This window comes from Vicia villosa, linkage group LG3 (genome assembly GCF_029867415.1).
Source record: "Vicia villosa cultivar HV-30 ecotype Madison, WI linkage group LG3, Vvil1.0, whole genome shotgun sequence".
NCBI lineage: Eukaryota > Viridiplantae > Streptophyta > Magnoliopsida > Fabales > Fabaceae > Vicia > Vicia villosa.
Window position 1 is genome coordinate 33,134,266 of NC_081182.1, and position 51,664 is coordinate 33,185,929.

The following is a 51,664-nucleotide window of genomic DNA, read 5'->3' on the forward strand; positions in this document are numbered from 1 at the left end:
AGTTAAATTTCATGGTTGTCTTAATTTTAGTTTTAATCTTTTTTGCTAAAAAAAAAACTTCTAACTTCATATCTAAAATAGCAGAATTTCTAAGAACTTATGACACTTCGAATTAGACTACTAATAATATTGGAAACAAGGTCTTGATAATAAAAATTAATGCACCTACTTATGACTTTCTGAGAAGCCATGTCGCGCTAAAAGTAGTAAGGAGAGTAGTTAGCCTATTAAGAAGTTTGAATTGTTCTAAAATATGGAATAATATTCGTTTTAGTGTTTATTTTAGGGGAGGAAAATAAAATTGCTTAAGGCTATCACAAGGATCCACTGTATATATAAATTAGCACACAAAGTGTGCAAAAAGATTGAAAAATGGAAATTAGCATTATAAATAAAGTACATGTACCCAAAACTGGAGGGACGGTGGGTGTCTTCACCATCTATAACAGGTTGGACTAATTACAAGTGAGATTATGTCAGGTGAAAAGATAAAGCATCTAGCAAAACGTATTAAGAAAAAGTAATGCAAGTGTAAGCCTCAAGTTCAGAATGAGCTAAAAAGCCAACAAAAAGCAAGATAGTTAATTCCCCCTACTAAATCGAAAAATGTATTTCGGGCCATAAGATAGTTAATTATCTTAACTGAAGACTTAAGGCATGACAGACAACCTCAGGAAGCACACACATGCACACACAGACACACACACACACACACCAACATGATTTATTTGTAAGAAAACTCAGTTGTGCCAATTTTTGGATGTAGTCTCGCTAGAAAAAATTTGAGTTGCATATGAAATGAGTTGCTAGAGTAGGGGATGGAGGGAAGGAGAATTTTTCTTTTTTTGATATTATATGTCGCATCACCTAAGGACAGATAATGGTTCAAGTTTTGGGGTGTGATAACACACTATGTATGAGGCATCATAGCCCTTAACACTTGATTAATATTTTTATTCAATAACTTATTAGGTTAATTTTAGTGCACTTTTGTTGTTTTTAAGTAAGTTGTAAAAAGCTCAATAGGTGCTCTCATTTATGAGTTTTTATGTGTTTGTTATGTGTATTGGGATGACTTTTGATAAGTCCTGGAACGAAAGAACTAGAGCAACACCTTAAACACAACTTTGAGATGAGAACAAGTGCAATAGAGGTTACAAATAATGGAAATTCACAATTTTAAGGAATATGTGACATTAACAAACAAAATTGGAGCGCATTTGAGTCAAAAAGTAAATGAGATAAGATCAAGTCACTAGAAGACAAAAGATTATGAAATAATACAGCCACTACACCGCGTAACTTATCTCCTTGCAACACAGGACTGACGCAAGGCACCGCCGCCGTCTCCCTGCACAACTAACCTACCACACGACACTTTGTCCCCTAATGTTGTTTGTACATTACTCGACAATGGTACGAAAATGAATAGTTTGAGAGAAACTTGTTGATTCTTAGGGGCTAGATGTAATGAATATTCAAAAGTCCATGATCCAAAGACTCCACCAAACCCTAGATTAAGTTGACTTTAAAAGGACCTCTTGGTGGTAGGCATGGTAACGGGGCAGGTCGGGGGCGGTTTTTACCTTCCCTAAACCCAAACACAAACTCTCAAACAAACCATGTTCCCGGCCCCAACCCCCAATAGGGATGGATAATTAAAATCCAAATCTATCTCAAATGGGTTCAGGTTGAGTTTGGTATCCCCGCCCTGCCACCATTCATTTAGTGAAATCAATTTTTTAATTGAAATATTTATTTTTTTCCAAAACCAAATTACATTAAAAATAATAAAATAAAACAATCTCAAAATATTTCATGCATATATTTCAAAAAATTTAAATAATAAATACAAATCAAAATATCAAAATATTAACCACATACTTAATATTCTAAATTACCAAATTTAAATAATAATGTACAAAATAAAATAAACGGGACATGTTCGAGGGCAGGTTCGGGGTGGATACTAGTGTCCACATTACTCGATTCAATCTCATATTTTATAATCGAAAAAACTCAAACCTAAACCCAAATCCATTCAAAGTGGGTTTCCACCCGTCAACTTTGGACGGGTTCGGGCGGGTACCCGCAGGTACGGGTTATATTTCCATGCCTACTTGGTAGAAATGCAAAAAAGTTCATACATTAAGAGAGAAACACTTGGTAGAAATTGGTGTGAAAGTAAGTTGAACTAATATGGAGAATTTCTCATCACTTCATCTCAAGTATTAGCAAACAGTATCTAGCGTGATAGAACTCGTCTCTCTCTCTCTGATTGAAGATTACAAGAAGACGAAGATACTCTTAGGTTTTCATTTATTTTTCATTATGTGTTTAAGAATATTTAGCTTATGAACCAGTATTGATGTGTGTGCTAAGCTCATCATCAGCTAAACTCTTTTATGTTGAGCAATGAGAAGTTAATATAAAGTAATCTTTTGTGTTATTTGATGTGTGATTAGTACTTTAAATTATCATGCATTATATTTCCATAAATCTAATCCGTTGGATTATCATCTTAGGAAAAGGTAAAAGTTTATTATTATGAGGAATTCAACAAGTGGAACTCATGATAGATGTGATTGAAAATAGGAGGATGGGAATATTCACTAGATTAATTACTTTAGGCATAAAGAGCTACAAAAATAGAGGACATTTGGAATGAAACTAGACATGTATTAAAGTTAAATGTGGGGCTTAAGAATTTGTCCCCTTCCTTTCTTGTATAATTTTTTGATGTTGTTGGAATACACCTTAAGATCACATTCTGACCTCATCTGTCACTACAAAGGCAGCGGTGAGTCTACTATATGTCGAGTTTGATCCTGTTTTTCACCTAGTTCAGGGAAGGTGTATCGACCTATGGTTGGGCAAGGTCCTCAGAGACGTTCGATAAATTTCAAGCATGACCTCAAATAAAATTCTACATCATAGATAGATGAACTCGGAACCAAAAGTAATAGAGCAAAAATAGGTGAAAATATGAGTAAGTAACAAAATAAAATATATGTTGTAGGGCATAAACAATCAAAGATTACTTAACCAATGGATTTACATATGTAACATACAATTATACGGGTAAAAAAGTTTAGTCCACCAAGAAAACCACCTCCCTATTTTCAATAGCTTTATAAAGATGAACTTGTTGTCGGGAAATTCGCCCAACAACATAAAAGTGTTCCACATGTTTCAAGGAACTTTGAAAATAATCATAGACAATTAATTTCTTTTATTTATTTGGCTAACTCCTTAGACAATGCAAGATTATCGAGGCGCGTCTCACAGAGGTCGTCCTCATCCTTTTCTAGACCTTCATGATATTCCTTCAAAGAATTTTCAAGCTCTTCTACCTTTTTTGGACAGGATCCAAAGGCCATTTTAATTCGTCTAGAGCGGAATCCACCGTTGATAAAGATGTTTGAGGAGAAGTCAAATTCCCGTTCTTCTTTGTTATTTCTTGAGGCAAGAAATTTCACCTTCTCAACCAAAGTGCTGAGATTTTCAAAGTGCTCGACGATGACCTTTATTGCCAGAAATGATTCAAAAGCTCCCTAGATTTCTCTTTTGCTCAACAGTGAGGGTGTTAACTCGCTCATTGAGCGCCTCTCTCTTGTCGAAGACGATCATAGAAATATACTTTCCCTACTTTACAACTCTGAAAGTCAATAAATGAGATGCATGATCGGTGTGATATGCCAACTCTTCCAACTCTCCTTGATAGGTTTATTCATAAATACTTGAGAAATATGAGTAATATTATTCCGAGAGGGAATAGAAAAACTCCCTAGTCATTCTCGGTCCATGACGAGCTAGCACCCCCATAGATAAACTTTCCTTAGTCAAAGCATGCTACCGAACGAATCAAATTCAGGGACGCTTAATAAGTCATCTCTCAACTTGAAGCTCTTAAAATTAAAGATTATAAGTCTAACCTCCCATGCCCTCTGACTGCGGTGGGGTAAAACATCATATTTCACGATGTAACACGGTGGGAGAACTGACTATTTTGAAATGTTGCAGATAGCAAGAGTCGCCACCGACTTTTATTTTATCCAATTAAGAAAGGCAAAAAGAACAGGAAAGGCCTTTTGAAAGATTTTGAGTTCGGGGGGTAGGTTATACAAAGGGAAGGTGTAATCACCCTTTGTATCCATGGTTATCCATGGGCCCTTAATTTCTTAGCTCACTTTTATTTTCAAAATGTTTGAAGTGTAGTGTGTGAATAGGAAAAGGATTTGAATAAGGACTTTAGCTTGTAAAATAAGCGTAGCCTTTTTGAAAGTAAGTTAAAAAGGAGTGGAAAAAGTATTTTTGATTTGAGTTTGAATAGAGCAAGCATTTAAGAGAACTTACCCTAAGTTTAATTTTTCTGTTCTTTAAGACTTTTGTTTGAAAGGGCTATCCATACCATAAAGAGGGTAGGTAGTTCTTTCATTGGATTTGAAAAAGGGTCATCGAGGATTATCGTTCTCCATAAGACTATCCATACCATAAAGAAGGTAGGAAGTCTTAAGGAAGGATATATTAGTCATTTTAGGCAACCAGGGAGCATACCTTATCATTCGAGAGGGACGATCATCATTTTACTGAGGCAACATCGAGGGATAAGATCATATTAATCGTAGGCAACTCGAAAGGGACTTATGATCTTTGATGATGATAATGAACTGAGGGAAACATTACTAAGGTATCCTCGTATTCGAGGGACTTGACTATTTTTAAATCGAAAGGCAGCATAAGAAAGGTTACCATAAAGGTGTATGAGTGTGTGTCACAATCATGTGCTTCAATTCAGATATTTATCTTGTAATTAATGATCTATGTTAATTAGCAGTCTTATCACTCCCTAGAGTTACTAACCACGCAATATAATGAAAGCAAGAATTAAAAGTTTCTACGATATTACAAGGCTTTGGGTGGGGGATTACATAGCCAAAAACCCGTGGAAAAGCAGAAAATAAAAGGCAGAAATTAAAGGCAAAAATTTAAAAGCCCTAAGCTATTACAAAAGAAACCTTACAATCCTATACACATTTTCTAGAATTTTAAATAAATAAGGAAAATTAAATAAATAAAAATTAACATGCACGCGACAATCACAGAGTTTTAAGATAAGAAGAGAAGATCGCGATGAAATTACAGTTAAGAAAAATAGAGGTAAAAGTATAAGCCTAAAAATAACGAGAACATCCACCTAAGGGAAACCTAATGGTTAAAAAACCTTGTGGCTAAAAACGTAAGCCTACAATTAATAGACAACTCTTACCCTATTGATAGTTTCTAAGGTTTACCTGTGAGTTTTTTGAGGTTAAAGGCTAAACCTAAAAACTATTTGTAGGTAAAAATTAACCCTAATCACTTAAACCTAAATTATAAATTAATTATCCTAATTAATTAACTAAACTTAAATTTCTAATTAGTTTAACCTAAAAACCTAATTATAATTAAATTAATCCTAATTATTGAATTTGAATTATAATTTAATTAAACTAATACTTAACTAAATCCTAAATTACCTAATTAATCAACTAATAGGAATTGATATTAAACTAAATCTAAATTAATTAAAATAAATTAAAAAGGATGATTGGTTCTATTTGTATTAATCTAAACAAATAAAATAAAAAAACCAAAACTAAATAAAAACAAACAACAACAAAAAAAAGAAAGGAAACAAACTTGGCGTGGATCCTGTGTAACTCTTCGCTGGGGGTCTACGGTGGGGAGTCATCCTTGGGACGTAGGATTTCGTGCTTAAGAAGATCCAATAGCTCTCACGTGAAGGTCCATCGTGGGTGTTCACTGGCTGGCTACACTGGATTGGTGATCAAACAAGTGGGAAAATAAAAACGTCACGCCTGGGGATCGAGCCCAGGTTACAAAGGTTCAAAATTCTTTGCTAATACCAATCTCATTGTATGCACAACTTGTTAATATATCATTCAACAAATAATAAATAAGGAATTAATAGTTTGAATGGAAAATTCAAAGATGAAGTCAAACGTGGGTCCCGCCTGTGCACGAGCATCCAATGAGAAGGAGGGAGAGAAACTTTGAACCTTTGACCCTCCAATCGGAAACAGAGAGAGGAATTGGATATTTGACTGGCCAACGAGAATGCATTAAAGTGCCACGTAAGAGTAAAGAAAAACCAGAAAAACACAAGCCATCGGAACAGTGACCTCCGGTCACCATCGCCGATGGGCACCAATGTCCAAACCTGCAAAACGCATAAAAACATTCAAGAAAACAACACAGGTTAACTAAATTACACCTTGCAAGTTCAATGGTGGTATCCTCGTGGTCTGAAACGCCCTGTATGTGGAGAACTAAATAACGTCCTTGTTATGCCCTAGCCATGGTGTAATACAATTCCTACATCAAACCTTCAAAAAGACAGTGCTAAACGAAACCATGAATGATTATGAACACATGTGCATCTGTAAAACTCATTAAAAATGCATAAATTAATAGTTTTAAAATTTAAAAGTTCATGCAAACCATTGAAGACGAATGACGACGATTTGGAGAGCTTTGGCCTTCAAGGGTGATATGTTTGAGCTCCTGGGAACTTCTAGAGGGTGAATGAACGTTTGGGATTGATTAAAGCTTGTTGCAAAAACTTTTAACTCGTGTCCTAGTTTGCTTGAGGTTCTTGCACTTGAAACCCTAGCCTCCTCTTGCCGAAATCTCTCCCTAGGCTTGTGGTTTTGTTGTACTTATATAGAGGATCAAATTAGGGTAGCAAACTTGGAATGAAACCAATGATTAGAAGATTAAATCTTAGATTGAAGATTTGATCCAAAACTTCTATTTTTGCACCCAATCTTTCCTAAGCTAATTTCCACGAATTTCATTTGATTGATATGTTATTTTGTGGTACAAATCTGATGACAAATCATGACCATGCATCTCTTAAATAACTTTCATGATTTAATTGTTTTAAATTGAATTAAAATGTATAAAATTCAAAATAAAATGAATAAAAATCATGGGAAGTGGAGATATGGATTTATGGGCCCTAAATATCATCACCAGCATGTTTAGAAACAAAAACTTAGGCCCATTTGTTAAAATATGCAAGATTAATCAAGCAAGACTTCATGCATTCCTAAAAACTTAGTCAACTTTAGCAATCCATAACTCCTTCAATTTTTATGGTATGGAACTGTTATAGGACTTTTTGGAAAGCCCGAGATGTCTTAAACAAGCCACTTTGGAACCATTTTTGTATTTGGAGATTTTATCTTGATGATATTGGCTTTGACAAAAACTGCTTTTGGTTGGCTTTCTAAAAGGACCTGTAATATTTTGGCTCATATCTCCCAAATAAAGCATTTTTTGCCTTGGCATTAGAGAGACAAAGTTGTAAAGAATTCAATTTCCTACAAAATAGGATTTGGTTGGGAAATTTCTGATGTTCCATGTGAAAGCTATGGCTGGTAAAAGTTTAGTTGATTTTCTCCTACAAAACCCTAATTTAGAAACTATGAGTTTTGTTGATTTCTGAGCTTTTCTTGATGAATCATGATCAACCCTTGATCAAATGATGAATCTGACTTCAAAATGTTGATGTTGACCAAAAATAGGGAGTTTTTGCTGTGATTTGACCACAGTTGACTTTTAGGTCAAACTAGTCGACTGTTGACTATCCGAGCAATTGACTGAGCAATCTTGTGAATCAGAGCTTGAAACTTGATGTGAGGATTCTTTGAGGCATATGAGAGGCCATGAAGTCCACTTGAGGTGTCAGAACCTGATTTTACTTTGAGAGAAACCAAAACCCTAGTTGTGGGTTGATTGCTTAGGAGAGTGTGTACTTAGTCCAACCTTGAGCCTTTGATACTTGAATGAGTTTAACACTAAAAATATGATAGGCAAATTTTGGGGTATGACACATGATCCGGTCAAGCGAAACCCAAACCTCCACTTGAACCAGGGGAGGAGTTAAAATTGCAATCATTGATATCATTTTTATTTTGATGATTTTTCAATTTGTGTGTATATGCATTATTTGATTTATCGTGTGTTTGTAATTTGTCAATTTGTGTGTATGTACATTATTAGATTTAGATTTTGTTTTTAATTTGTTTGGATTCATTTTTGTTTTCTTCGGCTATGTTAAGTATTATCCCTTTTAGATCCTCCTCATTCAATAAATCGGTAGTTGAATCCATGATAATGATCCTTTTTTTAGTCTAACAATTTGATTCAAGTCAATATATTGAGTGTAGCTAGAATCACAAGTTAGAATACTCAAATCAAAGCTATTGTGAATCTTGATATGAATCATATGTGTTATGACTCTAATTATGGCCTTCCTTGAAAGTTACAACTTTCCACTACCTTATTTAATTTGAATTATAAGAAGAGGTTTCTCTTTATGGATTGATCTTTATGGGCCATTGATGAGGTGGAGTACCATCAATAGTTGCTTTAAATTAAATAAGCATATGTTGAATGAAGTAAATTTATCTACTATGTGAAAGACATGTGGTTGACTCATCAAGTCTTAGATTTGTTGGAGAATGGATCAATTCTCACTAACAAACTCTTCATGTTGAAGAGCAACTTTAAGATCTGCTTCATGTTCTTCATCTTGCTGTGAGGATTCACATCTTCTGAAACAAGAGTAAATCAAAAACGCTGTGAGTAATAGCATCTTCTGAAACAAAAGTAAATTAAAGAGTTAAAGATAACTAAATAAAATAAGTAATCTTTGCCATGAGAAAGAGAAGTGAGGAACTTAGAGTTTTACTTTGTTGAATCGTCGATGATGAGAGAAAACAGAGAAAAACAAAGTTGGAGACGGCTAGGGTTTCATTCACTAACACTTATATGTGTTAGATTTAACCTAATTGTATTCTACTGGGCTTCAAAAACTACTCAGCCCACCCCAGTATAAGCCAATTCCGGTCGGGTTCGGTTTTCGTTGGATTGAATTTGTTCAACCGAACCGAACCGCAACTAACCATTATAAACCGAGCGGATCACCCGTTGGACCCGAAAACCCGAACTTGACCCGACCGAAAGCATTCGGTTTACATGGATCGGGCGGATAGCTTCGGTTGAATATATTTTGTCCACCCCTAACTAACACTATTAATATCAATAATCAAACACTAACACTATTAATATCAATGATAAGAATCAGTGTTAAATGTTTTTAGTTTCTATAAATATTTCAACTTTCACTTTTAGTTGCGATTACAAATAATATATTTTAAATGTTATGTATGCAATTTTATTCCTTGATTTTTTTTAAAATTTTAAAAAATATTTAATTACCCTTAAAATTTCAAATATTTGAATAATTTTTTTCATACATGTTTAGAATATAATAAAACGTTTCTTTACCAAATTTTAGAATTTTCTAAAATAAGAGGAATTAAATATGAATTTTTTAAATTGCAAAAGATAATGTAAAAGTAAAGAAAACCTCGACTTAGAAATTAAATTTTGAGTTTCTTTTTTTCAGAGGAAATTTTTAAAACGTTCTAAACATGTCTTCAGAATAATTATTCAAAAATACACATTGATTTAATAAGAGGGACTAAAATATATTATTTTTTTAATATGGACAAAATATGAAAGTTAAAATATTTATAAGGACCAAAAACATATTTAACCTTAAAAATAAATAATAAATGAATAAAATAAATAAATACATGTATAAGAAGAAAATTTCTTTACCCACCTCCCTATGAGGGTCACCCCAACGAAAATCTCATTTTACCCCGCTTCGGAAATGCATTTCCGAAATATTTTTTTTTCTAAATTTTTCCAGACTTCGGAAGTGCATTTCCGAAAAAATCCCAAAAATTGGGATTTTGACTAATTCGGATAAACAACAAAAAAAATCTAAAAAAATCCCAAAAATTAATTTTAGGATATTAATTAATTCACATGTCATAAATTTGATATAATTTATGAGTAATCAATAATAATAATAATTATATATTTTGATATAATTTATGAGTTATGAATAATAGTTATTATATATTTCTATTTTGATTCATATTTAAAATTTAAAATAATTTTAATTAAAAAAATTAAAATCATTTCACTTACAAAATGAGTTATAATTTTTTATTTATATATTTATATATTTATAATTATTATTATATATTTATATATTTACAAAAATAATTTAAAAAATGAGTGTTTTAATTTATATATTTATATATTTATATAATAATTATTATATATTTATAAAATTATTATATATTTATATAATAATTATTATATATTAATTATAAATATATTTATACATTTATATAATAATTATAAAAATTAAAACAATGATTGTTTTAATTTATAATAATTATTATATATTTACCTACTAATTATTATATATTTATATATTATATATTTATATATTTCACTTACAAAATTAATAATTATTATTATTATATATTTCTATTCTGATTCATAATTAAAAATGAGTTATAATTTTTTATTTAGTTTAAAAAAATTAAAAAAAGATTTTGTCTTAATTTTATTTAATGAATAAATTTTATATTTAATTCTATATAATTCAAAATTTACTTATAAAATTAAAATGTTTTTGATTTATATAAGTTAGAAAAATAATTTTTAACATTAAAATTGTTTAGGAAATTTTGATTCACCTTCATTTTATTGAGTCATTTTCATTTATACCTATTAATTGTATTGATTCACTTTGATTTTATTTTTTTAATAATTATTGAATTCTTTCGGTATATCCCAAACATTCCAAGACCAATTTGGTCTTGGAATATTTCTGAGCATCTCCGAAAACACCGCCATCTCCCAAAAAGGGTGTTTTCGAAAATGCATCTCCAAAAACTGAAAAAGGGGGTGTTTTCGGAAATGCATCTCCGAAAACATTTTTTTTCGTGTTTTCGGAAGTGTATTTCCGAAAACACTTTTTTTCAATAAAAGTACGTTTTCGGAAATATATTTCTAAAATAAAGGGTATTTTAGTAAATTTGCCAAAGGTGACTAAGAAAATTAAGAGGTGGATAAACAAATTTTCTATAAGAACTAGTCAGAGACCCGTGCTGTCGCCCGGGTGCATTAATTATGGTGTAGTCATTTATAAACGATACGAAAAATATGAAGCAAAGAAGTTTGACCAAAATACATATAAAAATGGAAATTAACCATATAAAAAAAAGTTTATAAGAATGACGTATCCGTCGAGATGCTTACAAGTAAATATAGACACATCTTCTACAAATTGTACAGGGTGACTAACACAACTGCACGCTAACTTATAATCTACCAAATAATGCCAATTTCTTAAATAACGGTAGATATTTTGCTTCTACAATAGTAAAACTTGTGTTTGAAAAAATAGTGCACATGGTCAACAACAACATATAAGCTCTGACAGTATAGTCGAATTAACTAAGACCCCAATGCCTTTCAAATAGAGAATGTAGCCCCTATAACATGTATTATGACCCCTGCAAATACGGGCTTCTTGTGTTCCCTCCTTTATGGTGACTCTCAATTGTTTCATATATAGCAATACCAACAACACCTTATTTATTAATACATGTTAGATGGTTGTAGAAATTACCTCTAATCGGAAGGTGAAGTAGGCATACAACATCGTCAAAACTAATCGTCATTTCAACAAATAGCATATGAAATGACAATTTATGTGAATGCCACCTCTCCAAATATGATGAAATAAGATTTGGATCAACCATCCTCAAACCATATCTCTAGAGTGAATTTGGACCAGAGTCCTTGTATGACAGATGAGAGATCTAGTGGAACCCAGTCTAACAGATTCTTTTTATGTGTTGCAACCTTAAATTCATTCGGCCTCCCTCTTGAAAAAATTTAAGTATACAATATAAACGATAAATAATAATTAAAATTAAAAATTATTCAAACAATTGAAAAAAAATTATTTACATTTTCTTCTATGATCATACCTTCATGTCCTCGTCTACAAATCACTATTAAAAAATCCAGATTAAAGACTAAAAGCAAAAACACGCTAATTTACAGGGACCAACATATTATTAAAGTAAAAAAAAAAACAATACTGAATCATTCCTACATGACTAATCCAATGAAAACAAAAAAAAAACAGATCTCTCACTCTTAAGTAATTCGGTTAAAGATTAATGATTATTCGATCATTCAACTAAAAATAATTCTGTATTAAAAAAATGAAAAGTTATTGAATTACTCAATGTTAAGTAATCCCACAAAGACCAACAATGAAAATTAGGACCAAATCACTTTTTTATTATAGGAAACACAATTTCATTAAATGAAAAGCCAACAGGCATTACAATCATCAAGATACTTGTGACGTGTGACATATCTCATCCATGGTCTAGAAACATCTCTACTAGTTAAAATTTCATAAACATATATAATAGACGTTACACATAAATTGATCACAAGCTAAAAGACCACAACCAAACGAGAAACAACAACATAGCAACCATCCATCAACTCTCTTAAGAACACCTATAGTGGAAATATAAGAATGAGAATCCATAGTCTTTTTCTAAATCTAATTAAGGATGATTTATTTGACTTGTGTCTGTGCAATTCGACTTTCATTGTTCTCAAGATTTTCCATTTTTATGGAATGCTCAATACTTTGTTGATGACTAGAGATAATGTTGCTCCAAAATACAAAAATCCTTTGAGACTTTTTATCAAACACCATGAGTGTATATTTAAATCCCTAATAATAAAAGCATAAAATATACAACATAAAAACATAAATCGATAGATCTGAAAGAGAGAGATAAATTGCAACTTGTACGTAGTAACTTCACTGCGGCTTTAGGGATGGGCGAAACGTAGGCAACAGAGCATAAACAGAGGGAAAATGCGGCTTTGAGATGCTAACAACAACCTTACCAAGCTTTCCATCTCCTAATAATGGTAGTGGCTCTGGCGGCAACTAGATCAATAGAGAGAGTGGAGTTTTATGGTTGTTCGCAGTGGAGGACAGAGATATCTAATGAGGGAGCTGATTTTGATGGAAGCATGAGAGTGAGATTGGATGAAAGACAAATTTCCTTTCATAGAGGGAGGAATGACCCCCATAAGAGTGGTAGATAGAAGCCACCATGAAGGTGGGGGTGGCCACCAACAAACCCTAAAGGATAAATGTTATCTCGAAACCAAAAGTTAAGGACCAAATCACTTACTTGGATATATTTTGGAAAACTCTGTAGACATGATAAATTCTTTGTATATGTTTTGATACGTATTGTTAGGTGAAAATATCTTAACTCCCACTTTTCGGTTAGGTCACTTGAAAGAGAAACGAGGAAAAAAATAGAAAATTTTCCAACTTTAACTATTTATACAAAGGCCTAATGGTCGAGTCACGGAAATTATTGTGGTGGAGGGATAATTGTTTGAGTATAGAGTAAAATTTTCATGTGCATATATTGAAACAACCCATATTTTATATAATTTAGTTTCTCTTACTCTAACTTTTTTCTTTGAGGATTATTCATTACAACTTAAATCTTATGGGTGTTGTTTCAAGTTTAGAAATTACACTATTGAGAATACATGGATAAAAAGTGAGGATACTCATATTTGTTACAAGATTAAAAAAATTAGGTAATATCTGAATCCACTCCTTGATACTCTTAGGAACCTAGCGCAATTCCATTTATAATCTCTTTTTTCGAAGATACACATCGTGAAGTACATTTTATAGCCAAAATTTAGTTTTTTTCCAGAGGTGCATCTACGGAAGTATTTTAAACTAAGAAAACTTCAAAATAATTCAACATTTCGTAGATGCACCTCCGGAAAAACCAAATTTTCGCCAAAAAAAGATATTTCCTGATGTGTATCTCCGGAAGCATGAGATATTTTTGGAAGCGCACATGGTGTCTAAAAACCCCTAAGGGGTGGAGTAAGAGTTTACTATAAATTATTCCTGTGAGTTTCTAAAGTTTCGTCTTAAATAATAAAATTCAAACCAACCCTAAATGTTTATTCAAATACCTCATTTTTGAAAATTGTGGTAGTCGAAATCAACACAATTTACCTTGTTTAGATAATGCCACTACTACAAAATGCGAAAACAACAACGCCAAAGTCACCACGGTCTGCCCCCAAATCTTGGTGACACTTCTAAACTCACGCGTTAACAATTGTTTTTTATTTTTTATTAAAAATGTTAAGGTTATAATTATGGTTAATTACCTAACTGTGGTGATATAACCCAGTATTTCTGGGTACGATCCTCTGGTTCCCTAAATAGTTAATTCACTTTACGTTAATGTGCGCCTATTCAATTTTATTTATATTTAATTAAAAAATAATAGGTATATCACTACAGCTCTTTTATAAAATCGTTGTTACACACTGGTGCTTCTTTATATATGTTAAACACTAAGTATCCATTTTCCACTGAAAACAGAAACAAACCCTAACACCAATGTCGTCGACATTGTCGACAAGAACACCCATACTCATTGTTGTTGTCCAATTTTGTTTCAAATGTCGCATTTGAAGACAAACTCATCCAATATTTTACTATGTCTTCCTCCTCTGTAAAATCTAGATCTGGAAATTTTGTGATTGTGATAGTCGTATGGTTTCATACCAATGCAATAAGGGACTGAATAAAGGAAGGCTTTTTTGGAGATGTCCATTTTGAAGGAGTGATGAAACATGTAATTTGTTCATATGGGATGATGACATGAGAGAAAAATTGAGAAATGAATATGAGAGTAATATGAAGTCAGAGTTGAAAGTTGTGGGCTATTTGAAGGTTATGTATGAAAATTCAAAAAAGAAGAACAAGACTTTGAAGAACAAACTAAAGTCAGAGAGATTTTCTGGAAATTTGAAGTTGTTGTGTTTTCTTATCTCATTCATATTTAATATTTACTTTGCTATGAAATATAATAGTTGAAGTAGGGTTTGAAATTTGAAATTTTTACACTGATCCTTATCTGCTTTATGTTTAATATTTATAACAAATGTAATAGTTGAAAATGCAGTGAACTTGACAGGAATACAACTAAAAGATGGTTTCTTGCACGTAAGTTTGTCACAAACTGTTGAATTTTAAATTACAATTATATATTTGTTAGTTTATCAAATTTGTAGTTTATGTTGATAGTTTAAGTTGATAGTTTAAGCTGATAGTTTAAGTTGATAACCTTAAGACAGTTAAACAGAAACATTAAGAGCTTGTTTGGCCCGACTTTTTTAAGTCTTAAAAGTTACTTTAAAGTTAAAGTTAAAAATAAGAGCTTTTAAAATTAAGTTAAAGCTGTTTGGTTATGATTATTTTTTAAACTTTAAATCTATTTTTAATTTTATTTTTTTCGTTAAAATTATATATATATATATATATATATATATATATATATATATATATATATATATATATAATGCGTATTGATTAATTGTTGTATTAACATCTATAATATAGTGTATAGTTTAATAATATTATTATTGAAAATCATTATACAATAAAATAAGATATAATATACAAACGAATAAAAAGTTGGACAAAACTAGGATCTACAAAAATGATGATGTAAACAGAAGAAGAAAAAAATAAAATAAAACATAACTCTAGATGTTATGAACCGTAGAAAAAATTGAAAAATTGTTGTTTACTGCACTAGCGCAATTTTTTTAAAGAAAATGCTTTCGTTGGGATTCGAACCGCGGCCACATGTTTTAAGCTCTGAAAAAGTTGGTTTCAACGCCTTTTTTACAAGCTCCTTTTATTTAATTTTTTGCCTTGAAAAAAAAGCTACTTTTTTTCATAAGAGCTTTATAAAAAATGTGTTTGGCCCTTCATCTCCTCATAAGGAGAAGAAAAGTAGATAAAAAGTTCGGCCAAACACTACCTAAGACTTCATTACATAAACTTTCATTATATAATCAAAAACCATAATCATATCTAAACCCTCTTGCTGACATAAACTATTATAATTATTATTATTCTGGTCACCCTGAGAGCTCTCATTAGTCTAAAGACAACACCCTCTTCAGCAACATCTTAAATCTGATGCTGGTTTTGCACCCAAACACCTTGAGGCTTAGGCTGGTTTTGCACCACAACATCCTCCACACCAACATGTGAATTCTCAGCATTATTGGTAGCTTGAGCATGATAACACATGTTGATTCCTTTGAATGAAGTTGCTTTTGTGTTTTGGTTCTTTCGCTTTTATATTGTTCCTTCTGATTCTTCATCTTCTTCTCTTGGAAGTTTAAAAACCAAAGATGCTCATTATTGTTCCTTTAATTCTATATACTTTCTATTCTCTTTGGAAGTTGGAAAAATTGCATACCTCGAGCTGTTCAAATTTATTGTGCACTAATAATACAAGGTTTGATAACAATTCAAAAATGGTGTAGTGTTGATTCTGGTATGATACGATTGACATTTATTCACATATAATATCATAACGATTATTAGGAATAATTGTTGTTAAAGAGCGCGTGCTTTCCTGCGTGATTATATATCTTTCCCAACCATTGTTAAATACCTTTTCCGTAGTACTGTGCTATCAAGATAACTTTGTCAAACAAATATTTATATGTTTATTCAAAACAATATTTTATCTTCGCAATAATTACTCTCCCGTTTTTACAACTTACGCTCATAGTCAAAGAGTGCTAACAAACCATCTCTCAATCTCATTGCTCTAACTATGTATGGCAATTTGGCCCATATCCTATAGGTACCCGCAAAAAATGTCCACAATAGGTAGGATAAAAACCCGCAAAATGGATACGGGTACGGACACATGTAATTACCCATTAAAATAAACGGGTATGAGTGCGGGAACAAGTATCTTACTATTTAAAATGGCAGTTAAATAAATAAAAAATATTTAAAAAATCACATGGATGTCATCTTGCAAGATTCCCTTCGCCCAGTCAGACAAAGAAGGGAGAGGGGGTTCTAAAAACAGAATCTTTATTTTATAAGGGTGCATTCACACAAAAAAAAAAATACTTCAAAGGGAGAAAACCAAAAGTCGCCCTAATGGCATGGGCTGATAGTATATTTAACCCTTTATATTATTATATAAAAATGCATGTTTATTAATTTAAAAAATATATATTTCTATTAAAGTATTACACATTTTTATAAAAGTGTTTTTTTTTATTTCTGAACTCAACAATAACATGCATAATTTTTTAATATTGTTAAAAAAACTTAAAATTATATGATATTTTATAATTAATCTAATTAATTTTATCACAAACGCGGATAAACGGACTCGGGTATTAAGGTATCCATATAGTACAAATATGAACATTGGTGTCCACGCATATATGAACTCGGGTACGAAAAAAAATTAACCGTAGATATTGAGACGGATACTATAGTATCATGCCCGCCCAAACTGTGTCCATCGTCATCCCTAGCTCTCTACTCTGTCTTATGGTTTACCATTGACTACCTTAGACCATGTACGTTATGTGCAAACTCTTATTACTTTATTGTTTCATAAAATAATACGAACAATATTTTATTTTTTGTGATCTAATTAATTTTTATTTATTCTATCTACTGACTTTTAAAATTTAGATTACATCTCGTACTAGTCCTTTTGATTTTTACTGTATTTTCATAGATTTTTCACTCTGCATTGTTCAAAGTAAGATGATTAAGTTATATGTTTACCACTTACGATCTCTTGACAACAAATTGCAGATATATTAACCAAAAGTGTTCGGTAAGACCCATCTTTAAACAGATATTTGAATTAAAACCTAAAATGTTTTGTATCTGCAACTTAAGATCATTTTGATTCTAAACAAATTAGATATTGGATAAGTCCTCTTAACAGCAAAACTTTGCATACAAATCTTGTTACTAATGTGCTACCAAAACTAATTTTACTTCTATGGCGTTGCTGCCCCACATTGGAAATTATGAACCAGAATATATATCATGGATTTACAAAACTGTTAAGTTTGGATTTTCTGATGCACCTCTTTCTCCATGTTAGAATTTTCTGGAGGACTAATGCACTGCATATTCCAACGATGAATGATTGTAAAGGACCTCTTAGATGTGAATATTATGAACATAAACTGAAATTTTCATGACTTATTTTTATACTCTTACAAACATTAACAAAAGTACTAATTAAAATATATTCAAATAAACTCTTCGATACTTCTCCCCTGGTACATGGAACTCCCTTAATACATGGCGCTAAACACATAGAAGGTGAGAAGCTAAGATCAGTCAACAAGAGGATTGAGCACCTGACCAACAAAGAGGATCGTTCCTGTCAAGTCTTCTCTTATCACAAATAAGAAAGGATGGTCAGCGACAAAGTCTATTGGAGATGGAACACGCATAATACTCCCTACTAGTACTGTGGCTGCTGTGGCAGCAGTAGCTTCTGTGCCTTTTTCATTCACTTCAATGAAAGACTTATGAAATATATTAGAAACACAAAGGTTTTGACCCTCAGAGTCCACCATTTTCGTCAAACCTCCCGTAGAGAAAGGTAGAACCACTCCTAACTCTTTCAGTACATCAGAAGTTTCAAGCCCAAATAAAATTTTGAATCTTGGAATCCTAAAGTCACCTACTTCGACTTGATGATAAGGAAGCATGCGATCGAGCAACTCAGATTTGGAAGCCAACTTCTCAACCAAAGCTGACAATCCATCTTTTGAATTCGGAAGAAAAATATACATGGAGAATCGACGCTTATCTTCGCCTTGCTTATAAGGAAGACCAAGGACTTTAAAATCATTGAATTCTCTAATAAACTGATCCATCTCGCTGGTCATGAAGGGAACCTTGACAGAGTTACCATTCAAAAGGTGAAAATCATTATTTTTGGTTAAGGAAACATCAAACTTGTCATTCCATATTCCTTTAAAGTATAATGCATTAGCAAAGACAAGCCGGGTGTCTCCGTCGATTGATCCTTGGGGAAGAAGTTCTTTAATGAGACCATTAGTCTCTTTTTCAGACCATAAATTCACTTCATTGCTCACTTCAACAGCCTTCAAAACCATATCAAATTTAAAACTCAATCGCATAAACAGATAATTTGAATTGCTTTAATCAATTAAAAATTTAGCAAAGACGAAAAGTCGTGAACTATGAAACCCTAACACAAAATAGTTTGAAAATAAAAACAGCATATTGCATATACATTATACGCACCTTGTTCTGGAAATCAACGGAGGACAAATTGGCTTTGAAGTCAGTAGACACGATTTGTTTGAAGGAAGGTTGAAGAGATAGGGTTTTATCAATCCAGACACCGTCAACGAAAGAGAGGAGAGGTCCGCCAGCTGGAGAAGCGTCGGTGAGGACGACGGAAACGAGCTGAGAGGCGAATGAGATGAGATGATCGGTGGATTTGGATTGGAGGAATGAGAGAAGCTGTTGTTGTACGGGACCGTCGGAGCCAGCAGCGATGATGCTAAGCACAAGATGGAGCAACAATGGCGAGAAGACGATGTTCATATCACTGTGAGATACATTTGAAAACAAATGGTTGGCGATGGTGAATGAAACGTTGGTTTGGTTGGTAATTGATTCACGGAGATCCATTCTCTGTAGTCCCGTTTTCGAACACTATTCCTCAGAATCAAAGGAGGTGATTTTTAATTTGAACTTGGATGCCACTACTTATAGTAGTAGTTTCAGACTGTGCAACCGTGTCGCTATAGGTGTTTGGCTTTTCGAACAAAAAAACGCGTCCTCTCAATGCTTACAGATTAAGTTTGAAATATAATATTGTATTCTGCATTTTAGTGTTTCTCTCATTAAATAATATTTTCTTTTTCAAATTCTACTAATTTGTTAAATATCTTATTAATTAGAGTGGTTAACTCTCTTCATAATTTTCGAATCAAAATTGAGGTTAATTTTGTAATTTTATAATTTTAATTTATAGCTATTTTTTTTCTTTTTTTAATCCTAACCCACTTTTTTAAAATCCTAACCCATATATAAAATTCTTTAATTATTTAATAAAATTATTAAAGTTGTTAAATCTATTCATAATTTTGAGGTATCTTGGGACAATGTCATTTTTTAATCCACTTTTTTTAATCCTTGGGACAATGTCATTCCTCCCTCTCATTCCATTTTAGTTTGGAGGTATCTTCACAAAAAAATCCCCACTGATGACAACTTGATTTCTTGTGGCTGCTCCCTCCCCTCCATGTGTTCTTTATGCAAGAAGGATTTCGAAAATTCTCAGCATGTCTTCTTTGATTGCGATTTCTCTCTTCATCTCTAGAATTGGATCTCTTCTTTGATTGGCATCCGGGCTTTGCTCAGCATAGAGGATTGTTTGGCAGTCCTTAAGGATTCTTGGTCTCCTCAAGCTATGCTCATCATCTCTGCCTGCTTCACTTCTCTGTTTTACCACATCTAGAAATCTAGAAACCTTGCTCTTTTTGAGGACAAGACTATTTATTGGGATAGCCTTAAACCTTGTGTGTTGTCCCAGGTCAAAATCATAGGAAGCTCTAAATTGAAAAGATCAAACTCTGATATGAGGAGCTTTTGTGTCATTAAAGCCCAAGCATTGATGTGAACCCGAGGCTGCCTAGGAGATGTTTGGATGTGTTTTGGTCCCCTCCCCCGGTTGGATGGATTAAGTGTAATGTGGATGGCCTTGCTAAAGGATCCCCTATGACAAGTTCCTGTGGTGGCATATTTAGAGATGATAAAGCTAGGCATTTGGGGAGTTTTTGCGCTTACCTCCATGCTGGGAATGTTGTTTCTGCTGAGCTGCTTGTAGCAATCATGGCAATTGAGAACGCTAGGGATAATGGTTGGAACAAATTGTGGCTTGAAACTGATTGCATCTTTGTGGTCAAGGCTTTTTCAAAGGTGGATATGGTTCCTTGGCATTTAAAGGCTCGTTGGAGTTTTTGCTGTGCTTACACTCTTCAAATTGATTTTGTTGTTTCGCATACCTTTCGCGAAGCAAACTTTTGTGCTGACTTATTAGCTAACATAGGATACAACACCAAGAAATTCACTTGGTTTGATAGTCTTCGTCATGATCTTTCCAAGGACTTTTTGCTTGACAAACAAGGCTTCCCTAGATTTAGGCTTTGTACTTAATGGCCCTTGTGTTTGTCTTTTGTCCTTGAATCCTGTAATTTTTCTCTTTTAATGAAATCCTTTTTTGTTTAAAAAAAAACTATATTCATAATTTTGAAGCTAAAATTGAGATTAATTTTGTATTTATTTCTTTATTAATTTATTTAAAATTATAGTTATTCTCTTTTTATAATTGTAATCTAATTTTTTAAAATCCTAATCCACGTTTAAAATTCGTTATTTATTTATTTAATAAAAAATTTGTAATCCCACGTATTTGAATAGTTTTACCTTTTAAATGGTTTTTTTAATTGATGAAATATTAAATAAAAACTATTGTCAAAATAACTTTCCATTTTAAATTCAATAGAATTAGTCAAATGTAACTTCTCTTTTCAATATATTATTGATTTTTAAAAATTTTAAAAATTCTTTTTTTACGTTTAAATTTTTATTATAAATAAATTGTAATTTTTATATTATTTTATTTAGTAAATATTATTTTATACTCATATTATTTTATTTTGTTATTTATTTAATAAATATTATTATGAAAATAATAATTATTATTATATAAAAAAATTATATTTTATTAATAATTAGTAAATCACGATACATTCAATACCATCATTTTGAAAGTTCCCCCCACTTTCCCCATATCCTTCTCTCTTTATCAAATTTAAAATGCATACTCGCCATATAATATGTAAATAGGCATGTTTAAATATCGATTATTCAAATACATATACAGATATTAATATTCGGATGTCCATTTAGAAAAGTCTTAAGATTGGAATTCGGACAAATAATTTTTACAAATGCGGCATTTATTTTGGGACAGAGGGATCAGGGAATAACACTTTTCCTTAAGCCTCTAAAAATTTCTTGCATTCATATTCATCAATTTATGTTATGAGTCGTGTGCAAAGCTTAAAGGTGAAAGGCTCAACATTAAAAGTGTGCATATTAGGTAGGTTTTCTCCCTTCTTGAAAGAGACGATTTCACCCAAGGGAACCGTGGTCATACTGCACTGCATTTCAACTTTTAATTTGGGAAACATATCCAAAATTATTGTCCAAGAAATTCAATTTTGTTCCAAGAGAAAAGATGACATGATCTACTTCCCTTGTCTCATTACTTGTGCAAGAGACAAGGAGTTTCTAAGAATTTCACAAATGAGATCAGTCATCCACAAGCTGGGTTAGACAAGGAAGCAATCATGACTTTGTTGAGGCCAAAGGGTGAGAAGAAACGGCAGGAGGCACGCCAGAGGATGTCGCGAGTTAGTTCTTTGTTTAACAACGAAGAACTCTTGTGGGGAATTTTGTTACAAATACAAAAGGACCGACGAGAGTCTTCCGTTTTGTGAGAGACCAACATACATGGTATAATATAATGTACTCCCTTCATAAGGATCGTGTGATAAATAGGCCACTAGTGTTCCTTGAGCATATATTATGGGAATTATTGATCAAAGGAGATGAAGACAGCCAAGAGAACCATTCCGAAAGGAACGAAAGATCAAAAGAAAATTGGGTGAAAAAGGACAATATGAAAAGCAAGAAAAATGTGTCCTTTAAGATATAGACAGAGAAGATTTATGGCGTGATTAAATATGACACCCATACAAAGAAGAAGAATTTTAAGAAGTTCAAGAAGGTATAGAGTCATGTTAATAAAGCTATTGAGGAAGTGAGTCCAATGAAGGAATTCAACATAAATGAACCCGTTGAGGAAGAGCAACATGACGGTGGCAGGACCATTAATGAATTGATCAAAAAGGTGACTAAGGATTGAGAAGATAGGAGTAAGATTTAATCTGTTGAGGAAGAAAGGGCTAAGGAAGATGAATATATAGAAACTAATATAACGCAAGTTGAAAGAGAGCGTGAAGAAGAAAAACATGTGGAAGACAAAGAACAGGAAGAGGAAGAAGAGGAAATTGAGAAGTATGAGGAGAATGGAAAAGAAGAAGTTGATCTAGAGGATTCAGGAGAAGAATCAGAAACATAGTCTAAAAAGGATGAGCCTACTAAAGGCAAGGATCCAAAGGAAGTTGTGAAAGACTTCGACACGCCAGAATACAACAACCCCAACAAAGAACCCCAAGAAGAATATGTCGAGCTAGAAATGGCTATCAACCTTGCCAAAGTCAACAAAACAAAAAACGCCAAGACCCTAGAAAAACCTCACATCCCAATTCAAATGAAAATTCCCACAAAAGTGAAGAGTACAGAAAATAAAAAGATCACAATGAAGTTCAAAGAATCAAGTCCTCTTAACGTTCCAGAAAAGATCATCGAGGAGAAAAGGATGCAAAGAAAAGAAAAATAGTAGAAAAAAAATGCTACTAGGAAGAATAATAGACTTAAGGCCTAACTTGTATTTCCTACTCATCATCTTCTATTATTTCATTTAGTGTCTAAGTCATGGCATGCCATAACTCGCCAGATGACAGAGTGGATCATGTCCTTACTCTATGTTTGGGGATACGATAACTCATGTCATAAATTTAGACAACTAGCTAATTTTAGTCATGTTTCCTTTTTTTATGAATTTTAGTTTTTATGTTTTTATGTTTCAAGCATTTAGCGCTTAAGTTTAATGAAAGTTAAATTTCATGGTTGTCTTAATTTTAGTTTTAATCTTTTTTGCTAAAAAAAAAACTTCTAACTTCATATCTAAAATAGCAGAATTTCTAAGAACTTATGAGACTTCGAATTAGACTACTAATAATATTGGAAACAAGGTCTTGATAATAAAAATTAATGCACCTACTTATGACTTTCTGAGAAGCCATGTCGCGCTAGAAGTAGTAAGGAGAGTAGTTAGCCTATTAAGAAGTTTGAATTGTTCTAAAATATGGAATAATATTCGTTTTAGTGTTTATTTTAGGGGAGGAAAATAAAATTGCTTAAGGCTATCACAAGGATCCACTGTATATATAAATTAGCACACAAAGTGTGCAAAAAGATTGAAAAATGGAAATTAGCATTATAAATAAAGTACATGTACCCAAAACTGGAGGGACGGTGGGTGTCTTCACCATCTATAACAGGTTGGACTAATTACAAGTGAGATTATGTCAGGTGAAAAGATAAAGCATCTAGCAAAACGTATTAAGAAAAAGTAATGCAAGTGTAAGCCTCAAGTTCAGAATGAGCTAAAAAGCCAACAAAAAGCAAGATAGTTAATTCCCCCTACTAAATCGAAAAATGTATTTCGGGCCATAAGATAGTTAATTATCTTAACTGAAGACTTAAGGCATGACAGATAACCTCAGGAAGCACACACATGCACACACAGACACACACACACACACACACACACACCAACATGATTTATTTGTAAGAAAACTCAGTTGTGCCAATTTTTGGATGTAGTCTCGCTAGAAAAATTTTGAGTTGCATATGAAATGAGTTGCTAGAGTAGGGGATGGAGGGAAGGAGAATTTTTCTTTTTTTGATATTATATGTCGCATCACCTAAGGACAGATAATGGTTCAAGTTTTGGGGTGTGATAACACACTATGTATGAGGCATCATAGCCCTTAACACTTGATTAATATTTTTATTCAATAACTTATTAGGTTAATTTTAGTGCACTTTTGTTGTTTTTAAGTAAGTTGTAAAAAGCTCAATAGGTGCTCTCATTTATGAGTTTTTATGTGTTTGTTATGTGTATTGGGATGACTTTTGATAAATCCTGGAACGAAAGAACTAGAGCAACACCTTAAACACAACTTTGAGATGAGAACAAGTGCAATAGAGGTTACAAATAATGGAAATTCACAATTTTAAGGAATATGTGACATTAACAAACAAAATTGGAGCGCATTTGAGTCAAAAAGTAAATGAGATAAGATCAAGTCACTAGAAGACAAAAGATTATGAAATAATACAGCCACTACACCGCGTAACTTATCTCCTTGCAACACAGGACTGACGCAAGGCACCGCCGCCGTCTCCCTGCACAACTAACCTACCACACGACACTTTGTCCCCTAATGTTGTTTGTACATTACTCGACAATGGTACGAAAATGAATAGTTTGAGAGAAACTTGCTGATTCTTAGGGGCTAGATGTAATGAATATTCAAAAGTCCATGATCCAAAGACTCCACCAAACCCTAGATTAAGTTGACTTTAAAAGGACCTCTTGGTGGTAGGTGTCATACCCCAAAATTTGCCAACATTATTTCTCTTATTCAAGCTTCAAGTCCATAGGCAAAAGCTCATAAACACACTCTCCTATACAAAAGCTCTGAACTAGGGTTTGATTAATTCAATGGAAAATCATTGAATCAATGGCTCAAGGTGGTTCCATAGGGTCACCAACATCCCAAATTATCTCCATATAAAGTTTCAAGTCAAACAGAGCAAATTTAGTCCCTCAAATCCTGATTAGGTCAACAGTCGACTCTCAAGGGCAAAACAGTCATTTCAAGTCAATATACAAGATATTTGGTCAACAACATCCTCATAACCCTAAAATCATCATTTGATCAAGGGTTGATCATGATGATGCAAGGAAAGATCAGAAAAGTCAAAAGTCAAAAGTTACTATTTTGGGCATGAATTGAAAAAGTCAACCAAACTTTGAAAATTCACCAAATATTCATACTTCATCAGAAAAATTCCCACCAAAGCTCATTTTGAAGGGAATTCATTCCTCTATCCAATGGTCCAAGAATCAAAGCTCATAGGTCAATAATCTAAGAGATATGGCTTCATACATTATAGGTCCTTTTCAAAAGTCAACAAGAAGACACTTTTTTCAAAAGAACATAAAATGAACATGGAAAATAATTTTGATATGAGACCAAAGACACTGATTAGAAGACTCTTCAAGGTTTCTAAAAAGTCCTAGAACACCTCCATACCTCAAAAATTGAGGGAGATACACCTTGTCAAAGTTGGATTATTTTTGAAAAAAAATGTGAAGAGAAAAGGTTCAAAACTCAAAATATTTCTAAATGGGCCCATATTATTTCCATCCAAACCTCATCTTAGGCCCATGCACGTCCCAAAATTATATCTCATTATTTTTTATTATTTTTATGGATTATTTTATGGTTTTTTATTATTTAAATCATAAATTAATCATATAAAATAATAAGTAAATAAAAGATATGATTTTGCTTTAATTTTAAGTCAAGAAATCAGACAATATATTCCCCTAAAATCAACGAAATTCGTGCAAATCAAATTGATCACAAAAAGATTGAAATTGGACCTAATATAGAAACTTCCATGAATCAAATTTTGAGATTGCCAATTATTGATTCAAGGAGATTTGCTCACGTTTTATTAACCCTAATCACTCCTCTATAAATATACAACAAGTCCATAGTGCAAGGATGACAGTTTTCTGCCTCCAAAAGACCTAACCCGAGTTCAAAAAGTCACAAAAATTCTCAATCACGTTTTCCAGTTGCAGGCGAATTCAAGGATTCCTTTTGATCAATTCACATCCCTAAGGTATCAAGGAAGCTTCCCAGATTGGTTTCGAGTCTTGAAGCGTTGCAGATCATCGCCAAAAACCCCACGGTTTGTCAAACCTTAAACTCCATCGTATCCATACATACACGCATCTTTAATCAATTTTAACTGCATATTTGTGTTTGTTAAGGTATTTAGATGAATTCTGGATGGTTAATTGTTTGTTTGCGCACCTATAGCAAATTATGCCATGAAAGAGAACTAGGGTTTCGTTTTAGGGATTTTTGTTACAGGTACACTTGAGCCAAATTGAGGCCATGGTTGTCTTCGTGAGATCTGGACGAACACTCCCATGGCATCGCGAAAAGTTTTTGTTGGCATTTGCTTGGATTCGTAAACGCAGGTTTGTAGTGACGGACACCGTCCGTAGGTAAAGCTCTTTTTCAGACCTAAGGCGACGGACGGAGGTAGGAGATGACGTACGTGTCTCCTTCTCGCTGGCTGGGGCTGCGCGCGCTTCATGTTTCAAATCCAGAATGTTCCGGTGCATTAAGATGTACGCTATGGCCATGCTCCCTCACTCTCCTGGCCACCAGATCATTTACCAGCCTCATCCAATGTGTAAAGACGTGCAGATCCACCGTATGCCTTACGCCCGCGCCACACTGAATCACAAGCTAAGTATTTTGCAAATTTTTTTTATTTTTAATTATACAGCCTTTTGTTTTTATTTTTATATATTTACACTTTGTTTTTTTTATAAAAGTTATTCTTAATATATAAAAACTATATAAAAATTATATAATATTTTTTACATGTTTATTTTATTATTTAATCTATTTATTTATTTTTTAATTAATAAATTCATATATACTTGTTTCCTTTTTATATTTATTTAAATGACTTTATTTATTTATTTTAATTTACCTTTAAATCTTTAGAAAATCATGATTGTTTTATTTAAACTCCGAAAAAATTCCAAAAAATATTTTCGTATTCGTTTTAATTTTCTGATTTAATTAATTAGGTCGCGAGACCAATAATTAATTAAATCATCTATTTTCTCTTATTTAATTCCGTACCCTAATCAGGGTTCACGAAGATCATGCCCTACACTGAATGTTTTCTTTTCTGTGCTTTTTTCAGGGTTAGCAACATGATTTCTCCCGATCACGCGTCTTCATAAAACCCGAAGTTAAGTAATTTTATTTAGTTTAATTTAAATTATATTTGATTTATCTTTTAAATTAGGGTTTGTGTCGCTTTCATCTTCTTCTGCCTTGTCTCTTTTCAGGGTTAACCTTAAAGCGTCCTATCAACCATATCAGATCAAATCCGAGCTAAGTACCCTTACCTATTTAATTATTTTATATATATATTTATTTATTCTTTATTTTAGGGTCAATCCCGTTCGCCTTTGAATTAGCCATACACTCACCCTATTTTGTTTGCCTTTTCCAGGGTTTGTCAAATTGCCAAAGCCACGAGTTTGGTAACCCTAAACCCTAACCTTTTATTTTTGTGTTTAATTATTACTTGTGTCAAACCCTATTAAGGGATCCGCTGGTTACAATTTCCCTCCCCCCATATTACTGTTTCTTGCCTTATATTATCTGCGTGGTTAGTAAAATAGGGAGTGGCAACCATGAATTGAATTTAGAATCGCTAATTTACAAGATAATATAATTGAATATAATCACGTGATTGGTGCACACACGCACGCTTTTGGGTAACCTCTCTGTTGCCTGTTGCCTTGTTGCTTGTTGCCTTGTTGCCTGTTGCCTTGTGTTTTTTTGCAGAATAAGCCAAGTCCCTCGAATACGAGGATACCTCAGCCATGTTGCCTCGATAAAAAGGTCACGACCCTAAATGATGCTGCCTTCGATACACAAATGACCTCGACCCTCGGAAGTTGCCTACGAAAAAAGGCTGAGGCATCTTCTGGTTGCCTAACAAAAATGGCTTATTTTGATTCTTGCCTTAGACTACCTGCCCTTCTGTGGCATGGGATAGTCTCATGGCAAAGGATGCTTCGACGACCCTTCAACCTCCAAACGAAAGGCTTCCTGCCCTCTTATGGCAAGGATAGACCCTTTCATCCTGAAAGGCTAAAAAAGAGACCTGACCTATCATCTGAGTTTAAGGTAATTGCCCCTAATTGCCTTGCAATGCTCATCTTTAATATTCTTTCTCACAATTCTTCGAAAACTGGCTACGCTCATTTACGAGCTAAAGTCCACTTTTTTCTTTCATCTACCTTTTTTTAAAAAAAAAACAAACGAGCAAGCAAAGCAATTAAGAGCCCATGGAAAACCATGGATGCAAAGGGTGCCTTACACCTTCCCTTTGCATAAATTACCCCCCGAACTTAGATTTCTTTAAAAAGGTTTTTTTTCTGTTTCTTTTTTCCTTTCTGAATTTGTTTGGATAAAATAAAAGTCGGTGGCGACTCTTGCTTACCGCGACATTTCGATTGATAAAAAGTCAGTTCACCGTATTACAGTAGGCATGGTAATGGGGCAGGTCGGGGGCGGTTTTTACCTTCCCTAAACCCAAACACAAACTCTCAAACAAACCATGTTCCCGGCCCCAACCCCCAATAGGGATGGATAATTAAAATCCAAATCTATCTCAAATGGGTTCAGGTTGAGTTTGGTATCCCCGCCCTGCCACCATTCATTTAGTGAAATCAATTTTTTAATTGAAATATTTATTTTTTCCCAAAACCAAATTACATTAAAAATAATAAAATAAAACAATCTCAAAATATTTCATGCATATATTTCAAAAAATTTAAATAATAAATACAAATCAAAATATTAACCACATACTTAATATTCTAAATTACCAAATTTAAATAATAATGTACAAAATAAAATAAACGGGACATGTTCGAGGGCAGGTTCGGGGTGGATACTAGTGTCCACATTACTCGATTCAATCTCATATTTTATAATCGAAAAAACTCAAACCTAAACCCAAATCCATTCAAAGTGGGTTTCCACCCGTCAACTTTGGACGGGTTCGGGCGGGTACCCGCAGGTACGGGTTATATTTCCATGCCTACTTGGTAGAAATGCAAAAAAGTTCAGACATTAAGAGAGAAACACTTGGTAGAAATTGGTGTGAAAGTAAGTTGAACTAATATGGAGAATTTCTCATCACTTCATCTCAAGTATTAGCAAACAGTATCTAGCGTGATAGAACTCGTCTCTCTCTCTCTCTGATTGAAGATTACAAGAAGACGAAGATACTCTTAGGTTTTCATTTATTTTTCATTATGTGTTTAAGAATATTTAGCTTATGAACCAGTATTGATTTGTGTGCTAAGCTCATCATCAGCTAAACTCTTTTATGTTGAGCAATGAGAAGTTAATATAAAGTAATCTTTTGTGTTATTTGATGTGTGATTAGTACTTTAAATTATCATGCATTATATTTCCATAAATCTAATCCGTTGGATTATCATCTTAGGAAAAGGTAAAAGTTTATTATTATGAGGAATTCAACAAGTGGAACTCATGATAGATGTGATTGAAAATAGGAGGATGGGAATATTCACTAGATTAATTACTTTAGGCATAAAGAGCTACAAAAATAGAGGACATTTGGAATGAAACTAGACATGTATTAAAGTTAAATGTGGGGCTTAAGAATTTGTCCCCTTCCTTTCTTGTATAATTTTTTGATGTTGTTGGAATACACCTTAAGATCACATTCTGACCTCATCTGTCACTACAAAGGCATCGGTGAGGCTACTATATGTCGAGTTTGATCCTGTTTTTCACCTAGTTCAGGGAAGGTGTATCGACCTATGGTTGGGCAAGGTCCTCAGAGACGTTCGATAAATTTCAAGCATGACCTCAAATAAAATTCTACATCCTAGATAGATGAACTCGGAACCAAAAGTAATAGAGCAAAAATAGGTGAAAATATGAGTAAGTAACAAAATAAAATATATGTTGTAGGGCATAAACAATCAAAGATTACTTAACCAATGGATTTACATATGTAACATACAATTATACGGGTAAAAAAGTTTAGTCCACCAAGAAAACCACCTCCCTATTTTCAATAGCTTTATAAAGATGAACTTGTTGTCGGGAAATTCGCCCAACAACATAAAAGTGTTCCACATGTTTCAAGGAACTTTGAAAATAATCATAGACAATTGATTTCTTTTATTTATTTGGCTAACTCCTTAGACAATGCAAGATTATCGAGGCGCGTCTCACAGAGGTCGTCCTCATCCTTTTCTAGACCTTCATGATATTCCTTCAAAGAATTTTCAAGCTCTTCTACCTTTTTTTGGACAGGATCCAAAGGCCATTTTAATTCGTCTAGAGCGGAATCCACCGTTGATAAAGATGTTTGAGGAGAAGTCAAATTCCCGTTCTTCTCTGTTATTTCTTGAGGCAAGAAATTTCACCTTCTCAACCAAAGTGCTGAGATTTTCAAAGTGCTCGACGATGACCTTTATTGCCAGAAATGATTCAAAAGCTCCCTAGATTTCTCTTTTGCTCAACAGTGAGGGTGTTAACTCGCTCATTGAGCGTCTCTCTCTTGTCGAAGACGATCATAGAAGTATATTTTCCCTACTTTACAACTCTGAAAGTCAATAAATGAGATGCATGATCGGTGTGATATGCCAACTCTTCCAACTCTCCTTGATAGGTTTATTCATAAATACTTGAGAAATATGAGTAATATTATTCCGAGAGGGAATAGAAAAACCCCTAGTCATTCTCGGTCCATGACGAGCTAGCACCCCCATAGATAAACTTTCCTTAGTCAAAGCATGCTACCGAACGAATCAAATTCAGGGACGCTTAATAAGTCATCTCTCAACTTGAAGCTCTTAAAATTAAAGATTATAAGTCTAACCTCCCATGCCCTCTGACTGCGGTGGGGTAAAACATCATATTTCACGATGTAACACGGTGGGAGAACTGACTATTTTGAAATGTTGCAGATAGCAAGAGTCGCCACCGACTTTTATTTTATCCAATTAGGAAAGGCAAAAAGAACAGGAAAGGCCTTTTGAAAGATTTTGAGTTCGGGGGGTAGGTTATACAAAGGGAAGGTGTAAGCACCCTTTGTATCCATGGGCCCTTAATTTCTTAGCTCACTTTTATTTTCAAAATGTTTGAAGTGTAGTGTGTGAATAGGAAAAGGATTTGAATAAGGACTTTAGCTTGTAAAATAAGCGTAGCCTTTTTGAAAGTAAGTTAAAAAGGAGTGGAAAAAGTATTTTTGATTTGAGTTTTAATAGAGCAAGCATTTAAGAGAACTTACCCTAAGTTTAATTTTTCTGTTCTTTAAGACTTTTGTTTGAAAGGGCTATCCATACCATAAAGAGGGTAGGTAGTTCTTTCATTGGATTTGAAAAAGGGTCATCGAGGATTATCGTTCTCCATAAGACTATCCATACCATAAAGAAGGTAGGAAGTCTTAAGGAAGGATATATTAGTCATTTTAGGCAACCAGGGAGCATACCTTATCATTCGAGAGGGACGATCATCATTTTACTAAGGCAACATCGAGGGATAAGATCATATTAATCGTAGACAACTCGAAAGGGACTTATGATCTTTGATGATGATAATGAACTGAGGGAAACATTACTAAGGTATCCTCGTATTCGAGGGACTTGACTATTTTTAAATCGAAAGGCAGCATAAGAAAGGTTACCATAAAGGTGTGTGTGTGTGTGTCACAATCATGTGCTTCAATTCAGATATTTATCTTGTAATTAATGATCTATGTTAATTAGCAGTCTTATCACTCCCTAGAGTTACTAACCACGCAATATAATGAAAGCAAGAATTAAAAGTTTCTACGCTATTACAAGGCTTTGGGTGGGGGATTACATAGCCAAAAACCCGTGGAAAAGCGGAAAATAAAAGGCAGAAATTAAAGGCAAAAATTTAAAAGCCCTAAGCTATTACAAAAGAAACCTTACAATCCTATACACATTTTCTAGAATTTTAAATAAATAAGGAAAATTAAATAAATAAAAATTAACATGCACGCGACAATCACAGAGTTTTAAGATAAGAAGAGAAGATCGCGATGAAATTACAGTTAAGAAAAATAGAGGTAAAAGTATAAGCCTAAAAATAACGAGAACATCCACCTAAGGGAAACCTAATGGTTAAAAAACCTTGTGGCTAAAAACGTAAGCCTACAATTAATAGACAACTCTTACCCTATTGATAGTTTCTAAGGTTTACCTGTGAGTTTTTTGAGGTTAAAGGCTAAACCTAAAAACTATTTGTAGGTAAAAATTAACCCTAATCACTTAAACCTAAATTATAAATTAATTATCCTAATTAATTAACTAAACTTAAATTTCTAATTAGTTTAACCTAAAAACCTAATTATAATTAAATTAATCCTAATTATTGAATTTGAATTATAATTTAATTAAACTAATACTTAACTAAATCCTAAATTACCTAATTAATCAACTAATAGGAATTGATATTAAACTAAATCTAAATTAATTAAAATAAATTAAAAAGGATGATTGGTTCTATTTGTATTAATCTAAACAAATAAAATAAAAAAACCAAAACTAAATAAAAACAAACAACAACAAAAAAAAGAAAGGAAACAAACTTGGCGTGGATCCTGTGTAACTCTTCGCTGGGGGTCTACGGTGGGGAGTCATCCTTGGGACGTAGGATTTCGCGCTTAAGAAGATCCAATAGCTCTCACGTGAAGGTCCATCGTGGGTGTTCACTGGCTGGCTACACTGGATTGGTGATCAAACAAGTGGGAAAATAAAAACGTCACGCCTGGGGATCGAGCCCAGGTTACAAAGGTTCAAAATTCTTTGCTAATACCAATCTCATTGCGTGCACAACTTGTTAATATATCATTCAACAAATAATAAATAAGGAATTAATAGTTTGAATGGAAAATTCAAAGATGAAGTCAAACGTGGGTCCCGCCTGTGCACGAGCATCCAATGAGAAGGAGGGAGAGAAACTTTGAACCTTTGACCCTCCAATCGGAAACAGAGAGAGGAATTGGATATTTGACTGGCCAACGAGAATGCATTAAAGTGCCACGTAAGAGTAAAGAAAAACCAGAAAAACACAAGCCATCGGAACAGTGACCTCCGGTCACCATCGCCGATGGGCACCAATGTCCAAACCTGCAAAACGCATAAAAACATTCAAGAAAACAACACAGGTTAACTAAATTACACCTTGCAAGTTCAATGGTGGTATCCTCGTGGTCTGAAACGCCCTGTATGTGGAGAACTAAATAACGTCCTTGTTATGCCCTAGCCATGGTGTAATACAATTCCTACATCAAACCTTCAAAAAGACAGTGCTAAACGAAACCATGAATGATTATGAACACATGTGCATCTGTAAAACTCATTAAAAATGCATAAATTAATAGTTTTAAAATTTAAAAGTTCATGCAAACCATTGAAGACGAATGACGACGATTTGGAGAGCTTTGGCCTTCAAGGGTGATATGTTTGAGCTCCTGGGAACTTCCAGAGGGTGAATGAACGTTTGGGATTGATTAAAGCTTGTTGCAAAAACTTTTAACTCGTGTCCTAGTTTGCTTGAGGTTCTTGCACTTGAAACCCTAGCCTCCTCTTGCCGAAATCTCTCCCTAGGCTTGTGGTTTTGTTGTACTTATATAGAGGATCAAATTAGGGTAGCAAACTTGGAATGAAACCAATGATTAGAAGATTAAATCTTAGATTGAAGATTTGATCCAAAACTTCTATTTTTGCACCCAATCTTTCCTAAGCTAATTTCCACGAATTTCATTTGATTGATATGTTATTTTGTGGTACAAATATGATGACAAATCATGACCATGCATCTCTTAAATAACTTTCATGATTTAATTGTTTTAAATTGAATTAAAATGTATAAAATTCAAAATAAAATGAATAAAAATCATGGGAAGTGGAGATATGGATTTATGGGCCCTAAATATCATCACCAGCATGTTTAGAAACAAAAACTTAGGCCCATTTGTTAAAATATGCAAGATTAATCAAGCAAGACTTCATGCATTCCTAAAAACTTAGTCAACTTTAGCAATCCATAACTCCTTCAATTTTTATGGTATGGAACTGTTATAGGACTTTTTGGAAAGCCCGAGATGTCTTAGACAAACCACTTTGGAACCATTTTTGTATTTGGAGATTTTATCTTGATGATATTGGCTTTGACAAAAACTGCTTTTTGTTGGCTTTCAAAAAGGACCTGTAATATTTTGGCTCATATCTCCCAAATAAAGCATTTTTTGCCTTGGCATTAGAGAGACAAAGTTGTAAAGAATTCAATTTCCTACAAAATAGGATTTGGTTGGGAAATTTCTGATGTTCCATGTGAAAGCTATGGCTGGTAAAAGTTTAGTTGATTTTCTCCTACAAAACCCTAATTTAGAAACTATGAGTTTTGTTGATTTCTGAGCTTTTCTTGATGAATCATGATCAACCCTTGATCAAATGATGAATCTGACTTCAAAATGTTGATGTTGACCAAAAATAGGGAGTTTTTGCTGTGATTTGACCACAGTTGACTTTTAGGTCAAACTAGTCGACTGTTGACTATCCGAGCAATTGACTGAGCAATCTTGTGAATCAGAGCTTGAAACTTGATGTGAGGATTCTTTGAGGCATATGAGAGGCCATGAAGTCCACTTGAGGTGTCAGAACCTGATTTTACTTTGAGAGAAACCAAAACCCTAGTTGTGGGTTGATTGCTTAGGAGAGTGTGTACTTAGTCCAACCTTGAGCCTTTGATACTTGAATGAGTTTAACACTAAAAATATGATAGGCAAATTTTGGGGTATGACACATGATCCGGTCAAGCGAAACCCAAACCTCCACTTGAACCAGGGGAGGAGTTAAAATTGCAATCATTGATATCATTTTTATTTTGATGATTTTTCAATTTGTGTGTATATGCATTATTTGATTTATCGTGTGTTTGTAATTTGTCAATTTGTGTGTATGTACATTATTAGATTTAGATTTTGTTTTTAATTTGTTTGGATTCATTTTTGTTTTCTTCGGCTATGTTAAGTATTATCCCTTTTAGATCCTCCTCATTCAATAAATCGGTAGTTGAATCCATGATAATGATCCTTTTTTTAGTCTAACAATTTGATTCAAGTCAATATATTGAGTGTAGCTAGAATCACAAGTTAGAATACTCAAATCAAAGCTATTGTGAATCTTGATATGAATCATATGTGTTATGACTCTAATTATGGCCTTCCTTGAAAGTTACAACTTTCCACTACCTTATTTAATTTGAATTATAAGAAGAGGTTTCTCTTTATGGATTGATCTTTATGGGCCATTGATGAGGTGGAGTACCATCAATAGTTGCTTTAAATTAAATAAGCATATGTTGAATGAAGTAAATTTATCTACTATGTGAAAGACATGTGGTTGACTCATCAAGTCTTAGATTTGTTGGAGAATGGATCAATCAAGTGTTTCATTTCCGCAACACCATGACTAAGATCTTTGGGTTTAAATAATTATATGTTTTTACTTTTGTTAAAACAATTACTTACTTTTGTTATAAATAATAATAATTTGGACGTTATTTTTTTAATCAAGTAAAAATGAAGCAAAAAATTATGTTGCTCAAAATCACATTGGATTGGAAAAATTCTTAAGCAACTATTGGATATTAAGATTTTTTGAACGGTTACAATATTGGCAACAACTTACGCCTTTAGTGAAAAACATTTTTATCTTAGAATAGTAATTTACGCCTTTAGTGAAAAACATTTTTATCTTAGAATAGTAATATGAATGTTATATTTTGTTGTATGTTATTGACATATAATTCATAAATCTAAAAATTAAGTATCAAAATAATAATACATAAGTCTCAAAAGAAGAATAAATCAACAATACATAAACAACAACTAATCTAACGGTTCGCCCAAAAATAAGTGTAATATAAACCCAGGGTCATCTTCTTCAACATTTTAACCCAGGGTCATCTTCTTCAACATTTACTTTATGGATATGACGTTGATGTGAGTCATCAATCAATTATAACATCACATTTGAGGGTTATGTATCATACACTAAAACAAGCACGACTTTTTGCATATCTAAAGGAGGTGGTACCAAACGAGGATGTGATATTGTATGTATTTATCATCAACCTCACATGGATTGCTAGCCACAACTATTTGACCAACCACCCCGTGAACGCTAAAATTGTAACCAATCCGCTCAACATCTACATCTACATTAAAAGAGTTAGAATTAAAACTTAAAAGGTGGAGGCAATATATACTATGTAAAACCAAAATGACTTATATACAATTGTTAGGAAAGTGTGGAACAAGTGCGCCTCACTTGAGCTTATCAACCTTCACCGTGAATCAAACACTAAGGGGTGGACATCGGTTCGGGCCGGTTCGGGCCCAAAACCCCAATCCGGTCCGGCCCAACCCTCGGATGTTATCTGTTCGGGCCCAAAACCCCAATCCGGCCCAAGCCTCGGGTGTTATCTGTTAGCCCAATTACGACCACTTTAATTTTCGGTTTTGTCGGTTTCGGGGTTCGGGTAACTGGACCGGTTTATTTCGGTTAGCATTTATTGGGCCACTAATTTTTTTTCTTTTTTATTATTTTTAAAATTCTGATATTACTGGGCCACTTGAATTTCCAGCCCAATTATCCAAGATATAAGTTTCATTTTATAATTTTAAAAATGACAAAATTTATATATTTTCATAAAAAAAATTGATTTTTTGATTAAAAATACTAATTATTTCAAACCTAAATTACATTTTCTAATTCTCAATAATGGCAAACCAAATTAGAAGATGCTTAATCACTTAAAACATTTTTCACCATCAAGTAATATAAATAAAATAATTATAACAAAATAAATCAATAAAATTCAGTTTCAAGTCCTTACAAAAATTAAAAGTCACATAAACAAAATATATCTATCATATTATTATAGCATATTATAACTTTTTGATATTCAATATAAATCTGGAATTTTCTACAACATATTTGGATCAACAATTTCTTCATTATCCTTGAAACTGCCACTTACACCAGAGCAAAAACAAGACTATTGCAACAATAACTCCAACCTGCACAAAAACAAGACTACTACTGGGCAACAATAATTCCTAACCTGCACAAAACTTTGAAGAGAAAAGAAAAACTTAACAGGGCATAGTTAGCAAAGAATTAAAAACAAACTTCCATAACAGTTACAAACACTTTCTCTAAAATGTACTCCATTTTTTTCATTGCAGCAGCACCTTCAAAGAAGAACAATGAAATCCACCTTTAGTGAAACTAAAAGAATATCAAATATACTAAAACAATGCTACCCAGTTCATAAAAAGTTACATAACATTAAACGATACTCTTCTTTTCTAGAAGAAATATAGATACAGATGCAGCAAATTCATTAAAATAAAAAAATAAAAAATAAAGAGTTAACAAAATATAGATCTAGATCCATTGTCAATAAACACTAACAAACATAGATCCAGCTCCATTTTCTAGACATAGATCCTGTAAAAAATATAGGAGGTTAGAAACAGTAATAACCTTTGAGAGTTTAAAATTATATAAACTCCCGTAACTTTTGATATTTCCTAATTAAAATTTGTTAATGAAACCTTATAAGAGCTCAGATCTACATATTCAAAAATAAAAAGTTAAGTAAAACATTTACCTTGATTAAACATGGGTGTTCAAAATGATAATCATCTAGAACAAGTTTCTCACTAACAAACTCTTCATGTTGAAGAGCAACTTTAAGATCTGCTTCATGTTCTTCATCTTGCTGTGAGGATTCACATCTTCTGAAACAAGAGTAAATCAAAGACGTTGTGAGTAATAGCATCTTCTGAAACAAAAGTAAATTAAAGAGTTAAAGATAACTAAATAAAATAAGTAATCTTTGCCATGAGAAAGAGAAGTGAGGAACTTAGAGTTTTACTTTGTTGAATTGTCGATGATGAGAGAAAACAGAGAAAAACAAAGTTGGAGACGGCTAGGGTTTCATTCACTAACACTTATATGTGTTAGATTTAACCTAATTGTATTCTACTGGGCTTCAAAAACTACTCAGCCCACCCCAGTATAAGCCAATTCCGGTCGGGTTCGATTTTCGTTGGATTGAATTTGTTCAACCGAACCGAACCGCAACTAACCATTATAAACCGAGCGGATCACCCGTTGGACCCGAAAACCCGAACTTGACCCGACTGAAAGCATTCGGTTTACATGGATCGGGCGGATAGCTTCGATTGAATATATTTTGTCCACCCCTAACTAACACTATTAATATCAATAATCAAACACTAACACTATTAATATCAATGATGATAAGAATCAGTGTTAAATATGTTTTTAGTTTCTATAAATATTTCAACTTTCACTTTTAGTTGCGGTTACAAATAATATATTTTAATTCCTACAAAAATGTCATGTATGCAATTTTATTCCTTGATTTTTTTTAAAATTTTAAAAAATATTTAATTACCCTTAAAATTTTAAATATTTGAATAATTTTTTTCATACATGTTTAGAATATAATAAAACGTTTCTTTACCAAATTTTAGAATTTTCTAAAATAAGAGGAATTAAATATGAATTTTTTAAATTGCAAAAGATAATGTAAAAGTAAAGAAAACCTCGACTTAGAAATTAAATTTTGAGTTTCTTTTTTTCAGAGGAAATTTTTAAAACGTTCTAAACATGTCTTCAGAATAATTATTCAAAAATACACATTGATTTAATAAGAGGGACTAAAATTACATGCATAACAATTTTATAGGGACTAAAATATATTATTTTTTTAATATGGACAAAATATGAAAGTTAAAATATTTATAAGGACCAAAAACATATTTAACCTTAAAAATAAATAATAAATGAATAAAATAAATAAATACATGTATAAGAAGAAAATTTCTTTACCCACCTCCCTATGAGGGTCACCCCAACGAAAATCTCATTTTACCCCGCTTCGGAAATGCATTTCCGAAATATTTTTTTTTCTAAATTTTTCCAGCGGAAGTGCATTTCCGAAAAAATCCCAAAAATTGGGATTTTGACTAATTCGGATAAACAACAAAAAAAATCTAAAAAAATCCCAAAAATTAATTTTAGGATATTAATTAATTCACATATCATAAATTTGATATAATTTATGAGTAATCAATAATAATAATTATATATTTTGATATAATTTATGAGTTATGAATAATAATTATTATATATTTCTATTTTGATTCATATTTTAAAATTTAAAATAATTTTAATTAAAAAAATTAAAATCATTTCACTTACAAAATGAGTTATAATTTTTTATTTATATATTTATATATTTATAATTATTATTATATATTTATATATTTACAAAAATAATTTAAAAAATGAGTGTTTTAATTTATATATTTATATATTTATATAATAATTATTATATATTTATAATATTATTATATATTTATATAATAATTATTATATATTAATTATAAATATATTTATACATTTATATAATAATTATAAAAATTAAAATAATGACTGTTTTAATTTATAATAATTATTATATATTTACATACTAATTATTATATATTTATATATTATATATTTATATATTTCACTTACAAAATTAATAATTATTATTATTATATATTTATATATTTCTATTCTGATTCATGATTAAAAATGAGTTATAATTTTTTATTTAGTTTAAAAAAATTAAAAAAAGATTTTGTCTTAATTTTATTTAATGAATAAATTTTATATTTAATTCTATATAATTCAAAATTTACTTATAAAATTAAAATGTTTTTGATTTATATAAGTTAGAAAAATAAGTTTTAACATTAAAATTGTTTAGGAAATTTTGATTCACCTTCATTTTATTGAGTCACTTTCATTTATACCTATTAATTGTATTGATTCACTTTGATTTTATTTTTTTAATAATTATTGAATTCTTTCGGAAGTGTATATCCGAAACATTCCAAGACCAATTTGGTCTTGGAATATTTCGGAGCATCTCCGAAAACACCGCCATCTCCCAAAAAGGGTGTTTTCGAAAATGCATCTCCAAAAACTGAAAAAGGGGGTGTTTTAGTAAATTCGCCAAAGGTGACTAAGAAAATTAAGAGGTGGATAAACAAATTTTCTATAAGAATGACGTATCCGTCGAGATGCTTACAAGTAAATATAGACACATCTTCTACAAATTGTACAGGGTGACTAACACAACTGCACGCTAACTTATAATCTACCAAATAATGCCAATTTTTTAAATAACGGTAGATATTTTGCTTCTACAATAGTAAAACTTGTGTTTGAAAAAATAGTGCACATGGTCAACAACAACATATAAGCTCTGACAGTATAGTCGAATTAACTAAGACCCCAATGCCAGTCGAATTAACTAAGACCCCAATGCCTTTCAAATAGAGAATGTAGCCCCTATAACATGTATTATGACCCCTGCAAATACGGGCTTCTTGTGTTCCCTCCTTTATGTGACTCTCAATTGTTTCATATATAGCAATACCAACAACACCTTATTTATTAATACATGTTAGATGGTTGTAGAAATTACCTCTAATCGGAAGGTGAAGTAGGCATACAACATCGTCGAAACTAATCGTCATATCAACAAATAGCATATGAAATGACAATTTATGTGAATGCCACCTCTCCAAATATGATGAAATAAGATTTGGATCAACCATCCTCAAACCATATCTCTAGAGTGAATTTGGACCAGAGTCATTCAACCAACCTTGTATGACAGATGAGAGATCTAGTGGAACCCAGTCTAACAGATTCTTTTTATGTGTTGCAACCTTAAATTCATTCGGCCTCCCTCTTGAAAAAATTTAAGTATACAATATAAACGATAAATAATAATTAAAATTAAAAATTATTCAAACAATTGAAAAAAAATTATTTACATTTTCTTCTATGATCATACCTTCATGTCCTCGTCTACAAATCACTATTAAAAAAATCCAGATTAAAGACTAAAAGCAAAAACACGCTAATTTACAGGGACCAACATATTATTAAAGTAAAAAAAAAAACAATACTGAATCATTCCTACCTGACTAATCCAATGAAAACAAAAAAAAAAAACAGATCTCTCACTCTTAAGTAATTCGGTTAAAGATTAATGATTATTCGATCATTTAACTAAAAATAATTCTGTATTAAAAAAATGAAAAGTTATTGAATTACTCAATGTTAAGTAATCCCACAAAGACCAACAATGAAAATTAGGACCAAATCACTTTTTTATTATAGGAAACACAATTTCATTAAATGAAAAGCCAACAGGCATTACAATCATCAAGATACTTGTGACGTGTGACATATCTCATCCATGGTCTAGAAACATCTCTACTAGTTAAAATTTCATAAACATATATAATAGACGTTACACATAAATTGATCACAAGCTAAAAGACCACAACCAAACGAGAAACAACAACATAGCAACCATCCATCAACTCTCTTAAGAACACCTATAGTGGAAATATAAGAATGAGAATCCATAGTCTTTTTCTAAATCTAATTAAGGATGATTTATTTGACTTGTGTCTGTGCAATTCGACTTTCATTGTTCTCAAGATTTTCCATTTTTATGGAATGCTCAATACTTTGTTGATGACTAGAGATAATGTTGCTCCAAAATACAAAAATCCTTTGAGACTTTTTATCAAACACCATGAGTGTATATTTAAATCCCTAATAATAAAAGCATAAAATATACAACATAAAAACATAAATCGATAGATCTGAAAGAGAGAGATAAATTGCAACCTGTACGTAGTAACTTCACTGCGGCTTTAGGGATGGGCGAAACGTAGGCAACAGAGCATAAACAGAGGGAAAATGCGGCTTTGAGATGCTAAGAACAACCTTACCAAGCTTTCCATCTCCTAATAATGGTAGTGGCTCTGGCGGCAACTAGATCAATAGAGAGAGTGGAGTTTTATGGTTGTTCGCAGTGGAGGACAGAGATATCTAATGAGGGAGCTGATTTTGATGGAAGCATGAGAGTGAGATTGGATGAAAGATAAATTTCCTTTCATAGAGGGAGGAATGACCCCCATAAGAGTGGTAGATAGAAGCCACCATGAAGGTGGGGGTGGCCACCAACAAACCCTAAAGGATAAATGTTATCTCGAAACCAAAAGTTAAGGACCAAATCACTTACTTGGATATATTTTGGAAAACTCTGTAGACATGATAAATTCTTTGTATATGTTTTGATACGTATTGTTAGGTGAAAATATCTTAACTCCCACTTTTCGGTTAGGTCACTTGAAAGAGAAACGAGGAAAAAAATAGAAAATTTTCCAACTTTAACTATTTATACAAAGGCCTAATGGTCGAGTCACGGAAATTATTGTGGTGGAGGGATAATTGTTTGAGTATAGAGTAAAATTTTCATGTGCATATATTGAAACAACCCATATTTTATATAATTTAGTTTCTCTTACTCTAACTTTTTTCTTTGAGGATTATTCATTACAACTTAAATCTTATGGGTGTTGTTTCAAGTTTAGAAATTACACTATTGAGAATACATGGATAAAAAGTGAGGATACTCATATTTGTTACAAGATTAAAAAATTAGGTAATATCTGAATCCACTCCTTGATACTCTTAGGCACCTAGCGCACTTCCATTTATAATCTCTTTTTTCAAAGATACACATCGTGAAGCACATTTTATAGCCAAAATTTAGTTTTTTTCCAGAGGTGCATCTACGGAAGTATTTTAAACTAAGAAAACTTCAAAATAATTCAACATTTCGTAGATGCACCTCCGGAAAAACCAAATTTTGGCCAAAAAAAGATATTTCCTGATGTGTATCTCCGGAAGCATGAGATATTTTTGGAAGCGCACATGGTGTCTAAAAACCCCTAAGGGGTGGAGTAAGAGTTTACTATAAATTATTCCTGTGAGTTTCTAAAGTTTCGTCTTAAATAATAAAATTCAAACCAACCCTAAATGTTTATTCAAATACCTCATTTTTGAAAATTGTGGTAGTCGAAATCAACACAATTTACCTTGTTTAGATAATGCCACTACTACAAAATGCGAAAACAACAACGCCAAAGTCACCACGGTCTACCCCCAAATCTTGGTGACACTTCTAAACTCACGCGTTAACAATTGTTTTTTATTTTTTATTAAAAATGTTAAGGTTATAATTATGGTTAATTACCTAACTGTGGTGATATAACCCAGTATTTCTGGGTTCGATCCTCTGGTTCCCTAAATAGTTAATTCACTTTACGTTAATGTGCGCCTATTCAATTTTATTTATATTTAATTAAAAAATAATAGGTATATCACTACAGCTCTTTTATAAAATCGTTGTTACACACTGGTGCTTCTTTATATATGTTAAACACTAAGTATCCATTTTCCACTGAAAACAGAAACAAACCCTAACACCAATGTCGTCGACATCGTCGACAAGAACACCCATACTCATTGTTGTTGTCCAATTTTGTTTCAAATGTCGCATTTGAAGACAAACTCATCCAATATTTTACTATGTCTTCCTCCTCTGTAAAATCTAGATCTGGAAATTTTGTGATTGTGATAGTCGTATGGTTTCATACCAATGCAATAAGGGACTGAATAAAGGAAGGCTTTTTTGGAGATGTCCATTTTGAAGGAGTGATGAAACATGTAATTTGTTCATATGGGATGATGACATGAGAGAAAAATTGAGAAATGAATATGAGAGTAATATGAAGTCAGAGTTGAAAGTTGTGGGCTATTTGAAGGTTATGTATGAAAATTCAAAAAAGAAGAACAAGACTTTGAAGAACAAACTAAAGTCAGAGAGATTTTCTGGAAATTTGAAGTTGTTGTGTTTTCTTATCTCCTTCATATTTAATATTTACTTTGCTATGAAATATAATAGTTGAAGTAGGGTTTGAAATTTGAAATTTTTACACTGATCCTTATCTGCTTTATGTTTAATATTTATAACAAATGTTGTAACACCCCATAATTTCAGTTTATTAATTTAATTTGGATTTAAATTAAATAATTGGAATTTTAGTATTTTTATTTGGAATTATTTGGAAAATGATGAAATATTGGCATTGGGCCTAGAGTGGTGGTTAGCAGTAAGGGGGTGTTAACTAAGCAAGCCCATTATAATATTTTATTTTATTTTTCATAAAATAAAGGAATTGGGAAAAGAGAAGCAGAAGCAGTAGAAGCAGATTTTGGAAAAGGAGAACACGTGAAAGTGAGAAGAGCCAAAGGGGGAGAAGAACTTCGAAGATTCGACTCTGAGGTAAGGGGGGATTCTTCGGGTTAGTATTCCTTATGTGATTGTAGGTAGTATGATTGATTAGGATTGTTGTCTAGTTCAATCGTACGTGTCGGGTTTGGGAATTTTGTTAGGTTTTGATAATCTTGTATGAATTAACATGATTCTGTTGATACTTGTGATATATGATGTTAATACATGTCAATAACTTGTTTGAAATGTGTAATTGTGTGAAAATCAATGATAATTGTGTGTATGTTCGTATGTACCTGAAATTGGGGGAATGGGATAAGGTAAATGCTGTCAAAATGGTGAATTTGGCTGTACAGGTACGTAGGAACCGGTTCCCATGTGGGACGAACCGGTTCCCCCTTGTAAAAACAGAGAAATATGGATTCTGGGTAGCTGGGAACCGGTTCCCATGTAGGGACAACCCGGTTCCCCATAGTAAAAATCAGAGACGTGACTTTGAAGCTGCCAGGAACCGGTTCCCACGTAGGGACAACCCCGTTCCTGCAGCATTTTTCTAAAAATGTTTTATCTTTGAAAACTCATAACTTTTGATCTGAGTATCCGATTTATGTGCCGTTTTGGGCGTTGCGAAGCTAATGAGATGCTTTATCTGATGAATTGATAAAATGGGCAATAGCCAATTTTACTTTTTAAACTCGATTTAATTATTAATGAATTGAAAGATAGTATATGTATATGTGCTTATATATATGACTATTGATGCATGTATTTGTGTTGGTGATGAGATTGTGATATCCATTGAGTGATGTTAGTATATAACATGTCGTAGATGATATATGTTTTGTGATTATGTTGTTGGGTTGCTTTGACAATTTGTTACATTGTGTGCAATGATGATAGATATAACGATGTTTGATCGTGGTGATGATTGGTGATTGTGAATATTAATATATTGTTAATATTAATATGTTGGTTATGGTAGCAATTAACATTAATATGATGTGTATGTTAATTGTGAGGATGTAGTGTACATATGTGAATGATTGTATATGTATGATGATGATGATTGATGATTGTGAATATTAATATGTTGTTAATATTAATATGTTGGCTATGGTGGCAATTAACATTAATATGATGTGTATGTTAATTGTGATGATGTGATGTATGAATGTGAATGATTGAATGATGCTTATACATGTACATACTTGTTGTGACCTTATTGGTAAGAGGTGTTAAGCGATGTTAAGCATCGGAATGATGATGATGTATGAAGATGTAAGTATGTGTCATGTGTGCATTATTCATAAATCATTTGCATTGGAAGGCTAATTCCCATTGTGTGGAGATTAGCGGGAAGTCATCGTGTGCCCATGTGGGGTGTGAGCGATGAGGCAGTAGTCGTGTGCCCATGTGGGGTGTGAGCGACTAGAGGGCAGTATCAAAGAGAGAAGTCCTGTGATATGATTCACGAATTTTGGTACCACATGCATAGTGTCAGTTGCATCATGTGCATTGGTTATAACATGATTGGATGAGATCCAGTGTTATGCCTTGGTGTGTTTACATGATTGATGTATTGAGAAGATGTTGTTAATATAACTTGATCATTGATGAAATTGATGAGTTGTGGACCGATGGCCAATATTGTTGGATTGATGCTTGCTTGTTGTAATAATTCCGATTATGTGTATGATTGAGTGGATGATAATTACTATGAGATTTTATTGCTTATGATTGCATAATGCTTATTAATTCGAATGAAACTCACCCTTACTTTGATGATTTCAGATTAAGGATGTAGCGGCGTCTTGATTGGGTGAGGATAGCTTGTAGGCTAGCCCGTAGTTCGTGTCGAGTCATGCTCTGATTGTAACACTGGGGAACGCTAGTTTAGAGACGAATTACTCTGTTGGTTTTGTTGTTTTATAATTGTATTAGAGTAACTTGCATGAATGATGATGAATATGCAATGTTATGAATTATTGTCCGATGTGTTGAACATGAATTGTAATTATGTTAAGTGGTTCCTCGTGTAGCATGACAAATGACTATGGTATTTTTCTGCTAAAGAAGTTGTGACATCCTTGTATTTCATGTTTACTCTGATTATTATTCTATTTCCGCGGGGGTTTAGAAGGGTGTTACAAATGTAATAGTTGAAAATGCAGTGAACTTGACAGGAATACAACTAAAAGACGGTTTCTTACAAGTAAGTTTGTCACAAACTGTTGAATTTTAAATTACAATTATATATTTGTTAGTTTATCAAATTTGTAGTTTATGTTGATAGTTTAAGTTGATAGTTTAAGTTGATAGTTTAAGTTGATAACCTTAAGACAGTTAAATAGAAACATTAAGACTTCATTACATAAACTTTCATTATATAATCAAAAACCATAATCATATCTAAACCCTCTTGCTGACATAAACTATTATAATTATTATTATTCTGGTCACCCTGAGAGCTCTCATTAGTCTAAACACAACACCCTCTTCAGCAACATCTTAAATCTGATGCTGGTTTTGCACCCAAACACCTTGAGGCTTAGGCTGGTTTTGCACCACAACATCCTCCACACCAACATGTGAATTCTCAGCATTATTGGTAGCTTGAGCATGATAACACATGTTGATTCCTTTGAATGAAGTTGCTTTTGTGTTTTGGTTCTTTCGCTTTTATATTGTTCCTTCTGATTCTTCATCTTCTTCTCTTGTAAGTTTAAAAACCAAAGATGCTCATTATTGTTCCTTTAATTCTATATACTTTCTATTATCTTTGGAAGTTGGAAAAATTGCATACCTCGAGCTGTTCAAATTCATTGTGCACTTATAATACAAGGTTTGATAACAATTCAAAAATGGTGTAGTGTTGATTCTGGTATGATACGATTGACATTTATTCACATATAATATCATAACGATTATTAGGAATAATTGTTGTTAAAGAGCGCGTGCTTTCCTGCGTGATTATATATCTTTCCCAACCATTGTTAAATACCTTTTCCGTAGTACTGTGCTATCAAGATAACTTTGTCAAACAAATATTTATATGTTTATTCAAAACAATATTTTATCTTCGCAATAATTACTCTCCCGTTTTTACAACTTACGCTCATAGTCAAAGAGTGCTAACAAACCATCTCTCAATCTCATTGCTCTAACTATGTATGGCAATTTGGCCCATATCCTATAGGTACCCGCAAAAAATGTCCACAATAGGTAGGATAAAAACCCGCAAAATGGATACGGGTACGGACACATGTAATTACCCATTAAAATAAACGGGTATGAGTGCGGGAACAAGTATCTTACTATTTAAAATGGCAGTTAAATAAATAAAAAATATTTAAAAAATCACATGGATGTCACCTTGCAAGATTCCCTTCGCCCAGTCAGACAAAGAAGGGAGAGGGGGTTCTAAAAACAGAATCTTTATTTTATAAGGGTGCATTCACACAAAAAAAAAAAATACTTCAAAGGGAGAAAACCAAAAGTCGCCCTAATGGCATGGGCTGATAGTATATTTAACCCTATATATTATTATATAAAAATGCATGTTTATTAATTTAAAAAATATATATTTCTATTAAAGTATTACACATTTTTATAAAAGTGTTTTTTTTTATTTCTGAACTCAACAATAACATGCATAATTTTTTAATATTGTTAAAAAAAACTTAAAATTATATGATATTTTATAATTAATCTAATTAATTTTATCACAAACGCGGATAAACGGACTCGGGTATTAAGGTATCCATATAGTACAAATATGAACATTGGTGTCCACGCATATATGAACTCGGGTACGAAAAAAATTAACCGCAGATATTGAGACGGATACTATAGTATCATGCCCGCCCAAACTGTGTCCATCGTCATCCCTAGCTCTCTACTCTGTCTTATGGTTTACCATTGACTACCTTAGACCATGTACGATATGTGCAAACTCTTATTACTTTATTGTTTCATAAAATAATACGAACAATATTTTATTTTTTGTGATCTAATTAATTTTTATTTATTCTATCTACTGACTTTTAAAATTTAGATTACATCTCGTACTAGTCCTTTTGATTTTTACTGTATTTTCATAGATTTTTCACTCTGCATTGTTCAAAGTAAGATGATTAAGTTATATGTTTACCACTTACGATCTCTTGACAACAAATTGCAGATATATTAACCAAAAGTGTTCGGTAAGACCCATCTTTAAACAGATATTTGAATTAAAACCTAAAATGTTTTGTATCTGCAACTTAAGATCATTTTGATTCTAAACAAATTAGATATCGGATAAGTCCTCTTAACAGCAAAACTTTGCATACAAATCTTGTTACTAATGTGCTACCAAAACTAATTTTACTTCTATGGCGTTGCTGCCCCACATTGGAAATTATGAACCAGAATATATATCATGGATTTACAAAACTGTTAAGTTTGGATTTTCTGATGCACCTCTTTCTCCATGTTAGAATTTTCTGGAGGACTAATGCACTGCATATTCCAACGATGAATGATTGTAAAGGACCTCTTAGATGTGAATATTATGAACATAAACTGAAATTTTCATGACTTATTTTTATACTCTTACAAACATTAACAAAAGTACTTATTAAAATATATTCAAATAAACTCTTCGATACTTCTCCCTTGATACATGGAACTCCCTTAATACATGGTGCTAAACACATAGAAGGTGAGAAGCTAAGATCAGTCAACAAGAGGATTGAGCACCTGACCAACAAAGAGGATCGTTCCTGTCAAGTCTTCTCTTATCACAAATAAGAAAGGATGGTCAGCGACAAAGTCTATTGGAGATGGAACACGCATAGTACTCCCTACTAGTATTGTGGCTGCTGTGGCAGCAGCAGCTTCTGTGCCTTTTTCATTCACTTCAATGAAAGACTTATGAAATATATTAGAAACACAAAGGTTTTGACCCTCAAGAGAGTCCACCATTTTCGTCAAACCTCCCGTAGAGAAAGGTAGAACCACTCCTAACTCTTTCAGTACATCAGAAGTTTCAAGCCCAAATAAAATTTTGAATCTTGGAATCCTGAAGTCACCTACTTCGACTTGATGATAAGGAAGCATGCGATCGAGCAACTCAGATTTGGAAGCCAACTTCTCAACCAAAGCTGACAATCCATCTTTTGAATTCGGAAGAAAAATATACATGGAGAATCGACGCTTATCTTCGCCTTGCTTATAAGGAAGACCAAGGACTTTAAAATCATTGAATTCTCTAATAAACTGATCCATCTCGCTGGTCATGAAGGGAACCTTGACAGAGTTACCATTCAAAAGGTGAAAATCATTATTTTTGGTTAAGGAAACATCAAACTTGTCATTCCATATTCCTTTAAAGTATAATGCATTAGCAAAGACAAGCCGGGTGTCGCCGTCGATTGATCCTTGAGGAAGAAGTTCTTTAATGAGACCATTAGTCTCTTTTTCAGACCATAAATTCACTTCATTGGTCACTTCAGCAGCCTTCAAAACCATATCAAATTTAAAACTCAATCGCATAAACAGATAATTTGAATTGCTTTAATCAATTAAAAATTTAGTAAAGACGAAAAGTCGTGAACTATGAAACCCTAACACAAAATTGTTTGAAAATAAAAACGGCATATATTGAATATACATTATACGCACCTTGTTCTGGAAATCAACGGAGGACAAATTGGCTTTGAAGTCAGTAGACACGATTTGTTTGAAGGAAGGTTGAAGAGATAGGGTTTTATCAATCCAGACACCGTCAACGAAAGAGAGGAGAGGTCCGCCAGCTGGAGAGGCATCGGTGAGGACGACGGAAACGAGCTGAGAGGCGAATGAGATGAGATGATCGGTGGATTTGGATTGGAGGAATGAGAGAAGCTGTTGTTGTACGGGACCGTCGGAGCCAGCAGCGATGATGCTAAGCACAAGCTGGAGCAACAATGGCGAGAAGACGATGTTCATATCACTGTGAGATGCATTTGAAAACAAATGGTTGGCGATGGTGAAGGAAACGTTGGTTTGGTTGGTAATTGATTCGCGGAGATCCATTCTTTCTTGTTCCGATTTCGAACACTATTCCTCAAAATCAAAGGAGGTGATTTTTAATTTGAACTTGGATGCCACTACTTATAGTAGTAGTTTCATACTGTGCAACCGTGTAGCTAAAAAACGCGTCCTCTCGATGCTTGCAGATTAAGTTTGAAATCTAATATTGTCTTTTGCACTTTATTATTTCTCTCATTAATATTTTCTTTTTCAAATTTGGAAAATTCTTAGGTGGACACGGACCTAAGAAATTGTTTTACACACAATCAATTATATAATTTTAATTAATTAAAAAGTAAATAAAGAATTTTCTCTCTCCTTCATAATCTCAACCACCCCATGAATCCAATTAAAAATAAAATTAAAATAAAAATAAATTAAAAATTACTCTCTTCTTATTGGTTGTGCCTAAGAATATAGATTTATGACCGTGTCCATGCAAGAATTGCTCCTCAAATTTTATTAATTTGTTAAAAATGTTTCTTTTATACCGGCCGAATTTTAAAATTTAGACACACCATATAATATAGAGAAAACACCATATAATATAGAGAAAAAGGATGGTACACTGAGAATGTAAATTATTTTTACAATGTCAACTAATGACTATCATGTAAAGCGCCAAATCACACTATAAATTTTAAAATTCTTTTATGATTTAGCATTTTAAAATATTTTAATTGGATGTATGTGTAATCTTTTTTTTACACTGACAGTGTACTACCATTAAATTCTATAATATAACAACTCAAGTTTGTTGGAAAACACATCTAATATAAAAATAAGCATGTTTAAATATCAATTATTC

The 51,664-nt window shown here is 32.6% G+C and overlaps 3 protein-coding genes and 1 long non-coding RNA gene across 4 annotated transcripts; 1 reads left to right on the forward strand and 3 right to left on the reverse strand.

The window, feature by feature from the left end:
- Window positions 1-17,798: 17,798 nt before the first annotated feature.
- On the reverse strand, window positions 17,799-19,588 carry LOC131660897 (serpin-ZX-like). The gene is made up of 2 exons (XM_058930256.1): window positions 19,166-19,588; window positions 17,799-19,002 (listed from the first exon to the last, which is right to left on the reverse strand). The coding sequence occupies exons 1-2, from the start codon at window positions 19,556-19,558 to the stop codon at window positions 18,223-18,225; spliced, it is 1,173 nt and encodes a 390-aa protein (XP_058786239.1). The 5' UTR covers window positions 19,559-19,588; the 3' UTR covers window positions 17,799-18,222.
- Window positions 19,589-20,650: 1,062 nt separating this feature from the next.
- Window positions 20,651-21,088, forward strand: LOC131657844 (uncharacterized). Its single transcript, XM_058927199.1, has one exon. The coding sequence runs from the start codon at window positions 20,651-20,653 to the stop codon at window positions 21,086-21,088; it is 438 nt and encodes a 145-aa protein (XP_058783182.1).
- Window positions 21,089-37,460: 16,372 nt separating this feature from the next.
- Window positions 37,461-38,589, reverse strand: LOC131660898 (uncharacterized). Its single transcript, XR_009301066.1, has 3 exons — window positions 38,494-38,589; window positions 38,227-38,356; window positions 37,461-38,063 (listed from the first exon to the last, which is right to left on the reverse strand). It is a non-coding gene; the product is annotated as an uncharacterized LOC131660898 (long non-coding RNA).
- Window positions 38,590-49,404: 10,815 nt separating this feature from the next.
- LOC131660896 (serpin-ZX-like) lies at window positions 49,405-50,984 on the reverse strand. The gene is made up of 2 exons (XM_058930255.1): window positions 50,467-50,984; window positions 49,405-50,301 (listed from the first exon to the last, which is right to left on the reverse strand). Exons 1-2 carry the CDS (start codon window positions 50,857-50,859, stop codon window positions 49,519-49,521), a joined length of 1,176 nt encoding a protein of 391 aa, XP_058786238.1. The 5' UTR covers window positions 50,860-50,984; the 3' UTR covers window positions 49,405-49,518.
- Window positions 50,985-51,664: the final 680 nt, after the last annotated feature.

What these genes read in the sequence shown, in the direction of transcription:
- LOC131660897 (XM_058930256.1), bottom strand. Translation starts at nt 19,558, where the DNA reads ATGGATCTCCGTGAATCAATTACCAACCAAACCAACGTTTCATTCACC. An exon ending in CCGTTGATTTCCAGAACAAG is followed by an intron (nt 19,003 to 19,165) that starts GTGCGTATAATG and finishes ATGGTTTTGAAG; the next exon opens with GCTGTTGAAGTGAGCAATGA.
- LOC131657844 (XM_058927199.1), top strand. Translation starts at nt 20,651, where the DNA reads ATGACAAGTTCCTGTGGTGGCATATTTAGAGATGATAAAGCTAGGCAT.
- LOC131660896 (XM_058930255.1), bottom strand. Translation starts at nt 50,859, where the DNA reads ATGGATCTCCGCGAATCAATTACCAACCAAACCAACGTTTCCTTCACC. An exon ending in CCGTTGATTTCCAGAACAAG is followed by an intron (nt 50,302 to 50,466) that starts GTGCGTATAATG and finishes ATGGTTTTGAAG; the next exon opens with GCTGCTGAAGTGACCAATGA.